Here is a 72,089-nt window from a genome sequence, read left to right on the forward strand (position 1 = left end):
ACAGGCCCTCCTCAGTGCACAGTGGCAGAAGCGGGGGACCCCGCCCGGTCTGGGCCTCTTGCTCAGAGTCCCCAGTGTTTGTTCTGCTCCAAGCACATGCGTGGCACACAGAGATAGTTCTGGGGCTCAAAACCCCATTTGTTGGGATCCCTGGGTGGCACAGCGGTTTGGCGTCTGCCTTTGGCCCAGGGCGCGATCCTGGAGACCCTGGATCGAGTCCCACGTCGGGCTCCCGGTGCATGGAGCCTGCTTCTCCCTCTGCCTCTGTCTCTGTCTCTCTCTCTCTGTGTGTGACTATCATAAATGAATAAAAATTAAGAAAAATTAAAAAAAAACATTTGTCTACAGATGAAAATCCCATTTTCCTGACATCCTCTGGGGGGTCGTCCCTGCCACACCTCAGTCAACACATGTGTGTAGCCATGGCCACAGGACCTCAGGCCAACATCGACCCCACCTCAGGAGTGGACCGGCGCCTGGGACATCTGACCCTGAGTTCCTCTTTGTTTATTTCCCTAAAGCATCTCAAGATTTCACAAGTCTCATGATGCTCACTGTGACCTCCAGTGGGCTTTGAAAGTACAGCTTGCAAGAGAAGGGAGGGGGAGGCAGGGTTGACTCAGACGTCCCCACCCTCCTTTGGCCTCTGGCTTTCAGGGAAAACTGGATTTTCTCCTTCCCACATAGAACTTTTTCCCTTTAGGGCACATGAGTTTGACCTGTGCTAAGAAGCAGCCAGTTCAGACTCGGTGGCCACCTGCTGAGTGAACCCTGTGTCTTTTCCCAAGGGTGGGTTGGGCCCCAGGAGACTGAGTTAAACCAAGGTCTCTGCTCTTCACATTAATTCCTTGGAGGAACTGGCTCAGGGCAGGCAGCAGGCCTAAGTCACATATTAGTCATCACGGCATATTGCACGGGGGCTCAGGCCGCTTCTGGAAGGCAAGCCCAAACACTGCTCTCTGCTAAACCAACAGCGCGGCCCAAGACACGGGTCTGTGAGGCAATAACCAACCCTCACAGTGCAGACTGCAGGGGAAAACAGAAAAGGAGTTAATTTAAGTACCAGGGAAGTTATTTAAAACAACCTTGACCCAAACCACTCTGAAATACTCTGGGGGAAATGTGTCTGCTGTGTATCTTGGAAAACACACCCTGGGTAGCAGTGCACAGGGGGTGACTGTGGATACACAGTGCTTTATGTGTTCTCCTAGTGCTTCCAGAAACTCTGACAAATGTCCGTGACATGCCGGGTGCTGTGCCAGGTGCTCCAGGTGGAAGGGGAGGTAGGTGTGCAGAGGGTAAGGCCAGCGGGTGTGGTGACAGCAGTGCTCAGCAGGTTCAGTGCAGCAAGGACGCAGATACGCAATTCCAGGGGCATGAGGACTGGGCTGGATTTGAAAGTTAAGGTCTAGTGTTCTGCTTCACAGCCAGGCTGTCAGCTCTCACAGCAACCTAAGGGATAGGAGCAGAGACCCATACCACCTGCCATGTTGTGTTACTGGAAACTTGCAAGAGCCTTGGTAGCTCTAGAACCTGTATATTTATTGTCCCGCACTTTACATATGTTTCTTCCCACACTCAGGCATGGTCTGGACCCCATCACCTTTCTGACTTCATCATCCACCCCATCCTAACCCCTTTGGTTTCCTGGCTTTTCTTAGAATACATCAAGCACATGTCACCTCAGGACCTTTGCACCTACTATTCCCTCTGCCTGGGATGTTCTTTTTCCAGCTAACGCCATCAGCTCCTGCAGGCATTTACTCCCTTCACCTATTGAGAGGGGCCTTCCCTCCCCACACTATTTATTATTCTAGCCATTTCTTCAAAAATAGTGAAAGGGAATAAAGGGGAAAGGAGAAAAAATGAGTGGGAAATACAAGAGAGGGGGACAGAACATGAGAGACTCCCAACTCTGGGAAACAAACTAGGGGTGGTGGAGGGAAGGTGGGTGGGGGGTGGTGGTGACTGGGTGACGGGCGATGAGCACTGGGTGACAGTCATTTGTTTGGTGAGCTGTGTCATGCTGTGAAAGCAAAGCACCATTTCAATGGCTTCAGGAATATTTGCCCAATGTGTTACAACCTTCAGAGGCCTTTCGTTTTTTAAAAATCCAGAATGGGGCGCCTGGGTGACACAGGCAGTTAAGCATCTGCCTTCGGCTCAGGTCATGGTCTCAGAGCCCTGGGATGAAGCCCCCATCAGGTCCCTGCTCAGTAGGGAGCCTGCTTCTCCCTCTGCCTCTGCCTCTCCCCTTGCTTGTGCTCTGTCTCTCTCCATTTCTCTCAAATGAATAAATAAAAAACTTAAATAAATAAATAAATATAAAATACAAACCCAGAATAGTTGTAGTTGGACATGTCACAGAGTACTTCTTTCTCCTTCTGCCTCAACGTCCCCACTTTTGTCCTAATGAAATCAGATTACATGCAAACTGAGGCTACCATGAAGAAGACGGGCTGTTTCCAGAGCTCAAGGCCGGGCCTCAGGCTGTGTGCAGAGGCTGGGCGGTTCCTGGTACACACTGGCAGGTTTTGGCACCAGGGCACCGAATGGCATTTGCTGAGCGCCTACTCTGTGCCAGGGGCCACAGCCCACTGACATCTGTGCTGGCATTGCATCCCTACAACCAGCTGGGCAGTGAGCTTTATTGTTACTGCTTTTAAATGGTATAAATGAACCAATGAAGACGTGTACTGTGCCAGAGGCTTCCTGACCCGCGTTCACACACTCAGTGAGTGGCTCCAAACCAAGGTCCTTCTTCTCTCCCCTCCAGCATTCCAGAAGCTGCTCTGGAAGCTGCTTACCACCTCTTGCCTTTGAGCAGATGTCCCAAGATCTATACCTTGTTTCGGGCCCTTGAATTGAGGAAAGCACCCACATGCCCTGGTTGTGCTGGAAGCCAAGGGAAGGGAGCTCCCTTGTGTGGCCCTGCTCCTCATCCTTTCCCACCTACCAAGAGCACTGCCTGCCATGTTCCTGCAGGGAGGACCCTCCCCTGGGGCCTGCTGACTGCTCCAAGGATGGACATTGAGCTAAACTGGGTCCTTCAGTCTCCAAACCAAGAGCCCTTCTTCTTCTTCTTCTTCTTCTTCTTCTTCTTCTTCTTCTTCTTCATTATTATTATTATTACTATTATTATTATTATTATTTTTAATCTGAGGGTCTAGGCTCTTTTTAAACCACTAAAATGTGCACCATAATATTTGGGCTATGGGAGGTCGTATTTCCTGCCAGGTACTTAAGTAGGTGCTTCTATCATCGCTGTATGCTTTAATTCTCACATAACTATCAAACCAAAACATTTACAAATAAGTTACAAGCTAGACTCAAAGGCCAAAATGGTTTGATTTAATGACATTGGCTTAATACGACAACAGAGAAACTGTCACCTGCCCAAATAAAATCTCAACTAGCAGCATGCCTGAGGAGGACTCACAGTGCAGGCTCTCATGAATCTGGGGAAGGGTGTCCCTCTCTCCTGTTTGAGTCACTGGGAGCCCCCATCTGCTAGCATGTGGCTACAGCCTCATGCAGTCCTCACTTGGCAAGAAACTATCATGTAACCTGAAGGACCACCTCTGGTTTCTCTGCCACCAAGAAAGGAGTCCTGTGTGAGCACCACAAAGGGAGTGCAGTTCCGACCTGCACTGCAGCCTCCAGACCAAACAGGCTTTTTTTAAAAAAGACTTTATTTATTTTTTTGAGAGAGAGCAGGAGCAGGGAGAGAGGCGGAGGGAGAGGGAAAGCAGACTCCCTGCTGAGCCAGGAGCTTGACACAGGACTCGATCCCAGGACCCTGAAATCATGACCTGAGCTGAAGGCAGACTCTTAACCCACTGAGACATCCAGTGCCCCTCCAGAACAAATGGACTTGACTCCTATTCCTACTTCTATCTTTTCACCAAAAGCTGGCACAAGGCAGAAACATTCTTGCAGAAAACAGATAATCCTCAGGCAGTTGTCTTGGAACCCAAGACTCAAGTCTGTGAGACATTGATCTAGATTTTTAGATTTCTTAGTATTTTTCAAGTTTTAACCTCAAGCTTTCCCCCACATATCTGTTATGTCACTTTGGGAGCATTGTATTTAATGCGAGAAAAAAAAAAGGTCAAACTAAAAATATCAATTTACCTCTGCTAATATCCAAACAACAACAACAACAAAAATCCAATCGAATCATTCTTCTCCAATAAATTACTTATATTAATATCACAAATTTGACTAGAAAACAGCTTTCTTTGAAAAATGGCTATGTCTTTGCTGTTGTGTGAGAGCAATTTCTAGCCATTTCTTCAAAAAGTTTTCTTTCAGAATAAATCTCAAAAACCCAAACTGGATGAAGGTTCTGCTTTTGGGTTCCCTGAGGTGATGATCTTGGCTGTGGGATAATTTATACTGGGGCCACAGCATTCCTGGGCACTCAGTAAGCACTGCAGCTTTAAATCGAGGAGAGACCTCTTCCATGAAACTCTCCTGGGCTTCTTTGACCTCTGATTATACTTGAAGGTAATCATATAGTTTACAAAGCAATGAAGGCTCAGTGTGGTCAAGCAAGCCACCCAAGGTCACACAGCAAATGGATAGCTGGGTCAGGATCTAGCTCCAGTCTCCTGATTCCAGTGTAATGATTTTGCCTGGGCTAATTGGGAGGCCAGAGTTTGCAGTAGCAAGGAGCTTCTTGGACAAGCAGCTGCCATCATTTCCAAAATCCTGCCGCACTGCTGGGTCATCTGGCCATGCACAGGAAAGGCCAGCTGGTGACTCAGTGCACACCCTGCACTGTGGCCAACTCCACACCCGGCTCTCAGGCACACCTGCTTTTCTGGCATCGTGAGTCTTCAGCAACTTCCTCTATTTGTATACACATACATTCCAAGGAAATGGTTTCTCTGAAATTGCACAGTGTGGGCTCCATGGCAGTGATCTGCTTCAAACCCTCGCTCCACCTCTTGTTCGCTGTGTGGCTACAAATGAAGAGGAAATCATGGGGGGCCACGCTGACCCCAGCCTTGCAGTCCTCAGCCTTGCTTTGGAAGGTGCTTGTCTGTCCTCTGACGGAAGTGGCTTGGGTTCACTTCTCCCTGTTGCGGATGCCAGTGCCTGTAGGTTAGGAGGAGGTGACCATAGAGGCAGCATTAGGGGACGTGGAGAAGTGAGGTAGGGAAGGGACAAGCCAACATAGATGTGCACCTCTAGGCAGGGTGTGGAATGGGCTCGCACTGTCCACGAGCCAAACACTCCATGTTCCGCTGCTGTTGTTTATGCTTTAACTCTCTTTCTGGCCCCAAGTGTCTTTCTCTGGCCTTGGGCCTAGACCTCATGAGCCTTCATCCAGTCATCGCTCTTGCCTGGGCCACACACCAGGCACTCAAACAAGGGATGCTGGGCTTGGTGACCTTGAACTGAAAACGTGACTTCTCTGGGGCTAGTTTCCCCACTCAGAAAATTAAGAGAGCAGCCTCAGGTGATCCTCTGACTCTGAAAACTGCAAAGCTCACCTTCCCTCTTACATTTCATAGCTTTGCTCACGTGCCCTTATAGCCCTTCTCTCCCCAGCAGTGGGGATCTCGGATGACTTTGAACACCCTGCATGCCAGTGGTGGGGTGAACTCGACTGATGCTTATATGATCATGTTTTGTTGGGCTGGTTGGTAGACAGGTGGACATGGGGACACCCGCCCTGGGGCATGCACAGTTGCGTTGATTAGGGCACCCACCACAGGCCTTTCCTGTTCTCAACCATGTTGCCGCAGGCATCTTCCTGTTGAAGCTCTGCCTCTCCGTGTCCTAGGAGGTAAGGAGAGGCATACCTGCATTACACACTGGCGTTTGAAGGGAATAGCATTATTTTAATGGTGGTCCTGGGGAATGTTGCAGAAACCACAACTGAAGGCTTGCATTCAGGCGTCTTCATGGAGCAAAGTGAAAATGCCTTCACTGCCTGAGCCTGGGTGGTGGGCTGCTGTGAGTCCAAGGTAGTTGCCATTAGGAAATCTGGTATTTTGTGGTCATGGCCTTGCTGATATCCAGGACTCCACATAAAAAATAAGCACACCGGTTGAGCATGAGCATCATCCTCAGAGTAAGGGCTGAGCCATCCCTGGGCTGTAGAGAGCTCTGGGGGAGAAAAGAAGGGAAGCAGAGGATGTTTGGGGATTTGCCCATTGACACGGCAGCATCAATGCCTGCAAAGCACGCCTCAGCCTGGCCACAGGCCGCAGCCTATGGCTTTGCAATAGAATCTTCTAACCATGCCTGAGCCCCCCTCAGGCTGTGATTTTAAGAATATTACCTAGCAGCACCTGAATCCCATCATGTGGTACCTTAACACAACTAGAGTGGTGGAGAAGAAACAAGTTTTGCCCTGGCATGTCGCCTGCCTGTTTTGGAGAAGACACTCACCTTCTGGTGGGGTCGAGGGCTGAACACAGACCAGGTCCCACACAAACCTACGTCTCACACCCTGAGGCCACCTTAGGGGGAAGCCTGCTGGGGTAGGGGAGCACAGGGTGCAGGGTAAATGGCAGCTTACTTGACAAACCAGAAGCAAGAGGCCTGAAAGCAATATGTTGTCAGTCTGAAGGGGAGGGTGAGGAGAAGGCACTCACAGGGGAGAAGGCCCAGGGGAGGGGAGCAGGAGAGCAGCGAGCAGGTTCCCAGAAAGGGTGACCCCTGGGCCTGTCACATGTGAAGATCTTGAGAAAAAGTGCTGTTTGACTCTGGGCAGGAGGGAGCCCCGATGGCACTGGGTGGACATGGACCACCATGGAGGCTGAGTGACAGCTTCAGAACAGCTCTCCCATCAAAGGGGGCTCCAGCTTTGACCCAAGCAGGGATATTCTCTGGGCCAGCCTAGGAAATTTTGGGAAAGGCAAAAGCAATGTCTAGTCTGTCACACTTTCCTTGAGCTCTCCTAATACCTCATACAAATCCAGGCACTCCTCCAGGCACCCACAGCCTCTGCTTTAGAAAGATCACCTCCACACTCAGTTATGCTAAAGTGTAAGTGACATGCTGTAGTTTCTGGAAACTGGGACCAGATTAAGGTAAAATGTCCCAGCCTAATGAATGAAACTCTGTAAGTTATAATAAATGCATCGACAAAGACTAATGGGGATAATATTTTCATGCCACAGACTCCCCCTCATCTCTCAAATCCTGCACCATGCATAGGTAGAAAGTAAGCTTTGGGAAGAAACATTCTATGTTGGCACTTTAGAAATCCATTTGCAATTGTGCCTCTGAAATTCCTTTTCTTCCCCACTCAGGTATTGCTGCTGAACAAACCTCCCCAAGTCTGGTAGCTAAACAACAACATTCACTTTGTTGAAGTTTGAGATCAGGGCACTCAGTAGGGACCCCTGGTGTCTGCTCTATTCAGCTGTGGTGGGGGCTGGGCTGCAGGCCCTGCAGCAGCACCGGCTCCTAGGGCATCCCCCCACGTGGTCTCTGGACTGTGGATGACCTGGGGCGGCTAGACTTCCCAGTGTCACCCAAGACTGCTAGCCAAGGCACGTGACCCAAGAGGTATAGACAATTCCCTGCCCTTACACAACCTAGTCTTGGAAGTCTTGCAGCACTTTGCACACTTACTTCTGCCACTTTTTGTTCACTGACGTGGGGACAAGGGCCCACTTGGGGGGGCAAAGGGCAGGGACATGGGCTCTGGCTTATGATGGGCGGTGACAGGGAGGAGTCACTGGAGGAGCTTGTGGGACCAGAAATATTGCTGGGGCCAATTTCTGGAAATACCATCAACCTTGCTCTGCATTGCCCAAAGATATTTCTGGGGCTTACATGTTTGTGTTTCCCCAGAATTCATACATTGAAACCTCACCTGCAGCGTGAGAGTGTTGGGAGGTGGAACCACTGAGAGGTGATCAGGTCAGGAGCCTGGAGCCCTCAGGAATGGGGCCAGCGTCCTCCTAAAAGGACCAGGGAGCTCCCTTACCCCTTCCTCCATGTGAGGACGCAGCTGTCTGCAACCCGGAAGGCGACCCTCCCCTGACCATGCCAGTCTCCCAATCTTGGACTTCCAGCATCCAGAACTGAAAGAAATTAATTTCTATTGCTGGTAAGCCATCCAGTCTCTGGCGTTTTGCAATAGCAGCCCAAATACACGAGGGCAGTCAGTTAGACCTTCTCTTAGTTTTCCCACACACCCTTCCTCTCACTTAGGTGAGGACAGGTGTAAGTATACAGATGGGGACAGATGGGCAGAGATATGTGGATATAGCATAGACAGAGACTGAGCTAGAGGCATGCAATCTAAGTCTTCATTATTGAGTGCCCACTGTGTGCCACCACCTTCATACATCACCCTGATTTTATAATAACCTGCAAGATAGTTATTACTGTGCCCACTTTAAAGATGGACACATTGAGATCCAGAAAAGTGAGGTAAGTTGTTCAAGGTCACACAGAGATCATCTGACCTCCAGCATGTGCAAACGTAAAGCCATATTCTTCCCATCACACCCTTCTTCATGTGGCTCTGCGTGAGGGAAAGGGCAAGGGGAGAGGTCTGGGGTGACTCAGGAGACCAAGCAAGTACAACAGTCCATGCCTGTCACCTGACAGCACACCTGCTGTGTGCAAGGTGCTGTCTCAAAGGACCAACTCGGTGAATACAGGGAGCGCCACCCCCACTCTACAGAAGGTGACAAGGGTTCTTGGAGAAGCTAACCAATCTCTCAATCTTCTGCTGAGGTGGCCATGTGGGTGGGGAGGACACAGCCCAGATCTTTGCTCTTGGGTTCCAGGTTTTCTTCCAGATGCTTTAAGCTGCTCTGCTGTACAGAATTTTCTCTCACTGAGTTGTACAGTTCCTATGGCCTGTGACGGGGTTAGGCCTCCTCGCCATCTAGTCATCCGCATGCAGGCAGAGCAGCTGGCCCAGCACCCTGGGGAGCCCCTCCTGGACAGCAGGGCTTGGCTGCATTTCAACTCTGTGGCATCAGTCAGAAGCTCTCTCTCCTTAATTTCTGGAAGCCAAGAAACAGTCTCCAGAAAGCTGAAGCTAATTAACAGTAACTATGGAGATAAAAAGCCAAAATTCTCAAAATAGTACTTTTGGTATTTGCAGGGGCTGTCTTCTCATCCTATTCCATGGACTGGAACATCTGACTTCCCCCCAACCAACAGGAGAAAGTACAGACTTTGATGAGCTGAGTGACAATCCTGGACTCAAATGTCAAGTGACAGACACTTGGACGGGACCCCAGGACGCAAGGTGGGAAAGCCAGACAGCATCTCCTCCTGCATGTGTTCCCATTCCCTTCCAGTTCACTCTTCGTAGCCCTGCCAAGCCTCCCTAAAACACCAGCTCCTCATGTTTCTTGCCTAGTGGATTCGAGAACAAGCCAAGCTGCTCAAAGAAGACTCAAACATCCAGTGTGTCCAACAGGACAAAAGTCCATTGCTCTCCCATGTGACAGTGAGGTCCAGAGGGCCAGGGTCATCTGGAGTTGCAGTCTCCAGGACCCAGTGTCTCGGGATTCCTCTGGATACTCAGAGGCATCAATGTGGGTACAGGCATGTACTTCCTCATGTCTTCCAGTGGTGATTGGCTTGGACAAGAGAGTGGCTGAGGTGATTTTAGGGGACTTCCAAGGTGAGGAAGATGGCTTCCTGGGACACGGGATCTCAGGAATTGGCCACCTGAGATGGCAGCCCTGGGGAAACCTCCCCTGGGCACTTGGATCACCAGTCTGCCCGCCCCCACCAACACCATCCAGCGAACCCACTGAAGTGCCCTAGGCCTAAGTGAGGCTGACCCAGTCCCATGAACACCATGGAAGAGCTCCAACAGCACGCAAGACACAGAAGACTTGCCCAGCAGAGCCTGCTTAGCTTCCTGACCCACAGGCTGTACCTACAATGAAATGGCAGCTATGTTAAGCCACTGTGTTTCAGGGTAGTTTATTATACAATAAAAGTGAATAGAACATGAGGCTATTCTGGAGAAACAATTCTGGAAGCGATAAATATTTGTAAAGTCCAATTTCAGGGCCTCAGGACTAGAATCAAGAAAGGTCACTCATTAGCCTCACTCTAGACTTGTGCAGATCTGCCTTAGACGAGCCCCCATGCCTGGTGGTCTGGCCATGTGACACCCCCGCAGAGGACGGCCAGCACACAGGGTCTACTCCAGTTGGTGGATGCCCCAGAAACTGAGAGAAGGCAGGCAGCTGGGGCTGGGCTCACATGTGCAGCAGACAATAAAGAAGGACCACATGGGGACAGAGATGCTGGGCTGCTGGGGAGATAGTGAGTCTGAGCAAGGTGGACATGGGCACTGGACAAGCAGGTGTAGCAATCACAAGGGAGTGGTCGGCTGGGGTAGAGGTGCAGGAGGGAGGGTGTCTAGGTGTCAGGGAGGGGAGCAGTTAACACTATGAGCTCCCTGTGCCCAGGTGAGGGGGTGGGACTACTTCCCTACACTCGGAGAACCTCAGAGGTGGCTGAGCAGGGCGGTACCAGGCATAAGATCACTCTGGCCCCGAGCAGGAAGATGTGCCCTTGGCTTCCTCCTTGTGGTAGTAGGGCAGAGGGCAGTGGGCCAAGGGGGGAGTGGCCCCACAACCCCTGCTGTGGCACCTGCCTGACTCCCCTTTCAGCTGCTGCCCCCTGGTCGGAGCTGAGGTCATTACGCTTCCCAGACATCAGTGCCAGCCAATGACCAGGTGCTGCACTCATTTCTGGGTGTCCCTCTGATGAGTACTAGAGAACCTGAGCATCCTGGGGTCTGAGGGCACCCCCCTGACCCCAGGCTCCCTCTGCTCTGTTGGGTCTGCATGCCCTTCTCACCAGCTCTGCTTTTGCCTCGTACTCCTCACACATGTTGCCCCCAGTAAAGCTCTCACACTCTGCATTGGTCTGCTGGGCCGTCCCCACAAAGGATGACAGGCTGGGCTGCTTCTAGAATTGATGCTTATTATCTCACCATTCTGGAGTCTGGAAGCCTGAGGTCATGAAGTCAGCAGGGTTGGTTCCTCCCAAGGGCTGTTACAGGAGAACCTGTCCCTGGCCTCTCCCTGTGGCTGGAGGTGGGTGGCCAGCATCCCTCTGTGTCTTCACAGATTACACCACCACCCCGATGACCTCATTTTAATTTATTACCTCTTCCAAAGCCCCTATACCTTCTGAGGTCCTGGAAAATAAGACTCCAACATGTGAATTTTTTTTGGGGGGGGAGGGGACACCACTTAACCCTCAACCACGTCAATCCCGCCGACAAATGGACCTGTCTTAGATGCTTAGGCTTAAAATGAAACCAACATCTGTTCGATCCTGGAGGTGGAGCAAAGCACCAGGGCCCAGATCTTTGGGGGTCATTGCCAGGGAGCGGTGGCTACACTCATATTAGAGCCCAGTGAACCACAAGGGAGATGCCCCGGTCAGAGGCTGAGAAACAGGGAAGCCTGAGAAGAGCCAAGGCAGACAAGGCAGGAGCCTCGACTCCTCTCAGAGGTTGTGCCTGGGATCCCAGATCTAACCAGTGCGTGCCATGTAGACGGCAGACCACACGGCTTACTCGGAGGCAGAGGCCAGCCTGGCAGGCTGCGCTGAGAGCCAAGGTTTCACCTGTAAAGGGGGCACCACCAGGGTTGCTTCCGGCCGAGAGAGTGCTCGGCCTTAGAGCTCTCACACAGAGTGGATGTCGGCTCCTGGCGGGGCGGGCAGGCCCGGTGGCTGCTTAGAAAGAGGGGGGGCCAGTGGCCAGGGCAGGCCGCGCAGGCTTGCACGGCCTCCACGCCGCCGCCCCGGGCCCCCAGCCTCCTCCCAGGCTGCTTCCCCTGGCCCGGGGAGAAGTTTCACTAGCTCGCCTCCCCCTTTGAGTCAACCGGGCAGGCCAGCCGCACTTCCCACCCCTCGGCATTGGGGGTCAGTGGACCCACTGCAGGCAGAGGCGGGCTTAGCAACGGGAAGACAGCACATCGGTCGGCCCAGCCGCTCGGCACGCTGCAGGGAGGCAGGAGGAGGCAACGGGGGCTGATGCCAGCGGGCAGGCTCCCCGGGCGATCGCGCACCCTCTTTCCTGTGCCCTGAGCAGCCAGGCTATGTCCACAGTGGGTGTACGATCCCAGAGGCCCATCTGTCAGAGCGCTGGCTTACACAAAGTGCAGACGTCTCGGGAGAGACGGTGCCCCCAGCACCGAGGCGGGTTGGCCTCTGCCCACTGGCCCCCACACCGCTGGCCCAGCTGCTGGCCCCCGCACCGGGCCCCCCAGAGCTTGCACGTGGGACCAAGCAGCACTGGCCGCCCCCAGAGTGCAAGGCTCCCTGCCCCCCCCCCCGCCCCCGTCTCCCCGTGGTCACACTCAAGTCCCGCTTTGCCAGCCCCCGAGCCTTCTCCCTCTCCAGTGTGCCCTCTCACCGCCTGGTGCAGCCCAGACCCTCCACCCCGCAGGGCCACCACTCCCCACCAGCCCTGCCTCCAGCCTGCCCAAGCCACCCCACACCAGCTCACATGGGCCCGGTAGACACCGAAGGCCACCCCAATCCCCCTTGCCCTGTGGCTTATGTCCCAGCCACGTGCAGAGTGGTTGTTTCAAAGTACATCTTGGCTGGGACACAGCTCTGCGCCAGAATTCCCCGACCTCTCTCACACTTGGGCTGGAACCCAGGGCCTCCTTGGGCCTCCCTGGGCCACCCCAGGTCCCTTTCCTACCCTATCCACCATCCACTCCCACAGCACACAGAGCCCCCTCATTGTTCCTAGAACCCGCAGAGTTCTAGGCCACAACACGTCGGGACTGCCTGGCTTGGCACCTGCCCAGGGAAGCCCATCTCCTGCCCCCTACTCTCCTTTGCTGTCCTACATAGGCCTTCCTTCCTCTGCTTACTGTCTGTTGCCATTCTAGAATGAAGACCTTTCAAGAACCAGGAGGTGTGTCCTCTCTGTGATATTTGCAGCACCCAAAGCGGTCCCCAGCAGGGAAGCACTGGTCAATGCCGTCAGATAACAAGTTCATGAATGAAGTGTATGAGTCAAGAGTGCAGAGATAAGATACCCCAGCATTTGCTCCCAGACGGAAGGGGGTCACAGCCCTCTCTCTCTGCAGGCCCACCAGCGATGACAGAGGACGGTCATGGCGCCCTCTCCCCATGCATCAAGCCCGCCTACAAGGAGCTCGAGAGCAGACTCACTCTGCAGTATCCACACCCGTGAACTCCACAGCAGTTTCCATGTGGCCTCAGCCTGGGGCCTCCACCTGATGTGGGTTCATGGAGCCCAATGGTCAAGAAAGAATTCTTGAAACCTTTTTGGTGAAAAAAAAAAAAAGTGATTTTGTTATAGCACAGGACAGGACCCTTGGGCAGAAAAAGCTGCACTGGGCTTGTGAGGAGGGACTGACTATACACTCCTTCCTTCCGTAGTGAGGCTTAGGGAGAGCATAAATCTCTAAGGACTCTGGAAGTGAGGCTCTCAGGACCTGGATGGGCCAGCTGCTGCCAAGATAAGGTCACTTTTAAGCATGAAGGCATTAAGACAGCCTCGAGTTCCTCGAAGAGGGCCCCCCTCCGCATGTTTCAGGTATCTATCTGCTGTGAGCTGTGAGGGGGTTTAATTTAAGCTACATTTCTCTTGCCTTTGTTTCCCTCATCACACCAAGTGGGAAGCTGCCCCCTCAGCCACCATGATGGAGGCAGGAGCCGGTCTCCTCTGAGGTCCTCTGCTGGGGACTTTGCTCAGCCCCCAGGACCACACTCCAACAAAGACCTGGGAGCAGTGGAGACCCTTGCATCACTGAGTTTACCCTGAGATGCATCTTACCTGGCTCCTTAGAGGGACCTGTGGCACCCATTCCAGGAGTCCCCTGTTCACTGACCCATGTTCACCACCTCCTCCCTGCCCAGACTGGCTTCTCTCACTAGTGCATCTGGTGACCATCTCCCAAATAAATCACCTGCACTCAAGTCCTTGTCTCAGGTTCTGCTTTCTGAGGAGGTGGGTCAGCAAGGTGGGGGGGGTTGCCTAAGAGAATCCCCCATCCCTGGGATCTTCCCCAAGCTCCCAAGGTTCTGGCCTCAGGGTTCCCAGAAGCTCCAACACGAGCCCCTTGTGAGTAGAATTCAGTTGTTTCCACATCGCCTCTCTTAGGAGGGTCTCTGCCATGCCTCTGTGCTTGTTGAAGGAGGAGATTCCCAAAGGCTCTAGCAACACCTGCCATGGAACAGGAAGAAGCAAGCATGCAGGAGTGACCAAGCTCAACTGCACGTTTTCAGTGTGTGTCCTTGGGCCACAAGCACACAGGTAAGCTTGGCTCTCTGCTCCACACTGGGCAGCAACAGGCCCAGGGGCTGGCACTCAGGAAATACTTGCTGACTAAATAGATGGATCCCACCACCTGGACCTGTGGCAGGTGATCTTCTGGCATGATCTATACATGCTGCTCCTAATTCCTCCCTTCTCTTCTCAATACCCCCATACCCTGCTTTTTCCTTCCAATCTCACCCAAGCCACAGTGAGGGCCCTGTCCCCTCTTATTCTGCATCCTAGTGTGAACAACTGCGACCTCCCCCTCCTCCCTAGGAAGCTCTCTTCCCTCAGCTTCTCAGATCTGCCCCCTGGTTTCCCCCCACTTCCAAGAGTCCCTTCTCTATCTGTCAAGCTGATAGGAGGAACCAGCTGATGGAGAAACAGACATGAGAGCAGCTTTCTTCAAATCCCAGAAGCCAAACTTGCATCAGGAACCAGTGGTCTAAAGGCGGGCAAGATGGCAGAGGAATAGGGTCCCCACATCACCTGTCCCCACCAACTTACCTAGATAACTTTCAAATAATCCTGAAAACCTATGAATTCGGCCTGATGTTTAAAGAGAGAACAGCTGGAACACTACAGACAGAAGAGTTTGTGCTTCTAACAAGGTAGGAAGACGGAAAAAATAAATAAATAAAAAAGAATCAAGTGGGGTCGGGGCTCCCACGAGGAGCCGGACTAAAGCCACTGCGAGAGCCTCCAGAACAGGAAAGCCCAGCCGCAGAAAAGCAGGAACTTTACATATCCACACCAGATTCTTTCCAGACAGAAAGGTGCTTAGCAGGGAAACTGGGAAGAACCACAGGAGGGGCAGTGGAGCCTCCAGGCTCCCGTGGTCACTAACAGAGGAAGTGCGCCTGGGGGAGAGCACCCAACAGACCATGGGCCGAGTGTGGTAAAGGGCTGGAGCGCACCCGACGGGGTCTCAGGAGAAGCTCAGGTGGCGGCTCCGCTTAGAGGGGGCTGCACAGCCCCAGGAGTGAGATTCCAGCAGCACAGGCCCCGGATCACAGGGTACCAGGGGATACATCCCAGGATCCTGCACTCCCCCCAGGACAGGTGAAGGCCGGGAGGGCCCAGGACAGTGAGGACACTCCTGCCGCGGGGTGCCCCAGCTGTGCAGATCATCACCCCCTTCTCCCGGGAGCATCCAGGCCAGTGCGGACTGGGAGACTGCAGTAGTTACTGTGGGAGCTGACTCCAGTGCTGAAGACCTGGCCACCACCAGTATGGTTGTCCCTCCTGGTGTCACCCTGTGCCTTGGATGGAACGGGGCACCAGGGAACAGGGGGCTCACAGGATAAACAGCTCCCACTGAGCCGTGCACCTGGCAGGGGGCAGGACAGCTCTCCCAGGAACACATACCAGAGAATCAGCCCAGCAGGCCCCTCCCCCAGAAGACCAGCTGGAAGGACAGGGGAAGAGCAAGTTCTTGACCGAAAAGCACTGGAAAACTCCAGGGCAATGTACTATATTTATAGTATATAAAACCAGAGGATACCCCTCCTTGTTTTGTTTTGTTTTGTTTTGTTTTCTTCCTTTTTCCAGTACAATTCGTTTTTAGCCACTCTGCACTGAGCAAAATGACTAGAAAGAAGAACTCACCACAAAAGAAAGAATCAGAAACAGTACTCTCTGCCACAGAGTTACAGAATTTGGATTACAATTCATGTCAGAAAGCCAATTTAGAAGCACAATTATAAAGCTACTGATGGTTCTGGAAAAAAGCATAAAGGATTCAAGAGACTTCATGATTGCAGAATTTAGATCCAATCAGGCCGAATTAAAAATCAATTAAATGAGATGCAATCCATACTGAAGGTTCTAATGACAAGGGTTAATGAGGTAGAAGAACGAGTGAGTGACATAGAAGACAAGTTGATGGCAAGGAAGGAAGCTGAGGAAAAAAAGAGGAAAACAAAAGACCATGAGAAAAGGTTAAGGGAAATAAATGACAGCCTCAGAAAGAAAAAAATCTACGTTTAATTGGGGTTCCAGGGATCCCTGGGTGGCGCAGTGGTTTAGCGCCTGCCTTTGGCCCAGGGCGTGATCCTGGAGACCTGGGATCGAATCCCACATCGGGCTCCCGGTGCATGGAGCCTGCTTCTCCCTCTGCCTGTGTCTCTGCTTCTCTCTCTCTCACTGTGTGCCTATCATAAATAAATAAAAAATTTTTTAAAAAAATTAAAAAAAAATAATAATTGGGGTTCCAGAGGATACCAAAAGGGATAGAGGACCAGAAAACATATTTGAACAAATCATAGCTGAGAACTTCCCTAACTTGGGAAGGGAAACAGGCATTCAGACCCAGGAGATAGAGAGGTCTCCCCTAAAATCAATAAAAACCATTCAACACCTTGACATTTAATAGTGAAACTTGCAAATTCCAAAGATAAACAGAAAATCCTTAAAGCAGCAAGAGATAAGAGATCCCTAACTTATATGGGAAGAACTATTAGATTAACAGCAGACCTCTCCACAGAGACCTGGCAGGCCAGAAAGGGCTGGCAGGATATAGTCAGGGTCCTAAATGAGAAGAACATGCAGCCAAGAATACTCTATCCAGCAAGGCTCTCATTCAGAATAGGAGAGATAAAGAGCCTCCAAGATAGGCAGAAACTGAAAGAATATGTGACCACCAAACCAGCTCTGCAAGAAATATTAAGGGGGACTCTGTAAAAGAAAGAGGAAGCCCAAAGAAATAAGCCACAAAAACAGGGACTGAATAGGTATTATGATGACACTAAACTCATATCTTTCAATAGTAACTCTGAATGTGAATGGGCTTAATGATCCCATCAAAAGAGCAGGGTTTCAGACTGGATAAAAAAGCAAGGCCCGGGATCCCTGGGTGGCACAGTGGTTTGGCGCTTGCCTTTGGCCCAGGGCGCGATCCTGGAGACCCGGGATCGAATCCCACATCAGGCTCCCGGTGCATGGAGCCTGCTTCTCCCTCTGCCTATGTCTCTGCCTCTCTCTCTCTCTCTGTGACTATCATAAATAAATTTTTAAAAAAATTAAAAAAAAAAAAGCAGGACCCATCTATTTGCTGTCTACAAGAGACTCGTTTTAGACCTAAGGACACCTCCAGCCTGAAAATGAAAGGTTGGAGAACCATTTACCATTCAAATGGTCCTCAAAAGAAAGCAGGTGTAGCCATCCTTATATCAGATAAAATTTATCCCAAAGACTGTAGTAAGAGATGAAGAGGGACACTATATCATACTTAAAGGATCTATCCAACAAGAGGACCTAACAATCATGAATATTTATGCCCTGAATGCGGGAGCCGCCAAGTGTCTCAATCAATTAATAACCAAAGTTAAGACATACTTAGATAATAATACACTTATACTTGGAGACTTTAACACGGCACTTTCTGCAAATAACAGACCTTCTAAGTACAACATCTCCAAAGAAACTAGAGCTTTAAATGATACACTGGACCAGATGGATTTCACAGATATTTACAGAACTTTACATCCAAACTCAACTGAATACACATTCTTCTCAAGTGCACATGGAACTTTCTCCAGAATAGACCACATACTGGGTCACAAATCAGGTCTTAACTGATACCAAAATATTGGGATAGTCACCTACATATTTTCATACTATAATGCTTTGAAACTTGAACTCAATCACAAGAAGAAACTTGGAAGAAATTTAAACACGTGGAAGTTAAAGACCATCTTGCTTAAAAGATGAAAGGGTCAACCAGGAAATTAGAGAAGAATTAAAAGATTCATGGAAACTAATGAGAATGAAGATACAACCATTCAAAATCTTTGGGATACAGCAAAAGCAGTCCTGAGAGGGAAATACATCGCAATACAAGCATCCCTCAAAAAATTGGGAAAAACTCAAATACACAAGCTAACCGTGCACCTAAAGGAACTGGAGAAAGAAGCAAATAAAACCTACACCCAGCAGAAGAACAGAGTTAATAAAGATTCAAGCAGAACTCAATGAAATAGAGACCAGAACAACTGTAGAACAGATCAACAAAACCAGGAGTTAGTTCTTTGAAACAATAAGACAGATAAACCATTAGCCAACCTTATTAAAAACAAAAGAGAAAAGACTAATTAATAAAATCATGAATGAACAAGGAGAGATCACAAACAATACCAAGGAAATATAAACGATTTTAAAAAAACAAGTTATGAACAGCTATATGCCAATAAATTAGGCAATCTAGAAGAAATGGGCGCATTTCTGGAAAACTGCAAACTACCAAAACTGGAGCAGGAAGAAATAGAAAAGCTGAACAGGCCAATAACCAGGGAGGAAATTGAAGCAGTCATCAAAAACCTCCCAAGACACAAAAGCCCAGGGCCAGATGGCTTCCCAGGGGAATTCTATCAATTGTTTAAAGAAGAAACTATATATATTCTAATAAAGCTGTTCCAAAAGTTAGAAAGGGATGGAGTACTTCCAAACTCGTTCTAGGAGGCCAGCATCACCTTAATTCCAAAACCAGACAAAGATCCCACCAAAAAGGATAATTATACACCAATATCCCTGATGAACACAGACGCAAAAATTCTCAACAAGATACTAGCCAATAGGATCCAACAGTACATTAAGAAGTTTATTCACCATAACCAAGTAGGATTTATCTCTGTGATGCAAGGCTGGTTCAATATTCATAAAGCAATCAACATGATAGGTCATATCAACAAGAGAAAAAACAAGAACCATATGATCCTCTCAGTAGATGCAGAGAGAGCATTTGACAAAATACAGCATCCATTGCTGATCAGAAGTCGTCAGAGTATAGGGATAGAGGGAACATTCCTCAACATCTTAAAAGCCATCTACGAAAAGCCCACAGTGAATATCATTCTCAGTGGGGAAACACTGGGAGCCTTTCCCCTAAGATCAGGAACAAGACAGGGATGTCCACTCTCACCACTGTTATTCAACATAGTACTGGAAGTCCTCGCCTCAGCAATCAGACAACAAAAAGACATTAAAGGCATTCAAACTGGCAAAGAAGAAGTTAAACTCTCCCCCTTTGCAGATAACATAATACTGTAGATAGAAAACCCAAAAGAATCCACCCCAAGATTGCTAGAACTCATACATCAATTCAACAGCATGGCAGGATACAAAATCAATCCCCAGAAATCAGTGGCATTTCTATACACTAACAATGAAAGTGAAGAAAGAGAAATTAAGGAGTCAATCCCACTTATAATTGCACCCAAAAGCATAAGATACCTAGGAATAAACCTAACCAAAGAGGTAAAGGATCTATACCCTAAAAACTATAGAACACTTCTCAAAGAAATTGAGGAAGACACAAAGAGATGGAAAAATATTCCATGCTTATGGATTGGCAGAATTAATATTGTGAAAATGTCAATGTTACCCAGGGCAATTTACACGTTTAATGCAATCCCTATCAAAATACCATGGACCTTCTTCAGACGTTGGAAGAAATCATCTTAAGATTTGTCTGGAATCAGAGAAGACCCCGAATAGCCAGGGGAATATTAAAAAACAAAACCATAGCTGGGGGCATCACAATGCCAGATTTCAGGTTGTACTACAAAGCTGTGGTCATCAAGACAGTGTGGTACTGGCACAAAAACAGACACATAGATCAATGGAACAGAATAGAGAACCCAGAAGTGGACCCTGAACTTTATGGTCAACTAATATTCGATAAAGGAGGAAAGACTATCCACTGGAAGAAAGACAGTCTCTTCAATAAATGGTGCTGGGAAAATTGGACATCCACATGCAGAAGAATGAAACTAGACCACTCTCTTGCACCATACACAAAGATAAACTCAAAATGGATGAGAGATCTAAATGTGAGACAAGAGTCCATCAAAATCCTAAAGGAGAACACAGGCAGCACCCTATTTGAACTTGGCCACAGTAACTTCTTGCAAGATACATCCACGAAGGCAAAAGAAACAAAAGCAAAAATGAACTATTGGGACTTCATCAAGATAAGAAGTTTTTGCACAGCAAAGGATAAAGTCAACAAAACTAAAAGACAACCTACAGAATGGGAGAAGATATTTGCAAATGACATATCAGATAAAGGGCTAGTTTCCAAGATCTATAAAGAACTTATTAAACTCAACACCAAAGAAACAAACAATCCAATCATGAAATGGGCAAAAGACATGAACAGAAATCTCACAGAGGAAGACATGGACATGGCCAACATGCACATGAGAAAATGCTCTGCATCACTTGCCATCAGGGAAATACAAATCCAAACCACAATGAGATACCACCTCACACCAGTGAGAATGGGGAAAATTAACAAGGCAGGAAACCACAAATGTTGGGAGGATGCGGAGAAAAGGGAACCCTCTTACACTGTTGGTGGGAATGTGAACTGGTGCAGCCACTCTGGAAAATTGTGTGGAGATTCCTCTAAGAATTAAAAATAGACCTGCTCTATGACCCAGCAATTGCACTGTTGGGGATTTACCCCAAAGATTCAGATGCAATGAAACACCGGGGCACCTGCACCCCGATGTTCATAGCAGCAATGTCCATAATAGCCAAACTGTGGAAGGAGCCTCGGTGTCCATCGACAGATGATGGATAAAGAAGATGTGGTCTATGTATACAATGGAATATTCCTCAGTCATTAGAAACAACAAATACCCACCATTTGCTTCAACGTGGATGGAACTGGAGGGTATTATGCTGAGTGAAGTAAGTCAATCGGAGAAGGACAGTGTATGGTCTCATTCATTTGGGGAATATAAAAAAATAGTGAAAGGGAAAAAGTGGAAAGGAGAGAAAATGAGTGGAAATATCATTGAGGGTGACAGAACATGAGAGACTCCTAACTCTGGGAAATGAACAAGGGGTGGTGGAAAGGGAGGTGGGTGGGGGGTTGGGGTGACTGGTGATGGGCACTGAGGGGGGCACTTGACAGGATGAGCACTGGGTGTTATGCTATATGTTGGCAAATTGAATTTCAATTAAAAACATATATACAAAAAAAAAAGAAAAAGGAACCAGTGATCTGCTTATTGGTGAAGTGAGCAGAAAGGGAGTTACCTAAGCATGGGGAGGTGTTGCTGGATATTTGCCCTAGTGCCCCTGGATGCTTGAAAGGGCTGCACTCAGAGACAGTAAGAGGTAAATAAAAAATCCCATGTATATCACGACAAACCTCCCCTTCCTTCAAGCTGAGCACACAGGTATCCCAACCCATTGCCTGCAGAATGGTGGTCATCCCAGTTCTGCTCCCCACCATCACCTCTTCTACATGCTCTCAAGGGCAACTCCAGAGATCTCTAGATCATTCCTCCATGATCTCTAGATTCCATGGTAAATTTGCCCCCTTTTGGAAACTCGGGACCCTGCTCATTTTCCCTCTCATAATACAGCTGCACATGGCAATGTCTTATACCCCATTGTATCAGTCAGCAGTTGCCATGTAACGACCCCTCAGGACTCCAACAGCACTCATATATCATTACAATCTCCATGTCTGAGGGTCAGGGAGCATTGGCCAATATCAGCTGGGCTCACGTGTGATTCTGCAGGGTCAGGGGCTCTGCTCCAAGCTGGCTGGCTGGCTGAGACCAAACCCAAGTGCACATGTCCATCCTGTGCTTTTGTCACATTATGTTCACTAACACGTCTCTGGCAAAGTCAATCTCATGGCCAAGCCAGGAGTCAGGAATCAAGGCAGTCATGCTTCCCAAGGTGGGAAACCTCATAAAAGTTACCTAGCAGGGGGTGGTCCACAGAGGAATGTAGAATTTGGCCAGTAATACACCCACCATATCTATGAATCTATGGTTCCTTGAGGGGTGGAGACAGTGTCGCTGACGTGCACACAGTTTTCTATAATTCACACTGGGCCTTCACAAGACTGCTGGCCAGATAGGATTTCTTGTGTTACTTCATTTTGATCTGGTTTCCTTTTGGTTTCTTGTTTTGTTTTACCATTTTATGGATGAAGCCACTTCCATCCAGAGGAAGAAGGTGTCCTGATCAAGGTCACAGCATGGAGGTGACAGGGCCCCGGAGTTGGGACAGGACCCCAACCGCACCCTGGATCTCAGGAGCATGCGATGTATTCTGATGTGCTTTGGTAGCTCACTAAACATCGCAGTGCGGTCCTCGGATGAGTGACCCACAGCTGCCTCATTGTTGGGAGCTCATCGCCAATTATAAATTACCAGCAAGCCTTTCTGACATTATAGGCTACAATGGGGAAAACCCATCTGTGTTTCCATGGTAGAGTCCAAAGATTTGAATGTTATCTAATTTGATTTGTGTTAGCTCTATTTTCAAAACTGGTCTGTAGTGCTAAAGTTGTGGAAAACTGTGTTGGGCGGAGGTGGACTGGAGTACTTGCAAATAGTTGATGTGCCTGATTGCAGTTGTGCATCTGGTGGGTAGCTCTACAAGGAAATACTGTGTAACATGCTTCCCTTGATAAATTTCAGTGTCTAGCATGTGTGGGCCAGAGGCCCCTGCCATCCACTGCCCACATAGCATCCCGCTGGGCAAGTCACCAAGGTGTGCTAAGGATCAGGCAAGGGCTGTGCTGTGGCAAGAGTTGCATGGGGTGCTGGAGACACATGTGGTAGTTTCACAAGAAAAATGAAATAACGCCAGTAGTGTGCATCATAAAGTCATGAACTCATCCATTTCTCCAGTTGTCTGGGTGGCCTCAGGTGGGGCAGAGGTATATGTGTAACTTCACATGGCTTTCCAAAGAGGCTGGACATCTGTCTGTGGTCCCCACAGCCATGGACAGATTTGCTCCCAAGTCCTGATAACACTTGGGATGGGCCATCTTTCAGTCTGAGCCCTGCTGATAGCTATGGTGGTATCTCACTGCGAATTCCAGTTTGAATTCAGGAATAACAATAAATAAACTCCGTATCTTTAACAAACTTCATTCCTTTCTGTCTGCTCTAGCAAAATCCTGGACGAGGGGGAGGGAGCAGGCAGCAGAAGCTTCACTTCTCACAGTGCCAGAGGCTGGAAGCCTAAGGTCAAGGTGCCAGGTATGTGGGGGGGAGGGGCTCTCCCAGGGCACAGGCTTTTCCATGCTTCCTCGCATGACAGAAAGGGCTACAGGCCCCTCTGGAGCCTCTTCTATGAAGCACTAGTAGGGCCCCAAGGCCAGTACCCCACCTCAAGCACTTTCCAAGGGTCTACCTCCTAAAACCATCACACTGGGCATTGAGATTTCAACATGTGGATGGGGGAACAGGGGCCTTCCATACATAGTGCCGCTGACACACAGTGCTGTGGATCTCAAAATCATCACACAGAGTGAACTAGGTCAAACAGGAGGGCCCATGAGATTCCTACACAAAAAGTGAAGACTTATCTCTAAGGGCTAAGCACTGGCAGCAGTCATCTAGGTCCAGGAATGAGAGGGTCTCATCCACAATGGGGCACAAAGATCTTCTGGACTTGATGAAAGTGTTCAGCACCCTGATGGGGCTGATGGTACCAGTCATCCAGATTCCCTGAATGCTACATTTTAAATGTACACTTTAAATGGATGTAGTTTACTGGCCATGAATTATTCCTTAATAAAGTTAATAAGAAAAAAATAAACTCTGCTGTAGGTACAGAAAGAGCAGTGCCCATCTCCCTATTCTGTAAGCAGACTAATATTAGTATTTATTATAGTAATAATAGTAATAATGGTGAAAAGCAAGCTAGTGCCTACTTGGTGCCAGGCACTGTTAGGCATCTGGTACATGTTACCTCCAGATCTCACAGCAACCCACGATGAAGCCTCTGTTACCATCACTGTTGTACAGATTGGATAAATGAGGCACAGACACATCAAGTGACTTACCCAAGATCACACAGCCAATTAGCACCAGAGTCAGGATGCAAATACTAGCAGCCAAGCTCTGGATCAGCATAGTTCAATAAATACTCACAAGACAAGTATTCCCAGAGACTGGGAAGCCCAGGGGGACCCCAACTTTAGATGCGCTTCTCTGCGTTAGGCCCTACCAACTCAGGCCACTGCCTGCATGCATTTCCTCTTGAGGAAAGCAGGCCCCCGGTACAGATGAGCACTGGTACTCCTTCCTCTCCTCTGTCCGTGAACTCATTGGGACAGGAGAACAGTTGGAAGAACAACACCCACCCACCACCATGTGGCCGACTGTCTCTCTCATGTGCAGGGGAAGGGTGGAGTTCACCAAGAATGTTGGAGTGGCTGCCCTTTACCCATGGGGTGATCTTGACAGAAATCTAAACACTGAGGGTATGGAGCGCCTGCAAGATGCCCTTGCCTAACCCATTGGCAGCACAGAGGGACCCCAATGGGAGCCCCACTGTGTGCTGGGAGTGAGGCAATGAACATGGGGACCAGAGACCCTCCTTGCAGCACCTGTTAGGCCTGGGTTTCAGGGAGCAGGCCCTCAAACAAGCATCCAGGGGTCACAGAGGGCCATCTCTGTCCCAAGTACCCACTGCCTGCCCCTGCCTAGGACATGTCCCTGAAGTAAGGGTGACCTCAGAGGGCAGAGGCGGACTTGAAGGATGAAGGCAGGGACAAGGGAGGAGGGGGACAGACCTTCTTGGGACCTTCATGGAGGCCAAGTGCCATAGCCTGTGGTCAGCCTGCAAACATAGGGTCCCCACCATTACACCATCCAAAAAAGCCACAGTCAGAGTGTCCCCTGATTGCAGACAAGCCACTGGCTGCCTCCCATCTCCTCACCCAGTCCACTTCCCTCTGTGCCCTGAGCTCCAGCAAGGGATATGTTTCTTCTCTACTTTTATAAAACACATCCTGGAGGTCAGAAATGAGTTCTTGAAGTGTGGTTTGCCTAAAAATGGACACAGGATCTAGTTAAAAACCCAGATTTCTGCACCCCATCGCTGCCCCCACACCCAATCTGATTTGAAGGTAAAGTGAGGAGCCCAGACAGAGGTCTTTGTAATAGACTTCCAGGGGATTCTTCTGCAAGTGCCCTTAGGCCACACCTCAGCCCTACTTAGACTTGCAGGACCAGCAGGAAGGACAAAGACTGGTGGATCTGCAGTCTCCAGGTATGCAGCTCAGACCTCTGCAGGGCCTAGGTTGGGCAAGGGGTGAGGGTCAAGATGTCGGAGGCAAGGCCCCCTTCTCAACCTAACCAGATCATGTTATGTGTTTTTATACTGGGCTTCTGCAAATATTAAGGTAAAGAAGTATGGTATTAATGATTAAAAAAGAAAAAGTTTAGAAAGAACAAATCCCAAACAGTGTCAGTTTGTGGACAAGACACCAACGCTCAGATGGCAAGGCAGGCGGAGTATCTCAAGACGTCGGGCATTGTGGGACAATCTGCGACCCGAGTAGGTGGGGCTTACCCCAGAACCTGTCTCCTGGTTCCTAAAGGGCAGGTAACAGCACCTGCCTCCGAGTCAGAGGGATGTGTGTGCAGCTTTCGTAGCAGCCCTCCGCAGACACCTTTCCTTGCCCGGTCCAGAATCTGGAGGGAACTATTCCCCCCATTTCTCTTCCAGAGTCTCAGTCCCTGAGCACTGTGGGAAGCAGAAGGAGGCTTAAGACTCAATCCGATCTGGAGACACTTCTGCATGAGTCAGGAGACAGCATACTGCCTGACACTTCTCTAGGCCACTGGTAGGAGGGCTGCTGAGAGCAGGGCAGTGGATGGGATTTTTGAGGAGATGAGGCACAAACAGTCTTTCTGAGGTGGGATTAGGGAAGCAGGTGGGGCTCAGAGCATGGGGTGCAGAAGCTCTGAATCAAGGGAGTTTGGATACCATTAAGCTTCTCAGCCCGTGTTTTCAGTGATGCTGAAGCTGGGACATGGATGCAGGGGATTCATAGGACATCGTTTGCAGAGTGACCTGTGATCAAGAAGCCCTGACCTGAAAACCCTGGAATGATGAGTGTCACATCCCTGTTCTGGGCCCAATCTGCTCCCTACCCGGAGTGCTCTGGGCTCCCTACAGCCAACATCTGCATCTCTCCTAGGAGGCTAACCTTCTTGGCAGGAGGCCTGAGTCAGTGAGAGATCAGGGCCTGGGGACAGATATCCCAACCTAGTTACTGCAGCAGCACATTGGCCCAGCAGGACAGAGCCCCAGGGGTGCTCTGCTCAGGGAAGCAGCTGTCTGAACTCCCTTATGCCCTCAACTCATCCCTTCACTTCCCAACAGACACTTCTGGATTTGACTCCCAAGCAAACTCATCTCAGGGGTAGCTTGAGGGGTCCCCACCTGAGACACAGGTCCTCTGTGAGCCAAGATCACCACCTCCAGCCTGCACCCAGCTCAGAGGATGGAATAGGTGCAGATGTGGGAGCCAGCCACTCATCATTCAGGGAATGAGGCCCTCCAGCTCACATGCAGAGGAGGGCCAAATGTTGTTATCAGAAATAAAAAGAAGTAGAAAGGCATAGAACATGTAAATTGTCCTGGGTGGCATAGACATTTTCACAATATTAATTCTTCCAATCCATGAGCATGGAATATTTTTCCATCTCTTTGTGTCTTGCTCAATTTCTTTCAATAGTGTTCTGTAGTTTTTAGGGTATAGATCCTTTACACGTTCTATGTAATCCCTATTAAAATACCATGAACTTCCTTCACAGAGTTGGAACAAATAATCCTAAGATTTGTGTGGAATCAGAAAAGACCTCAAATAGTCAGGGGAATATTGAAAAAGAAAACCAAAGCTGGGGGCATCACAATGCCGGATTTCAAGCTGTACTACAAAGCTGTGATCATCAAGACACTGTGGTACTGGCACAAAAACAGACACATAGATCAATGGTGAATATAGAGAACCCAGAAATGGGCCCTCAACTCTAGAAACAAACAATCCAATCATGAAATGGGCAAAAGACATGAACAGAAATTTCACCAAAAGAGACATACACATGGCCAACTGGCTCATGAGAAAATGCTCCTCATCACTTGCCATCAGGGAAATACAAATCAAAACCACAATGAGATCCCACCTCACACCAGTGAGAATGGGGAAAATTAACAAGACAGGAAACAACAAATGTTCGCGAGGATGTGGAGAAAGGGGAGCCCTCTTGCACTGTTGGTGGGAATGTGAACTGGTGCAGCCACTCTGGAAAACTGTGTGGAGGTTCCTCAAAGAGTTAAAAATTGACCTGCCCTATGACCCAGCAATTGCACTGCTGGGAATTTACCCAAAAGATACAGATGCAGTGAAACACTGGGACACCTGTACCCCGATGTTCACAGCAGCAATGTCCACAATAGCCAAACTGTGGAAGGAGCCTCGGTGTCCATCGAAAGATGATGGATAAAGAAGATGTGGTCTATGTATACAATGGAATATTCCTCAGCCATTAGAAACGACAAATACCCACCATTTGCTTCAACGTGGCTGAAACTGGAGGGTATTATGCTGAGTGAAGTAAGTCAATCGGAGAAGGACAATCATCATATGGCTTCATTCATTCAGGGAACATAGGAAATAGTGAAAGCGATTATAGGGGAAAGAAGGGGAACTGAGTGGGAAATGTCAGAAAGGGAGACAAACCATGAGAGACTCCTGACTCTGGGAAATGAACAAGGGGTAATTGGAAGGGGAGGTGGGCAGGGGGATGGGGTGACTGGGTGATGGGCACTGAGGGGGGCACTTGACTGGATGAGCACTGGGTGTTATTCTGTATGTTGGCAAATCGAACTTCAATCTAAAATATATATATTTAAAAAAAAGAGGTGGGAAGGCAAAATGATTTCCCCAAACTTACCCAGGACTTAGAATGTCTTTTTGCTTCTCCAGTGTTTTCATCTTTCTGGGACCCAATTTCCCCATGGCCCCCAGAAGAGCAAAAGAGTGAGGGACAAAATCCAGAGGGCCATCTTCAGGTGGCTTTTTTCCAAGCTTCCCACATCGTAAGCTTGGAAAATGGAAGCCAGGCTTGGTTTCCTAAGCAACATGCAAAGGTGCTAGAGAAGCCAGAAGATGTGAAACTTGACAAATTTTCCTTCAACTCCATTTGTTTGACAAGGGTTTGATTACAACAAAATAAACCAGACCTACAAACAGTACAGTTAAGTGTAAAAATAGTTCTCTCTCACTCTTCCAGCAGGATTGGGCAAGATGTTGTCCTAGAACCATGTATTTCCCACAGTAAGTCAATAGATATTCCATTAAAAAAAAATTAAAGTTTCAGTATTTCGTTAAATAAACTGGCATGAAGTTGCGTGCTCCACTGGCTGATTAAACACACATTATCATATTAAAGTCACTAACAATTCCTAAATAAAGACAACTGTTTCACATTAAAGTTGTGTTTTGCAAACTCAGTGGACCATGCAATCTTTTCCTTTTTTAAAATAACACTTTCTAAAACCTGAAGTGTAATTGATGTATAACATTATATTAGTTTCGGGTACACAACATTTGTATACATTGCTCAGTGAACCTCTTGCTAAGTCTAGTTATATCTTCATCCTCATAAAACCTTACAGTTTTTTTTTCTTGTGATGAAAATTTTCAAGAAAATAGCACCATTAGTGTCCTATAGGATGCTAGTGTTCCATAAATGCAGTTTGGGAAATGCTGGGCTTCACAGGTCCCGCTGTCAAGTCAATCAATAGATCATGCATTGAGTGCCCTGTGTGGTGTGCCTGTGGCCCACAGGGGACAACCAAAGCCATCTGCAAGTGCTCAACTGGATTCCCCAGTCTTAATCCAGATGTTTGCCATCCTGACCAGCAGGGAGAGGCTAGCATCCAGCGTTTGTGCTATCGCGGGGCAGTGTAGTGACCTCTTGTAGGCATTCCTGGACCACGCTAGAGAATACCCCAATTTTATGTTCTTCCATGAATTGGTAATTTCTTCCATAATTAGAAGATTCAGCCACACAAGCATTGCCTGCGTCTGCTACACTAGGCAATTGCCATATTCATCAGACTAACACAGCCTCCATGAGCTTTATCAAGAACCTTCTGATAACCTGAGAATCTCAACATGGCCAACAGGTCCTTCAACACATGAAAGGGCTGGTCAGGCCTTCTGAGAATCACCAGGAGCTGACAAGTGACTGACTGCCCTCTTAGGCAAGCACAGATAATGCTACCATGGCCCTTTCATCTTCTCGGTAAGTCCCTGTTTCTTATCATTATGTTGTCAGCACAATTACTGTTTATTTTCTGGTTGTGTGGCTTATGCACTATTTAATTTCCTGGCTCTTATCTTCTTTGTGCACGCCCAAGAGAAACAGCCCATATATCAAGTTAACCTCAGCTCAGCGCAGATTGATTCTGCTTCACTGGGATGTTGGGTCCCAGTGAACTCATACTGAGCTCATGTGGTGATGTGTGCCCTGCACCTGGACCATGCAACTGAGTCTAGCCTGAGACTGCCTCTCATTTATTCCTCAGGGATCTGCTTGGGCCCCTGCTCATTTCCCAGGGGAGGGACAGGCCTGCATTCAGTTGGTGCATTGCTCCTGCAGGGACAGCAGAACCAGAGCTCCAGATGGGGATGCAGGGCTAAGGCCACATTTCATCCTTCCTGTCTCCATTTGTACCTTGCCCAGAGACAGCACTTATCAAGCACCCACCACACACATCCAGGAAAGGAAAGACTAGTCCCTATTTGCCAGTAAAAGTGCTTCCTAACCCATTTTCCAAGAGGCTTTTCAGAAAACTTTTCTTTCAAAGCATAAGTAACCAGCAGCTCTGAGACTGTGCCTCTGGATCCTATTCCAATGCGGGAGAGGGGTGCAGGGGGAGGGTGAAGCTGGGCAGTGACTCTGAGGAGACCTGCTCCAAGTCCTATAATGGGGACCCTCAGATCTGACAGCCCTAAGAGAAGCAGCCAAATCAAGGGAGGTGGTCAGGAAAGTTCCCTCACTATTTCCCATGCTGCCATTGGCCCCAAATCTGGTGGGGGGTGGGGGGATTTTTCAAATGAGTGACAAGGACATAGAGGGTGTGAGGCTGGTCCTGAACATGCAGCTGCCTTGCCCCTCTGTTTCTCATCTGTAAAATGGGGATGATAGTAATGGTAATCTCATAGATTATCATAATTCAGTAAGACCATTGAATGTTGTCCTTTGCATGGCGTCAGGCACATAACAAGAGTCGGAAAGGTGCTGAGTTTTAATATTTCCTTTGTCTTTCTTTCCTTCATTTCTGGGTTTCATATTGAAAAGGTGGGTGGGCTTTCTAATGAGATATATAGGTTCTCACCCTAAAAGTTCCTCTTTGGAGGGCTGGAGGCCAAGAGCATCACAAGCATCTATATTGGCAGGGTCTGGGCTTCCTTCCACATTCTGGAAACCACAACCAGCAGAAGACAGACCTTACACCTCCTCCCCATAGACCCCTGTGAATGGTGGGGTTCCAGGGTCATAGAGCCCCACAGTAAGTCCAGACCTTTCCCTTTCTCAGCATACAGCAGCACCTCCAAGGGATCCAGCTGTCTTCAGATTTTCATGCGGATATTCCTGACAATTCTAGGAAGTGGAGAGTCAGTGGGAAGGTTATGGGTGGAGCCAAGTCCCTGGTCTGGCTCCAGAAGTGTGGTCACAGAAAAGGCCTCTGCGGGCAGGGACTCATCAGGCACATGCCCAAACAGCCGGTCCACAAGCTTCCATGTGGGGCTGCAAAGTTCAGAGAAGTAGAGAATTGGCAATAGAGAGTGGGTGCCTTGGAGATAAGGCCTCTGAGGACACAGTCAGTGTGAGGAGCCCACTTTCCTTTTTTTTTTTTTTTAAGATTTCGTTTATTTATTCATGAGAGACACAGAGAGAGAAGCAGAGACACAGGCAGAGGGAAAAGCAGACTCCCTGTGGGAAGCCCGAGGTGAGACTCAATCCCAGGACTCCAGGATCATGCCCTGGGCCGAAGGCAGGCACTCAACCACTGAGCCACCCAGGGGTCCCCCAAACACTTTCAATGACAGCAAAAGCATAGCCCTCTGAAGGATGAGTGCGAGGTGCAGCCACTACGTCTGTGACCATCATCAGGGATGGAGTGGATGTGGGTCTTTTCTGTGGGGCCATACTGTGATTTCAGCTAAGGGTTTTTGTGGGGGGTTTTAAATGCCTGTTTATCTATCGATTCAATTTATTCCAACTGAAGCCAAGATTTAGGGAACACCAGAATCCACTTATTGTATTTGTCTTATACAGGCATCATTGATATAGTGCAGATTTGATGTCAGCAGGCATTGGCAAGGGTGCACATTAAGTTTTCAGTACCATTAATTGGAAGGCCCAGACACTGGCAGGGTGTTGAGAGGACTGGGGCCTGGGACCTGCTCTTGGGACACAGTTCAGTGGATGCATTCTGTGAGCAATTGACCTCTCTGGGTGTGAGTCCCTTCTCTGGAAAAGTCTGAACCCTAAAGCAAGATGGTCTGAGGCTCTTCCAGCTCTACAAAGGCAGGGTTCTTCTAAGATCTCATGGACATAGATCACATCCATGCCCATCCCCAGGCTCACGCACACAGAATATATTGCCCAAAAAAGAAATTTAGAAAATAATTCAATTTACAACAGCATCAAAGAGAATAAAATGCTTAGGAATTACAGTAAACCAACGAGGTGAAAGACTTATACTCTGAAAACTATAAAATATTGCTGAAAGAAATGAAAGAAGACAGAAATAGAAAAACATCTTGTATTTATGGATCAGAACACAATATTGTTAAGATGTCAGTAGTATCCAGAGTGCTCTACAGATTCAATGCAATCCCCATCAAAATCCTAATGGCACCTTTTTTTGAAGAAATAAAAACATCCATCCCAAATTTCACATGGAATAAAGGATTCTGATTAGCTAAAACAAACTGGGAAAAGAAGAACAGAGTTGGAAGTATCCTACTTTCTGATTTTAAAATCTACTACAAAGCTATAGTAGTAGTCAAAATGGTATAGTATTGGCATAAAGACAGGCATGTAAACCAACAGAATAGAATAGAGAGCCCAGAAATTAACCCTAAACATATGGTTAAATGATTTTCAGTGAGTGTTCCAAGGTTATTCAATGGAGAGAGGACAGTCTTTTCAATAATTGTGTTGGGAAAACTGGGTGTTCTACATGCAGAGGAATGAAATTGGACCCTTTCCTCACACCATACATAAACATCATTTCGAATGGATTAAAGACCTAAAACTATAAAACTCTGAGAAGAAAACACAGGAGAAATGTTTCTTGACATTCTATTGAGACATTAGTTCTGGGGTATAATGTCAAAAGCATAAGTAACGAAAGTAAATACAGATAAATCAGACTCCATCAAAATTAAACATGGCTGTACATCAAAGGACACAATTGACAGAGTGAAAAGATGAGCTACGGAGTAAGAGAAAATATTTACAAATCATATATCTGATAAGGGGTCAATATCCAGGATACATAAAAAACTCTGACAACTCAATAACAATAACAACAAACCAATTAAAACATGGGCAAATGATGAGAATAGCCATTTTTCCAAAGAAGACATACAAATGTCCAACAAGCACATGAAAAGACACTCAGCTACACTAATCATTAGGCAAATGAAAATTAAAACTATGAGATATTACGTCACATCCGTGAGGTTTGCTACTATAAAGAAATGCTACAATAATGGAGAAGGTATGGAGAAATTAGACCTTGTGCACTGCTGGTGGGAATGCAAAATGGTGCATCTTTTCCACATGGCCTCTCAGCATGGCCTCTTTGTGGTTTCTCCAGGACAGTGGCTCAGATCCCAGGAACGAGAGCTTCAAGCTGCCTGACCTCGAGAAGGCAGGCCTAAGCTGGCAGAGCATCACACCTGCCACTTTCTCCTGATGAGGGTGGGTCAGAACCCAGCCCAGACTCCTATGAGAGGGACTACAGGAGGGGGGTAGACTCCAGGCAGTGTGTTTGTGGGGCCCTCTCTGGATTCCAGCAATGCAATATGCTCCAGCCCAGAGTCCACGCTGTGCCCAGCCAGCCCTGCTCCCCACACGGGCAGCAATAGCATTAGGCCAGTGGGTGCCCACACCTGGGGCCCATGGGTACACGTGGGTACAAGTGAGCTGTACCTGTGGCTCCCCCTTGGTGCCCTCACTTACTCTGGTTAGCCTGCAGGAGACTGATGAGGAAACAATAAGAAAGTAGCCAAGGGCCCTGTCCCAGGTCACAGGCTGCATGCCAGCCCAGCCCGCTAGGCCATCCATTCCTCTGCTCACTACCCAGCACTGGCAAGGGGCCACTGGAGGACCACACAGACCATTCGGAGCCGGGCACAGCATAGCAGCTGCCTGGGTATTTGACAGTGCCTCTCAGAGAGGGCTGACTAAATAAATGATAAATGTAAGGAATACTAAGTGAAATAAGTCAGAGAAAGACAAATTCCATGATTTCATTCCTATGTGGAATTTAAGAAACAAAACAGAGGATCATAGGGAAAGGGAGGGAAAAATAAAACAAGATGAAATCAGAGAGAGAGACAAACCATAAGAGACTCTTAACTCTAAGGAACAAACTGAGGGCTGCTGGAGGGAAGGGGGTGGGGGGCATTAGGAAGGCTAGTGATGTAAGGAGCACTGGATGTTATAGGCAACTGGTGAATCGCAGAGCTTCACCTCTGAAACTAAGGATACACTATATGTTAATTTAATTTAACTTAATTTGACTTAAAAAAATAAAAGAGAAAAGTTTCACTTCATCATGAGGCTGCACACCTAGTATAAGTGGCAGAGTATAAGAGGGCTGTATGCTGGCCCTTTGTGCCCTGGGGAAAGTTCAGCAGAACACCCACAGGAGAATGGGGGACAGGCTCCCGGCTCACTCTCACCTCATTTATGCCACTCTCAGGTCTCCAGACCAGCATCTCTCTGCTCAGATGATCTGGCCACATCCTGCGTTTGGGTTCTCAGACTGGTATTTCTTTGTGTCATAGCCAAAATCATGGGAGTTGGACGGAGGAGACCTGCCTGCATTCCTTATGATCTAACCAAATAATAATAATTTGCAAAACAAAACAAAACACTTAAGAAACACTCAGATAGGCAGACTTGCTACATCAATTTGTAAAATGTCAGAGCAGATTTTCAGAACTCACATTATGAATATTTCCTGTGCCCTCCCCGATCTGCCAGAGGCTTCCAGCTGCAGAAGACACACCCAGCCTCACCTGGCTCGCTTTTGAGTCTCCAATTTGTCCAGAATCTAGTTTCTAAGCTTCTCAAGCTCATCAGGACCACCCAGCTGAGACTGGAGCCCAGCACTACCCCTGGGGTAGTAGGGGAGGGCTGGGCTGCTGGGGTGACGTGGGAGTTGTAACATTTACAGACTAATCCATTTCTGTTTCCTGGCAAGTATGTACTGGCTTGAATGGGATAAAGTCCTGGCTGCCACAACATTGCTTAATCTCCAAATTCTGCTCAAATCCTGTCTGATTAAAGATTACCAAATGTATGGAAACCTAAGTCAAGCAAAGGGGAGGGTATGCATGGAGCCTTGGGGCATCCGTGGGAGGCCAGAGTGTGCTCCTGGTATGCTGGTCAGCAGGGTGGCTTCCCAAGTAATAGAAATGCAGGCCCTTGATTCTTACAGCTTCCTTTTCTTTCCGTCTGACCATCCTATAAACCAAAAACCAAGACATCCATTGGGTCACCTATCACTAGCACAATACTTGCGTAACACACGGCAGGATGTTTGGCACTGGGGGGGGGGGGGGGCAGTTAGAACAGATGAGCACTGGGTGTATGATCATGCTAGCCCTACCCCATAAAGGGCCCATAACAGGGAATTAATTCAGTCGTATTTCAGAATTTAGAGGCAGCCCCTCCTCAGCCACAGTGGAGGTGCCTGGTCTCTTGCTCATGCACGAAGACACAGAACAATTTCTCTCTATTACACAGACACTGGTCAGCTGGAGACACCGCTCCACACCCGGCTTTCTCTCTAAGCAAATCCAAAGGGCTGCCCCTGCTCCATGTGCTGCTGAGTGTGGCAACTTCCGGGGATGTAGTAGTCCTGGCTGATAAACATGCCGTCACAAACCACAAACCCGTGTGCACCTTGGGACAGGCCCAGGAGGTGGCCCTATACCTGGGCCTGCCCGGCAGGTGGGCTCCGCATTGTTAGGTTCCGCCGGGTGCTGCGACTGTGCTGGGTTGTGCGGCCCGTCGGCCCTGCTGCGTGAGGCCACGGTCTCTGCTTCTGACTCTGGCCCAGCCCAGGCCGCTCTGGCCCTGCTGGTCTTTTCCTCGCTGACGTGTAACAGTGAAACATGAAGGAAAGGGCGTACTCCCTTTGAATTTGATGTGTGATGCAAACACATTTCCTGCTTGGTCATTCTTGTCAGTCCGAAGACAAATTGCGAAGTAACTGCTTGAGCTGAAGCTGACCCGGTCATTCTTTTTAAATTGTATTTGTCTTTTCTTCTTCAACATATGATTACTCTTGGTAGAAACAGTCAGTATATCGACTGTTTCGTGGCCTCTTGTGCCTCGGTTGCCCTTCTCTCCACTCCAAAATCACTTACTCCACAGTTCTCTAACTCCTCTATATTTTCTTCTAGAAGCCTCGTGGTTCAACTTCTAGGGAGTTTTAGGTCTGCCTTCCTGCTCTCTGTGTGCTTTTTCTTTTACTGCCTGCTTTGTGTCTTGTGCTTCTTTCTTTAGGGGCCCATGTGTCCTTCTGATTATCTCCAAGCTACACATTTTATTCTAGTTCTCCTCACTCTCACTTTCCTGACTATATTGCTCCACTAGGTGACCTATCTTCCCTTAGGCAGAACTGATCACTCCTCTCTCAGCACTGCCACTTTTTCAACTTCCCTGCATTATCCAATTTTAGTTTATTATGCTACTTAAAAAAAAAAAATTATTCTGGTGTTTACTTCTGCCCTTAACTATTACTGGATTTTCTTAGCATTTAATGATTTATTCTGAAACTAAGTCCCAGTTCCATGATCTGCAAGGGTGTTCAGCTAGTAACCAAGAGTCACACAGTTGCTTATTTAAAAAGAAAATCCAAACCACATACTTTAAAAAAGGTTAAACTGGGAGACAGGAGGCATTATGGCATAAACTGAATGACCTAATGTTATTAGCTCAAGCTGGGAGGTGGCCTTGGGGTGAGATTTTCCAGGAACCAGGCTAACCTGGCCTCCCCCTACCTAGCAGGGTGATTGCTCGAGGTTCTGGGTGAGCCCAAGCTGAGCATCATGATGTGTGGGCCCAGCCGCAGCCAGGTACCCGGGGCATGTCCGCCCACTGAACTCCCTGACAACTCAGCACCCAGCCTGGTGGCCATGTGTCAGCCCAGGACAGCTTCATCACAGAGCTGTCCCGAGGTCCTCAGAGCCACGGAGGTGAGAAATTCAGAAACACTGAGTTAGACCAAAGCTCTGCCCGGCCTCAGTAAATGATGCCCATGATGCCCATGCTCACAGGAAAAGCTGTCCTGACGAGAACCTTTCCGTCCTGCCTTCCCGGGCATCAACCACCAGTTCTTATCCAAGAACATCTGTGTCCCGGGCCTCGTAGTCACAAAGACCAGTGACACAGGCCTCTGCCTTCTCAGGGCTCACAGTATTCTGTGAGAACACCTAAGTGAATGACTACAAGGCAAACAGGCAGCGGCAGATGCAGGGAGGGGACACTGAAGAGGTGTGACTCCCTTTTAGAGGAAGGGAGGAGCTGGAAACTGAGCTGAGGCCTGACGGCCAAGTGGGCAGATGACCAGGACGTCCTGGTGGAGCTGGGTTCCTCCACCTCCTGCCCCTCCCTGAGCCCCAGGATCCCAATTTTCCTACTTGCCACTCCTGCTGCTGCAACGATCTAAGTGTTCAGGTGGCCTTGGCGAGCCCCCTCAGCTCCTGAGGATTTGGATCCTCCTTTCTTCGAAGTCAACAGGCTCAGAACTGCAGCTCTGGACAGCTGGAAGCCAAGGGAGGCACCCTGTCTGACCCAGGCACTCCTTCCTCTTCCCATTCCTTCAGAGCACCTGGCCTGGGGCCCCATGGGAAACACTAGGGATGTATTGATGAACAGATGCAGGGCTCACTTTCCGGTGGGGTGGCAATTAGACTGGAGCAGGGACTGGAATGAGCAGGCACATGCTATGAATAGAAAGGCAAAAGGGCAGGCGCCCGAGGAATGGGCACTGATGTTTTGGGTCAGGGAAGGTCTAAGCAGGGGGCGTTTGAACTGTAGGTGTCCAGAGGTGGTAGAGCAGGTGTGACTAGTCAGCCTTAAAAAGGAGCCCCTGAAGATGACTTGTTAAAGCAGCAAAACTTGCTAAAAGTACTAGGCCTTTGGTCCTTCAAATCAAGATTTATGAAATAGCTGGTGTCCTAGGACAGGAAAGTGGTCATGGAGAAAGAGTCGGCTTGGTGCAGGGACCCTTGGGGAGGGATCTTAGGTCAACACATGCCCAGCCAGGATCTCCCAGCACCCCAGGCCAAGGAGTGTCAGCCACTGACTTTCCCAAGGCTGCTGCAACAGAGCCAGGAGGAGGCCAGGTGAGGGCCAGAGGCATAGGGGCAGCCGCCCCACGGTCTGACACAGCATACACAGGCTCAATGAATGTTTGCCAGACCAGTGGCTGATGGGTTTTTTCTTTCTCCTAATAGCATTTATTATGAGTAACATCGGGGCCCCCACATTAGCCAGAGGCAAAGTCTATGTCAGCTGAATGTTGTGTGCGGTGGTGACTTCTGTTGATTCCTGGCTGCAAACTGGGCCGATCAAATGTCTGTCTGAAGGTAATCGGGCCTTTTTCCCTTCGGTAGCATCGATTATAAGCTCCCACTTTCTGTCTCTTGCTAACCCCCGTCTGCACAGGTGAATGTCTAATATCTTACTTTGCGGTATGTACTTTCCCACATTATTTGAGATTACTATTTCAGCATGTGTCATTTCACGGGGAAGCTCTTTTCCTCAGTGCTGATACTCCTGATTTTCACGACACAAATTCTCAAAGCTGGAAAAGTGGTCCACTCTCTGCGGGATGATCAGAAAAACCTCAGATGACGGTACTGCTGGCCCAGACTCTCTGCCATGCTGCAGTGGATTAAGCGGGCCTGCAGACCATCCCGCGTGTGGTGACACAGGCTGTTGGCCAGAGTCAGGGACTCTGTGGCCGTGTGTCCACCCAGGAAGGATGCAGGAACCCAGACAAAAAGCATCTTTAGACAGGAGGGAATGCTTGGTGTTTTGTGGGAAACCTTAAAATCAGTATCTTGAAATGAAACAATTTGAATCATTGGAAAGTTTGAATTGCCCATAAAATTATATTGCCTGGTAAAGGGTAAGTAAAAATCTGTATCTTTGCAGGTATGATATATTTTCATTTATAACTTGCAGAACCACATCTGATGTCGTGCAAAGTTGGAGATGTTTATAGTAAGCCCATGATTTATGGGGAACAGGAATGATTCTATCCAAACTGAAGGTCAAGGAGGCAGTAACATTCTAGGAGCTTTTGGATTTTTAGAAGGTATTACTATTAGGGGAAATTCCTTTTGAAGAGAGGGAGGGTAGAGAGAAAAAGAATATATATACATATATATACATGCATATAATGTGTGTATATGTGTGCGTGCACGCATGCACATATTGTGTGTGCTTATATGTGTGTGCATGCTCACATGCATCTTTGAGATGCTGTCCTAACCTGGCGCCAGCCCTCTCTCCTGTCTGAATCATACCCACAGCCCTCTCCCCAGCTTGGGAGTTGGCTCTGGTGCAAGGCTGGCAGAAGAATGAAGCAGGATTTGACTTGCCAGGTTGGTGTCAGACTTCTGACAAATCTGTCTCTCATGTTTGCTCACATGATGTCCATTTGATCCCCAGGCTCCCTGTCCTGAAGACGCCCTGCATGTCCCAATGCAGTGTCATAGGAACTTACCTTGAGAGCCCTGGCCACTCAGAATGTGATCCCCCAGCCCACCGCTCTGCCTCACACAGAGGCATGCCATTGACTCAAGCATGTGAGCCATCTTTCTCCTCAGAACTGTAAGCCTCTATGCCCTGGGTGTCAGCGTCTGGGATGTCAGGCTGCTCACTCTGGGAACAGACCAGCCCATGCAGACCAGGGCTGCATGCAGGGGGTAGAACAGGTGTCTTTCTGAATTCACGGCATCTGCCCTGCTTCCTCAAGGCTTAGATGCCTGATTCCAGTGCTAAGGGTGGGTGGGTGGGTGGGAAAACACCAAGGTGGCAGGCCTTGAGTCCAAACATGAGGTGTGTGCTCCCAATGCACAGTAATACATCCACCATATCAGGGTTTAATAAAGTTTGCTCCATAGAACAAAAGTCCTTTGTGATGCTCAGGGAGAAACAAAATGTTTCTTGGCCCAAAAAGTTCTGGAAACTACATAGTGTCTGGGCTTGGAAAGCCAGTGCCCATCCTAGCCCAGTTAAGCCTCCAAGGAGACCTCAGTGTGCTAAGATCACTTGTGTCAGAACCATTCATGCATCCTTTCCCTGAGACTCCAAGCAGAAGCTGCTATGACAGGGTCTCCAAATACTGTGTCAGCTGGGGCCAGAAAGCAGGCCAGCGGCAGGTAGAGGCCACAGCTTCTTACAGGCACATCACACCAGCTCTCTTCCCTCTGCCCAGGGTGCCCTGTTGACTGGTTGGAAAGAAGTAAGCCATAGGAGAGAGAAGCATTGCTCAGACAACCCAAATGCCTGACTTCCAGGGCTCTTCCTGTCAGTAAGTCCTGGGTAGGCACCCCATGGGCTGGGCCAGGGGAGGGATTGCAGGTGGGAGATGCTAGTAGGGGTTAGGAGGTGACAGCAGCAAAGCTGAGGTCAGAGTCGTGATGGAGTGAATGCGAGGAGATGACCTGGAGGAAGAATGCTAGCAAGCTGACAGCATGCGTGCCTTGTGTGTGTGTGTGTGTGTGTGTGTGTGTGTGTGTGGTCAAGGACCCGGTGACCGCCCACAGATGGGCACAATGGAAACACTGATTCACACAGACAGCCCCAAACCCGGCCAGGCAGGGTCACTGGGGAGGGGGGGTGGCAGGAGGAGATAAATGGTTCATTTGACCCAACACAGCACAATATAAAACAAGAAAATTAAGTGAAAATCCAAGCAAGAACATCTTGTTTAAGAAAACAGAAATGTGAAATTTGTTCATGGAAGTTTTCCATGATAATAACTTTTATAGAGACAGGAAAGTGTAATTTAAATGGAAAACAGACTTAGGAAGAACAGATCTTCAGTGAGTAATAATAATGATAGGTTCATATATTTAATATGTATTAACATGATATATATACATATATATATATATCAAGTTGATTACATTTCATTTGAACAACTTTGAATCATATTTTCAATTCTCTGAAGAATGATAAAGGTCATCCACAATGAGCCCATCGCTTATTTATTCTAACATGTGACCACCTACTACACTGCCTGGCAGCTCTCCAGTGTTTAACAGATGTTTAATTAATAAATAAACGTTATTGGGCAAATGAAAGCACTATTCCGAGATCTTAAGGAAATAATAGAACCGTATAAGATCCCTTTCTCTTCAGGGATCAGGTTAACAGTTCTTCACCCCTCAGAAGCCAAAAAGACTCTGCTAGAGGTCTCCTTATCAGAGCCAAATTGCCTCTGGGAAAAGCCAAGATAAACCCAACGTAATCTGCAAGGAACTTGTCCATTCAGACCACACAGATTTGCAAAATCTTCCTCATCTACCCGGGGAACATCCACTCCAATTAAGCAATTGGCTTGAGTGCACCTCACACATGTATAGCCATTTTTCTTGTATTTTTGAAATCTGCATACACTGTCCTGTCTTTGCGACAGGTGGCAGGGCTGGACAGTTTCCAAGGGTCAGGACCTGGGATTCATCTGTGCCAGGAGTGGCCACAGCCTTTAAGGTCAGTGAGAGTACGGATAGGAAAGCACATTCTGGAAAGAAAAGCAAGGAGACACATTTACTATGTGGAGCCACAAAAGAAAAACATTGAAAGAAAATTTTGTATAGAAAGTTGGGGGGAAAGTATTGATTCTCATTCTGTCTCCCTCTCCTCCCATTCACCCTCTCACTCTAGGCTAAGCATCCAGCAAGCGATCAATAATTAAAGGTGCTTCCCAGTGCAGAGCCATTTGAAACTTTAGGTAAAATAACGTTTTAGGAGTGGGGCAATGGGTTAAGTTCCCTTTACTTCCTTTTGGAAAATATCAGGGGTGTTTATTTAGACGTATGCCAATGGGGGGTCCCCACACAGGCTGTGATACACTGGGGTTAAGCTCGGGCCCTGGAAGCGGCATCCTTAGAACACATCCTGGAAGACGTGGATGCTCCCAACTCTGTGACTGCTCTTCAAGCTACAGCCAGGGTGTGATTCCAATACTGTGTCATCTCCTATTCTTTGGACCCTCATTTCTCCAAAGGATAATTGCTGGGGTGGGCCAGTCCTGCAGAGGGGTTTGAGGGGCCCTCAATGCAAAGGACCATATTCTGGACCCATCTTGCCTATGGTAAGCCTGAAAGCAGTTGACAACACCAGGTGTGGCAGGTGTCCTGGGGCCCATTTTATGGTGGGGGAATGGAGAAATAAGATCCTGAAAGCAGATGCAGGAAGCAGTGAGGCATGGGAAAGCTTCCTCTTGTGAAATCAGGAACTTACTGCCCAGAGCAGTAAGAGAACATGCCCAAGGTCCAGCACTGACCTGGGACTCACCAGTCCTCATCTGCATCTCCTCCTTCCACCCAACTGCCTCTTTGCTGAAACTACGCATGGGGTTTACTAAATAATGGTCCCTAGAAATAAGCTTATGTCATGTTCCTACTCTGATTGGAAATAGGAAGGGGAAGAAGCAAGAGGGTGTGGTGAGACACATTTTAGAAAGATTTCCTTAAAAGCAGTTACTGAGGGGCACCTGGGAGGCTCAGCTGGTGACGCATCTGTCTTCAGCTCAGGTCCTGACCCCAGGGTCCTGAGATTGAGTCCTGCATTAGCACCCTGCTCAGCAGGTGGCCTGCTTATCCCTCTCCCTCTGCCTGCTGCCCCCCTGCTTGTGCACACTCTTGTGCTCTCTCTCTTAAGTAAATAAATAAATGAATAAATAAATAATTCTTAAAAACTAAAAGTAGTTACTATCTTAGAAAACTCCACATCTGTACTAATGGAGTGCTAGGTAGCATTAAATTGATGTGTAAGTTTATTGACATAAAAAGACACACAGGACATATTCTATGTGGAAAAGCATGTTAGAGCCGAGTTTCACAGTGTGATTCTGCTGCTACACAGGCACACACACTCACACGTACACTCATGTCAACATGTTAATACCAATCTGTGTCTGGGTAGTGGAGTTGAAGGGAATTTGTTTGTTTTGTTTTGGCTTTGCTCATTTGTATTCTTGTTTTTCCTCTGAAAAATGTGCAGCCCTTGTGCAATAATTTGACTTTTTAAATACATTGAAATGATTATAGTTTTTATTTGTCACCTCATTAAAGCAGTAAGCAAAGTCATATGGAACATTTTATTTGTCTGAGAGATTGTCCCTCTGGACCCAACCCCACAATGAGATGTTCATCCTCGTCCCCTACCAAGGCCCAAGAAGTCTCCTGCTGGGTTCTGAGCTCCAGTGAGTGACTAATATGACATGGATGACAAGGGGTGACTCATAAGGACCAAGAGAGTAGCATAGTCATGTGCTCAACAGGAAATTGCTACAACCTCCTCACTCGGGGTTTCATCTGTAGTCTGGAGAGTCAGGGCTCCCTGGCTTCATTCTCCCTTTCTGATATAGGGTTCCATCCAGAAACATCAGGATGGGAGTCTGTTGTAAGGATAGCAAGTAGTCATCCAGGGCAACTCGATGTTTGGTTGTCAAAACAAAGGGCTATGACTAGAAAGCATGAAAGAGAGGCAGCGGGGACTTCACAGAATCATGGGCATGCATGGGACAGTGGGGACAGAGGGCTCAGAGGGCTTCCATTCCTGTTGCCTGTCACCCTGGACGCAGCCTGGTCACCCTGTTCAGTACATGTTTGCTAAATGAGATTGTGTGACCCAATAAGTGACTTCAACTGAACTCCCTATTTAATGTGGTAATTTCCTTTGCAACATGCCTGACTGATGGGCAATCATCCTTCTCTTGAATATTTCTGGAGATGTGGCACTCACTACTACAGGGGGCAAGGCATGGCAATTTTCCCCGTTGCATCTGTTAGAAAGGCCTTCTCCTATATTTAGGTTTAGGAGAGTGGTTCTCACAGCCAAGCGCATCTCAGAATCACCTGCCTAGCTTGTTAAAACACAGATTCCTGGGGCCTGTCTCCAGAGTTTTTGAGAATTTGCACTTCTAACAAGTTCACATCTTGTTGAAGCTGGTTCGGCTTCCAGCTTCACACAGACCATGTCATGTTTTCCTTTACTTTCACACATGCTCAGAGCCTATGGAGACGAAGCATGGTCCCTGCAACACATAGACACACACACACACACACACACACACATACTAATACACATGCACTGTCTCTCTCACACACAGGCATGCACACCCCATCTGTGTCCCTAGCTTCAGGTACAGCACAAGATGATCCCTCCCTGCTCCGTGAGGAACTACTTAAACAGGGATATGACTCCCATGTCCTCTTAGTCCCTCCTTTAGAGACCTCTTACAAAACAACCAGTACAGCCAGGAAACTGTAGCTGGAAGATGTGTGCTCTGCCTGAAGCTGGGCATCTATCCGCTGCGGTCTGGGCACAGCTAGGACACCAGATCCCAACTTCTTCCTCCCTGGAACCAGAACAAAGGCCTCTGTCTTTACCTGTAAGGGCTTACCACGCATCTTTTCTGCCAATGGCTCAACGATGATGCTACTATATCTTCCAAAGGCTCAGATCAGGATGCAGGTTAGAGGCTGAGGGGTGAGGTCTCCGGATGGGATCTTATGGCTAGCCATAGGGACCTGTAGAGATGGTCCTCATGGCTCAGCCTTTGGTCCACTCAGCTGTGGTGAGCCCCTCTTTGTTCTCTGACTTCATGCTTCCCCTGCTCCTGCTCAGCTGGGAACAGGTGCCACACTGAGGGGTATGTTGTGTGGTGGGGGGCCAAGGTAGGAGCTAGTGGTTACTGGTGCATACTTGGCGGGGGGGCAGTCCTGGTGGGCAATCTGCATGATTTCAGAGGTCCCTAAAAACATCCTATTGTGGCTCCATTCCCTATGTGGCTCTCCCTGCTCCTGGCAGGGTGATGCTTCCTATAGCATCACACACACACACACACACACACACACACACACACACACACACCCCAAATAAGCTTCTCTCAAGTCCTTGTCTTGGTGAATGTTGACTAAACAAGTGAATGACCAAATAAGTGACTTGCCTTGAACTCTCTGTCTGATATCCTTTAAGGAACGTTAGGCAAAGCCAAGCCCACCTGGGCTGCAGGCCCCCAAAGACGGAACTTTCTACCTTCATGCATTTTAACATGCTCAGGGCCTAGGACCAAGCCCTGCCCAATACATGAGTCCTCCAGCACAGGGAGAGAGGCATGTCTAACGTTTATGTCTCAGGAGTTTGTTTGTCCTGGCCTGAAATTTACTCATTATCATTAGATGAGGGGCAATCCGTTTATGAGCTTCAGGTCACCATCCTGGGCACTGCCAAGTGATGAGGACTCATATCCAGGATAATGACTTTCACATAATATTTGTACTTGAGCGAGCTGGCCAGACTTATCTCACATGGTCCTGCCTGTCTGAGCTCCTTTTTTGTACTTAAATGTCTTAGAGGGGGGTGGTCACTTTGACAGTTTTTCATATGTGACACTTGTCTTAATCTGTAGCAGTCCTATTTAAAGACCAGAAAAATCTGAGAAAAGTGGAAAGAAGATGCCTGAGCATTGGCAGTGACCTAGATGGTGAGACTCTTGAAATGCAGCAGGGTCTTCTGATGCTTGTCCCCACTCTGACCCTCCCCTAATTCCCCAGCAAGCAGCACTAACTCTACCCCCTCTGAATCCTTCTCAACATTCACCTCCAAGCTTCTTCTCCAGGCTCCTGGAGCTGGCTTCTGAGAAGAGCCACGTGTCTTTTGCAGGACCTTTGAAAATTCAGCTAAATCTACTATGCCAGGGACCATGCAGCATACACAGAACCCTACCCTCCTGAAACTCTGAAGACATGCAACCATACGAAAAGAATTAAAAGGTAGTATGAAAGATCTCAAGTCGCAGAGAGAAGGCCCATCTGCAGGTGAAGGCCCTGAGTTAGAGGTGACCCCTAGAAAGTCTTCTAAAATGGGTGGGATCTGGGCTGGCACAGGTGCGAGTGCAGAGTATAGCCCAGAAATCTAGCTGGGGAACAGGTGACTATGGAGAACAGAGAAGTTGGGAGGATGAGGAAGCAGAGTGCTGAGCCATAGAGGGAGGTCCAGTCAGGTTCAGGAGCTGAGGGGTTTCGTTCATCCCAAAGACACACTTGTAACCCATGAGCAAGCAGGGACACCTGCCCCATAAGGCTGCCACACAGAGACAGGACTCTGTCCCATCACCAAGGCCAGGGATCTGCGTGCACAGGACACTAGCATGAGTCACCATTAACTAGCAGCCATCTTCTGGCTCACATCCCAGAGGTGAGCCGTGTGGGGTCCATGATGCGTCTGGGGCAGCCTTTAGACCAAGAGAGACAGAAACAGTGAGCACCACTCTCCTGCCCCTGGGCTGTGACCTCCCAGTGCCCAGCCAGTGAGTGGGCAGCAAGAGTCCGGCCCTCTTCCCACAGGCAGCTCCATTAGGAAGCAGGTCCAGCATCTCCAAGATGAGCATGATGAAGCCACCCCCTTCTTTGTGTGTTCAAGAGACATTCCTCACAGAAGTGCCAAGAAACCATTGTCCTTCATCTTTCCCCCATCCAGGGAGAATGAAGGGTACCCTGAGACTTGTCTTTGCTCTGTTATTGAATGCCTTCTCAGTTAAGGGGAAAGGAACTCACTCTTGGCCCCATCCTTAGAATTTGAAAGTCAGTCTTTAGTCAGACTGGTGTGACCAAGAATCACACACACACACACACACACACACACACACACACACCCATACCACTCCATACGGACCTCCACATCTGGCCTTGCCTTCTGCAGTAGCGACTGAAAACTCTTAAAGAGTTAGTCCCCTGCTTTTGAAGAACTGAGTGTGGGGTCTTCCCACAGAGATAGATTCAGCAGAGGAGGCCAGGTCCCTGGAGAACTCTATTGAAGCTCCTTGACCCAATGAAACCAAGACCTCTGCCATGGTACCTGCCGCAAGCCTGCCCACCATCACCCAGCCTGGATGGGGACACACCCCCTGTGGAGCTGACGTCAATTATATCGTGAGAGTACTGCCCACACCTCGACTGGACTGACTTCTCCTTCCGTTTAAGGTGGTAACTTACCCTCACCTTGCCCCAGGTAGGAAGCCATATGGTCTGAGTCAGCGTGAACAGCAACATAAGTTGGGCTTACTGCACTACCACATGGGGCTGAGGTTGAGTTAGGGCCCAAGGCTTGTCTGTTTTATCTCTAAATGTTTCCGTTAGCTCTTGGTGCAAAGTAAACCACCTCAGATTTAGTGACTTAAAGCAACAGAAATTATTGTTTCTCACAAGTGTGAGTTGACCAACTGTGTGGCTCTTTCACAGTGCACAAAGCTGATGGTGGCAGCATCATCAGGAGCTCACCTTAGGCAGAACATTCCAGATGGCTCCATCACACACAAGGTGCCTCCGGGGACAGCCAGAAGGCTGCTCAGCCAGACACTGTGTGTCATTTCACAACCTTCCCCTCTCCACAGGGACCTATTTTGTGGCAGCTCAGGATGCCCAAAGCACAAGGAGGCCTCCAGGCCTTCCAAGGGCCTCTAAAGATTTAGGCCCAGAAATGACAGTGGCTGCCACACATCCTGTGAGTCAAGAGGCCAGCCCAGCTTCACTGCAGAAGGGGACAACTTAGCATCAGTGCCCGAAGCCATCTCTGGATAACTTTCCTCTCAGTGTCTCAAATATCAGAACAAACCTCAGTCTCTACCAAAGGCGATGACCATGTAGGCCTAGGAGCCACCACAGGGCAACTTGTTTGAAGGGAGTATAAAAATACTGGGAAAAGACAACTTCAATGTTAGGTTCTTAACAATCATATTATAGTTTGATTATGCCTTTAAGACCCTGACCAGGATCTCTGGAAACATGTTACTATGTGCCAAATGCCACCAAACCAGCACCTTCCCATTACAGGAAGCCCTTGCGTTGGGGGACATACTGTTCCTTTCTAATGTGGTCACCATGTGTCACCCTCTGACGTCTCCCATCCAAATGAGGCAGAGCTAGCCTGTTGCACTCAGCTAGGTCACTGTCCAGACCTGAGTAGGAGCTGAGGTCACTTAGCTAAGACTGGCTAAAAACAGTAATAGTCAAAAACACAGGCTCTGTGTCACAGACATCATGCTGATGTCTAGCCCCCACCCTCCCCCCTAAGGAACAGGGTCTTCAGATAGCACAGTAGTTCCCAGAGCTAGTGGTAGTGTCCTGCAAGCGGTGACTTAAAGCTTCAGAATTCAGCTTTTGGAGATGTGTCTTGATTCATAAGCAGTAATCATGTCTCCTCTTAAGTAAAATGGTTAAGCCAATTTTTGTTCTCAATTAAGAGTTAAGATTTAAACCTTTAGGATATAGGGACGCCCGGGTGGCTCAGTAGTTGAGCATCTGCCTTCAGCTCAGGGCGTGATCCTGGGGTCCTAGGATCAAGTCCCACGTCAGGCTCCCTGCAGGAAGCCTGCTTCTCCCTCTGCCTGTGTCTTGGCCTGTCTCTGTGTGTGTATCTCATGAATAAATAAGTCAAATCTTTAAAAAAAAAAATGATATTTAGCATGTATATGAACCGTATTCAGAGAAGCCCAGACTATCATTTTGCAGAAAAAGGAGAGAAACTATGTACTTAAAACCTACTTCAAAACTCTGGGGCAGTGATTTGGGTTTCTCTTTGGAAGTCAGCATGGAAAGAGGATATATCCTGGAGCCTACGGTTCTGAGAAGCAGGAGGCAGGGACTTCATTGGTCCGAGCACACTTGCCAAAACCCTCTGAGGACATCTCTGACAATGGTGTCCCACCCACAACCAGCAAAAGAAAAATCATGGCTTACAGCTGCACTGTTTTGCCAAATTGTGTTATAATTTATCTATAGATAGCAAATGGCTTTTTGTGGCCAGCTTGAGGTCATATTAGAATTAGATATATCAGAATGAGAGCCTTATTAAAATTTTCATAGATGACCCAAAGAAACACAATGATAAATATAACCACCGACAAGAAATTGTATCTTTTGTCTTCACAGTGGTGAGATATAAATGAAATTTCTCCTGCTGCTGCCTTATGTACTGTCAGCCATCAAGATGAAACACGCAAACCACTTTCCATGCTAAAGGGATTAAAATGTCTTTTTTCCTACAGAAGCATTAGCAAGATGCCTTCCTTTTTACAGAGGCATTAGGAAAAAGAGACAGAGTCCCCATCCCCAGCCCAAGCCTGCATGCCTTGGTGATGACTGGTGTCAGACTGAAATCTGCAGGGTCTCGTGGAATTTAAGATGACTTGTAGTTGACACCAGTTCTTAACCTCCTCTCTCCCTCCCAGGACCTGAGCAAACCAGAGAGACAGAGCCTCCTGCCTCAAGGGTAGAAGAGGTCTGCAGGCTGCTGTTCTTCCCTTTGCCAGAAAAGAAGAAGCTGTAGCTCATTCAGAAGCATCTTCCCCCCACCTCAGTCCTATCCTAGGTCAGTATGTGCAAGAGGCAGAAACCCCCAGTACACGTAGCCCACGATACTAGTTAGAGGTGGCCCCTTTCAAGTCATTGGACTTAATTAAAGAGTGATCCTCTGTGGGAATCACTGCCTGTTTAGCTGGAAACTTGAAGGACAAGACGTGAGAGCTGGGTCCTTGCACCCTTGACGAGTTTAGAAGAAAAGAAATGGGCCCCCACCACTCCTGGTGGGCTCGCCACATTTCCTCTGGGCCTTCCAAACTTTCAGCACTATTAGCCTAAAACCAAGTGTACTCGTGACTCATAGAAAGGGTTCCAAATCAGCACCTGGCCCTTTCTGCTTTTCACTACCTAACAGAGAAAATAGAAGTATTTTCTTTCCACTCTGCCCTCCAACTTCATGACAGTAGGTGAGGATTTGTTTGTCAAGGGGTCTTAATTCCTTGGTCATGTCCTCTCTACTGGAGTTTTCAGCTGGCAAGAGTGGGAGACTGAGCCAGGGCAGACTTCCCTCCTTTGCATTTTCCCACCAGCCACATGTAGCAAAGCAGCCCCTGGAGGGAGAGTTTGCTGAAGACATGCTATTGTTTTTCAAGGACATAAACTCCTATTTCTACTCACTCATGGGTGCTGTAACGATCTCATCGACTAGCATGGACACAGCTGCCTTGGGGTGTGGGCTCACTGCAGTAAATTGAGACCCCGCCTCCATCCCCCCCCACCCCAGCCAGCTGTCCAACTGCCTGTTGTTTTAGCTGAGCTGAGTCTAGCAGAAGTTGTCCTCAGTCCATTCTCAAGGCAGTTAACCATCTGTAGAGACCCAACTGTTGGGCACAGTTAGACACTATCTGTCGGTCATCACCATTTCCAAATGAACATGGTCTATGATTTGATGAAAATATGAAAACCTGAGCCCCATCACCCAACTATAATAAAAGCCAGAGCAGGAGACCCAACTAAATGCCACAGGTTTCTGAACAAAGAGCTTCCAGAGAAGTAGTTCTCAGGTCAGTGGCCATGGATCTCAGCATGGACCTTTACCTCCAGGGCTGTTGAAGGAAAGGCAGAAATGCAAGCTGAAAGGAAATTTACAGCCACTGACACAGCCCCTCCATTTCTCCAGAGACACTGGGCGTTTGTCCGGGTCATCCAGCTGAGAAGTGACAGACAGGGCGGAGGTCTATGGTGTCGGGAATGCACACAGGTGGGAGTCCCTGGACACCTAATTGTGCATCTGGGGACTCATGGCAGACTTGGAGGAAGAACTACCCAGAGCGAGATGACAACTAGAGACACAATGTCTCTCCGGGTGGATGGTGTGGGTTAGAGGTGGCATGTCAGAATTCCGCCCACAAGTGGAATCCACCTACACCCCAACCCAAGTCACCCTGACCACTGTCCCTAAGAGCAGTTCCTCATTATCCTAGTCTTGTCATTCGCAGCAGGGACTATCGGCCAACTTTTGAGCAGGCACAGAAATGATGAGAATTCAAAGGCTTTTAATACTAATGCTTGGCTACAATAAATGAACAGATGGACACAATTTCTAGTCAAATAAAAAACAGTCGAAGCCCCCAGCTGCATTTACAGTGTTTTCTACGGAGGTTTGGGAAGGATGCCCTCTAGAATCCAGTGCAGAGGGAAGGGTGTCTCTTCGTGATTGGCCTGGCATTCTTGAGTTAGCTAATGAAGAAAAGTCACAAACTCATGGCATTCTTCCCTCCCCCCAGCTACCAGGAAACTCAGACAGAAGTTATATGCTTGAATCAACAGTCATTCAAGAATAGAGTTTATCTTAAGGTTTTGTCTCCCTTCCCATTGAGGGCATGATGCTTACTTTGCATCTTTATATTTTACTCATCTTAATCTCTCTGCTTCTGTTATTATAATATTCCTCAATCCTTGTAGAAAATAAAACAGTACAAATTGCATTTGATGAATGTTTTAACCCATCCTGAAAAAGCACTTTTGATTCCAATGGAAAAAAAAATAGGAAAAGCATTTTAAAAAAATCTCTTTCATGCACATTATACCATTTTCCCCCCAAAGCCCTGTAGAACCCCTGTGTCTTCTGAATCTTTCCTTCCCGTCATGGGGCTAAACATGTTTTACCGTGTTCTGATTCTCTGCAGCCTGCAGCTCCCTGGGCTCCTGTGAGGCCCGAGGTGGTGCTGCTGTGGCTCCGCTCCCATGATGGAAGCGAGCCCTTGCTCCGTGGTGCATCTTGTTGAGGCAGCAAAGTCTCTAAAGGGCAGTTCAGTTTATTTGGAAAGTGACCCTGGAGAAATGCTATTTTTGCTTCCCGTCCCATTCTGATTAGCTTGTCAAATCCTTCCCACTCTCAGGAAGCCCTGGGTGCAGCCTGTAGGAGCCAGGAAGACAAGGGATGCTGTTGCTTTTTGTCCTCATATGCCCAAGGCCAACTATAGTCCCTGGTCCCCAGCAGATGATCTGTAAATGTTTGCTCAATGCATGTGTCAGTTTGGGTGAATGATTTGATTTCTCTGAGCTTCAGTTTCAACAAAATGGTGAGATTAGCTTTTGGCTTCCTTCCAGCACCATCCAGGGGATGAAATGAGATGAAATGAGATTCAAGGACATGAAAATGCCTGCACTAGAAAGAAAAGGCGGGGGTGGTGGTGGTGGGGGGCACTTGAGTGACTCAGTCAGTTAAGCGTCTGCCTTTGGCTCAGGGTCCTGGGATGGAGCCTGGGTCAGGCTCCCTGCTCAGCAGGGAGTTTGCTTCTCTGGCTCCCCCCTGCTCATGCTCTTTCTCAAATAAATAAATAAAATCTTCAAAGAAAGAAAGAAAGAAAGAAGAAAGAGCATGTGACAGTCCGTGTGACTCATCGTCAAGAAATAGCCACCAATGCCTAGGAAGTCTTCTCCACCTGCTGACTCACATCTCCACCGACCCAGGAGCAGCTTCTGTTTTGGGAATGTCCTTAAATATTTAGTCAGTGGAAATACAGTTGTGTTGATCCAGAGAGAGTAGGGATGGAGAAATCCCAGATGGCCTTGCCTTGGCTCTGAAGCTCCTTCCAGCCTGTGTGTCTACACGGAGGACAGAATTTAAGGTCTGGAGGGCAGTAAGGAAAAGGCCAGATGCCCCACGGTCCTCCCGGCCGCTCAGCCTTGCTTCCCTGCATCACACCCAGGGAGGATCTCCCTTGCCACCCTCCTCAGGGGGGAAACCAAACCATGGGGCCAGACCCCAGGTACTATGCCCGCCCACAGTTACGTTTCTTCAGGTAAGAAACCACTTATCGTCATTCTCTACCCGGCATGGTAGCAATTCTGGAAAACAGGTTGCACCACTGCCAACATCTGGGGAACATAGGTCACAGCGTGGTCCATAACTAGGGACAAGCACATTTTGCGTGAATGTCCAGAATTTCCCTTTGACAATGTTGGTGTTTTACAGAAGCAGAACCTGCAAACTAGAAATCCCATCCTGTTTATTGTTTTCTCGCCATGCTTTCCTTTCCTATCTGGACGCTGTTAAGCTGGTGTCTCACTGAAAGCCACGAAAACCTGGGTGGGTGGGTGACCAGTGCCTCAGCTACTTTGCCCCCGTGCAGGTGTGACCACCGCAGACCCTCGCTGGGGTGAGCCACGGGTCCTGAAACAGCTGCTCCTCTCGTGGCTGGGGCCTGGGGCCCAGGCAGGTACAGAGAGTAAAAACAAAGAAGAGGGATCGGACAACCTTTGCCTTCCCTGGGCTGGAGTCATTAAGGGCCAGGAAAACAGGAAGGGGGTGAGGCCTCAGTCAGAGAAGGGAAATGCTGAGGAAACGTGGGGCAGGGCACTTGGAGCAGGAAAGAGTGTTTCAAGAGGCTGCTTCCAAGGAGACCCCTCCTGGCCCTGGAGAAACCAGCCTAGGAAAGCAGCAGGCTGGCCCGGAGGCCTGGCCTCTGAACACAGAAACGGAGGGCCCCACCCAGGATTGTTTTCCAGGCACAATTTACAGTCTCCATTGTCAGCCTTTCCTCTGGGTAATTAGGTACAAGACAGGAGCCAAGAAGGCTCATCCATCTTGTTATTGGATTTTACTTTCCCTGGCATGTCGCGCTCCCCCCTCCTGGGCAGCTGCTCTGTCCGCACGCGCTGAACAGCGTGGCTGGCCTGCTCCAAGACAGTCTCACCCGGAGCCGACATGGTCCCTGCTAAGAAGCTTTACTGTGACAGCACTGTGTGCACTGTGCCCTCTACAGTGGATGAGGAAAGACTGTCTATTTTTGTGACTTATTTCTGGACCAGGCTTCACTGTGGAATTTCAACCAGAGAGGAGGCTTTCTTTAGCCTGGGCTTCATGCCTTTTGAAAGTAGCTGGAGTACAAATGACTTCTCCTAGGAGAGAATAAATGAGTCAGAAAAGGAGTAAGACTGCATTTTAATCCATCTGGCAGATAGATGAATGGACAACAGGTCAAATGTATTTGATGTATTGATGTACATATTACAAGTTATGATGAAAAATCTCAGTTCTTATCTGAAAAGTGCATCTCTCAGAGTGGTTTCTTTTGTGTGTGTGGCACGTGTGTTGTGTGTGGTGTGTGTGTGTGTGATGTGTGTGGCATGTGTGATGTGTGTGGCATATGTATGATACATGTGTGCTGTGTGTGATGTATGTGTGATGTGTACGCTGCGTGTGTGATACATGGGCTGTATGTGTGGTGTTTATGTGCATGTGCTGCGTGTGTGAGCCAAATACAAACAGGGATTCCGTATTGTCTGGTCTGCACATGGAGTCACACTCCAAAGAACAAAGCCCCAAAATCAAAATGTGAAACGTTAGTGTCAGTTTTCACTCAAATATCTGGAAGAATGCCAAGGGGGATGAACCAGAAAAACACTTCTTAAAATCTTATTTGATCCCCTTGTTCTTCCAGAATTCTGTAGCCTCTCACTTTACATGGCAAAGTTCTCCTTGCTTCCAGTCTTGAAACCTATCCTGGTTTAATACCTACAAGCTTCTCTATCAGCTTTAAGCACCCATGGAAAAGCTGCGTGTCCTCCTTATCCATTACCTGAATTCCTCAAAACAAAAGTGGCTGAGGCTGATCCCAGAAGCGAGAGCCTCCCAGCCTCCCTCTGCCCTCCCACAGCCTGTGTGCATCTCAAACCTGCCTGGCCAACTCCTTGGGAGCAGGAGGGATGAGGCTGGCTGGGGGCAGCGCTCACAGTGCTCTTCCTCAGGCAGTGTGTCTGGGGAAAGGGCAGGGGTATAATTCAGAAATTGCACTCTTCACGCAAGTCCATGCTGCTGCTGCGGCACCGCACAAGCCGAGCTCTGTGGGCCTCTGCAAAGACGAGCTGGCTGCCACGTGCAGCTGGGCCCTTTCCACCCACCGTCGAACCCTTCACACACAAGGAGCCTTCTCCCAGGAGCACGTCACCCCTCGGGGACCTTTCTCAGACCCTCAAAAGCTACACAACCTGAGTCCTTCTCACAAGTCTCAGAGGTGTGTGGAAACACACGCAAGAGGCTGCGCCGCCGAGTAAGTGTCCTGCCTGTGACACCTCAGCTGCCATGGGGGCAGGGGGGAGGTGGAAACAGACGAGGCCAGACGGAGCAGGTGAGCACGAAAGGTGGCTGCTTCCAGCTGGGGTGTCCTGGGCTGAGGCCAGAAGCCCCCACACCCTCCAGCCTGGTCTGTCACTAAGCAGGGACTCACATTTTGTTCAGATGACAGGGATTCGGACAGAGTGGGAAGCTCTTAAGCAACAAGCACCTGAGTGTGAGCGCGGGAAGCCCGTGCAAACAGGCGACTTCGGGCACATCCTGGCTTCGGAGGGCACAGCCTGAGTCTCAGGTGGAGATACAGCACCAGCTCCATCCTGCCACCCCGCCCCCCAGGCGTTTCCCCTAAAAAACTGTCATATTTAAACCCATTTTGCCATCTCCCTGGCTCATCGTTGTTGTCCTTGGGGCCCTGCTGGGAGCGCTGGAGCCGGACAGATAAACCACGTTCTGAGTGACCGCTCGGTTCCAAGACGTTCCGAGGCTGTGCAACATGGAATGCCTTTCTGCGGAGTCCACTCCCAACATAGAGAGAGCAGAGGGACACGCAGGACGTGAGCGGAAAACGGTGCTGGAAACAGTAAGGATGGACAGGAAGGAGCCTCCCTGGAGCTGAAATGGCTGCAGGTGTGTGGGCCCGGGAAGCGTTTAACTTAGGCCTCGGCAAGGGGGCGCATCGCTCTGCCAAAGGGAGGCCGTGCCTGCCAGGGGAATGAGGGAGGTCACACCCTGGTGTCCACCTTCAGGAGGAGGAGGCCTCGTGGACCAGCCCCTGCCCTCGCAGCTGGCGGAAACCCAAGCTCCCCCCCCCCACAGAGCACCCTCTCCTGTCTTCCAAAGTACTCACCGCATTTGTAATTTGGACACGTCATGAAGGTGCGTGTCGAACGTGTCTTCCCAGCTGACAGCACAGCTCATATGGCACGGGCCATCGTGGTGTTTTGGCTCACCCCGTGCTCGCCACCATGGCTGGCATGTCATGAGGTGCTCAGCAGCATCTGTCAACAGAAACATGAAACTGCCCGACCTGCTGCCCGTCACCCTGCCCGCGAAGGCAAACAGTCCAGCAGGCCTGGCCCTGAGTTCTCCCGGCTGCCCTCCCCGCGGGGCGGGGGCACGGGGCTGTCCTAGGACTCTGGTCTGTTCCTGCAACAGAAGAACCTGGGCCAGGCCAGGACTGATGACAGAGGAGCATCTGTGTGCCCAGCCTGGGGGGGGGGCATGCTGCAGGACCCATATCAGAGGACGGGCCGGCTCTGTGAAATTCCCTCGGGATACCCTCATTTCCCGAGCTCTCACCCAGCTCCTCGGTGGCTCCCTACAGCTTGGAGAGGCTGAGTTAGAGCTGCAAAGGTCCCCAACGCTGCTCCCTTCAGCTTCCGGTCTCCAGAATATAGAGGACCGTGCCCTCTGCTGACCAAGCCTCACAGAGCCCAGGGAAATGGACCAGGAGAAGTCTGGAGCATTCTGTAGGAACAGGCTGGCAGGGCAAGGAGGAGGAGACAGGGGGCTGCCACCCTGGGCTCAGAACCCACTGGGGCTCAGGCAGGTCCTTCTGGGCAGTGGGGGAGGGGGCAGGGAGGCTGAAAAAGGGCTGCATGGGGAATCACACACACATCCTCTGTCCTTTCCCTTTGGAGTTGCCTCTGCACCTGTTTACAAGCTTCAAAGGAAAAGCCACACTGATCCCTCATGACCAAATAGCTGACCTTCTCCCAGCCAGTTTGACACCCAGTTATATATGGCAGTTTTCAAAAAGTGAATCCAGGCTTCAAGGATAAAGGCTGAAAACCCGGGCTGGACATTGGAAGTCACAAACCTGACAGCTAGTCCCAAGGGAGCCCCAGGGTCATGGTGAAGGCAGCATCTTCACCCGGAAACACACATACCCCCCTCCCCGGCCAACACTGTACAGGGCAACAGCGATACCCCACAGCCTCCAGACCAGCAGCGGGGGCGGGTGGGGGGCGGCGGGGGAGCTGAAAGCCATGTCTGTTAGACAGAGTCCCACAGGCAGCAGGACAGGTCCAACCTAAGAACAGGAGACCAGATCAGCAGGGATAGGTCAAGGATGGGGAGGCATGTCAGGGAGCATCTTCTCACCAGATCAAGTACGAGAGTCCAGTCTTTAGTTAACACGTATCTGTTGAGCACCTTCTGGGAGCAGGACTCCCCACAAAGTGCTGGGGGTGCATCAGCAGGCAAACAGGCACCACGTCAGCTCTCCACTGCATGGAGCTGGTGGCTGAGCCAGGGGCCCGATGCTGGGTCGAGTCATCACACAGCCAGATGCACACATGGGCATGCACATGTGCACATGGATGTGTGTACACACATGCAGACACATGCACACAAAGTGAAAAAGGTGAGAAGACCCACAACAGAGAGTACATCTCGTGTTGAGTGGTGGAGGGCTGGTGGTCAGGGAAGGTTTCCCAGAGGAAGAGGTGCTGCATTGCAATCCTCCGGAGGAATGACCTTGGGTAGGGAACAGACAGTTCAGACAGTGGATCAGCACATGCAAACCCCTGAGGAGGATCAGGTCTGCACAACTGAGGGACTGAAAGAAAGGGCCCCGTGGCTGGAGGCATGAAGGAGGAGGAGGCTGCCAGGGAGGCCAGAGCCCTGGAGGCCATTCCTGGCATTGTGGGCTTTGGCCTGGAAGCAGATGTATTAAGACTGGGGGAAGGGACAGGGCACCTGGGTGGCTCAGCCAGTGAAGTGTCAGGCTCTCGATTTCAGCTCAGGTTGGGATCTCAGGGTCCTGAGATGGAACTCTGCACCAGGAGCAGGGAGTCTGTTTGAGATCCTCCCCCTTCTCCCTGTGGCTCTCCTGGCTTGCGCACCCTCTCTCTCCCTCTGTCTCAAATAAATTAGTCTTAAAAAAGACTGGAGGAAGGGACAGAGCAGAGCTGCAACATCAAAGAGCAAGGTCCTGCCATGCCTGGGGAGAGCACCTGGCCCTGGATAAGGATGGAAATGGGCAGGTGGACTGGAGAAACCCCAGGGAGGTGACTGAGCCCCAGGGACAAGTTGGTATCCCAGAAATCAAGCCTGAAAGGCACTCTCAGGTCTTCTTCCCCGCAAAGGTATGAGTCACCACCTGTCTGCACACCAGATTCTCGGCAAGCTTCACAGGATGCTGATGCGGAACCACCATCCCCACCCGGAGGGTGCAGCCTGTGCATCCAGATTAATGCAGGTGATTCCAATAAGTAACAAGGCCTATGAGCACTGCCCTGGTGTGCCCTAGCGTCTCCTGGAGCCTGGGCCGGTGGCACCTGCGGGCTGTGTGTGCACTGGCAGCAGGTGGCAGGGGGGAACAGCCACGCCAGCAGGCCACAGGGACCACGGGATCTGCAGGTCTACCCCAAGCATTCAGCAGGACGGGGTGTCAGCGGGCTCCTCCCTCTCACTGTCTGGTGCCTCACTGCTGGCAAAACAGTAAGAAGTGGAGGGAAAAGAAGCTTAACGCAGTCCATTCCAAAGTCCATCCTGGGGAAATGGTCTGGCGACTGATAAGCGGAGCCGTGCACATGCCTGGCCTCGGCTGGCGCTCACTCCCATTAGCAGCAGGTGGCTGGCAAGGTCGTCATGGTCTGTCCAGGGTGTGGAGGGCCACCTCCCCTCCAGGCAGCAGCTGCAGTGCTATCCTATGGCCCGTGCCCTGATGCTCACACGTTGGCTGCTCCGTTTTCTGCAGTCAGCCAATTCTGTCCACCTGGGGCATTTTCTAGGGAAAATGATCCACTGTGAGAAAGAGCACACATTCCTGAAATATCTGATACACAAATATTTTTCCTTTCTCCATCCCACTTGACCAGAACCCATGGGTAACTGTGATTTGTCCCTTTTTACTCTCCGGCAAAGTGGCCCATCCCAGCATACACCTCCCTTCCTGGTCCCCTTCCTCCTCTCCCTGGTTACCCCCTACTTGTAATTCCTTTCGTAACCCAATTCCAGGCCTTCCCGTCTCTCTGCATCTCTTGCTTCACTGTCGTGTGCACTCTCAAAGAGTTTTTTTCCATTTATTTTCAAGTGCTTTTGCAGCACTCAGTCTTTGCGAAGAAAGAGATACGAAATTTCACATCAGAACAAACTTGAGGTGGCCTTGCCCAGGGAGGAGAAAACAACTTCAGTGCTGGGAGTAAAGCAGGGTCACTTGTCCCTGGTGGCTGCCAGGGACGTGAATCACACACTCTGGGTGGGGGCACTCCAGGTACATTGCTAGAATGTGCTCACATGGCGGTAAGCCGTGTCAGCAGCTCCTCTCATCAGGACCCCAGCAGAATACCCCCACCCCGCCATCAGCTCTGGCTCCCGGAGCCCCCAGGGACCTCGTGCTGGTTGGCCCCAATACCTGAGTGGATGGAGACCAGGCCACCGCCAGCCTTTCCAGTGGGCAACAGCCACTGGAAACTGCAGGAGAGCCGTGTGCTTGAAATGGATGGCTCAGGAAAAGGTGGACATTTGGGTGGCACGCTTATTTCCTGAAAACCAAGAAGTCTGTGTTTGATATATTTTAGAACAATGTCTGGAAACTGCACTTTACTTTTTCAAATGTACTTAAATGTCTAAACTCAACAGTGCAGAAGAAAATTTCACTAGAAAACTAAGGATGTCAGACAATGGGACCCGAGTGGAGTATTCACGTTGACGTGGCTGTGTTTTATCTCTGGACTCATGGAATGCTTTGAGAATCAGAAACCAGCATGCATCCAGGCACTAATGGTTCCTCGGTGTGTCAGGCCAGCACTGGGTAGATGTTGGGGATGGAGAAACAAAGATGACCAATGAAGTGCCTGCACTCATGGGGTTTATGCTCGAGTGGGAGATTCAGACAACAAACAAGCAACATCTAACTAAAGAAGCAGCTAGGCTCCGGTGCTCATACCAAACATGGTTCTGTGGCTGTGGACAGTGTGCCTCCTTCAGCAGGGTGGCCAGGGAAGGAATGACTTCCCACCTGCCGTTAGGGAGAAGCCAGCTGCAAAGACCCAGGGCAGGGCCTCCTAGGTATGGAGTCTCATGAGCCTGGAGCCCGAGGAGGCTGGTATGTGCAAAAGACAGTAAAGGTCAGTATGGCCGCATGAAGCAGGGCCAGGGAGCACACAGGGAAGTGCCTGCAGAGAGCTGGGCAGAAGCCAGGTCACAGTACCTGTCAGAGATGCTGGTGACGTGTCGGTAAGCTGACAAGCCATGTCCAAGCAGGCCATGGCAGGGTTTGATGATGTTGTAAAAAGCCCCCCCACCAGGAACTACAAGGAGGATAAGACACAAATCCATGCTTTGATTATTCTTCCATGAAAATAAAACACTATTGAGAGTCAGCCCTCTTGGTCATGTCTGGAACTATACGAAGAAAAAGGCCATGTTACAGGGCACAAGGCACTCATCACTGGTGGAGGGGACTCCCCTCGAGCCCAGGAACATGACACCATATGCATGTGAGTTGTATTCAGGGTCCCAGTAAAAGCTGTGGAAGCAGAGAGGAGCCAAGAGGAAGTATGGGGAAGTCAGAAGAGGCTGCTCAAGGAGATGCCATGTGAGTTGGGGCCCCTGGGCCAAGAGCACTCATTGTGACAAAAAGTTTGTGCAAGGGTACAGGGGCAGGCTGGAGCAGGTGAGGTTCAAGGGACACCTTGTAGGGCACAGGGTGAACTTGGTAAGGAAGCTTGAGGACAGATGCAGAAAGATCTTAGCACCAAACGGAGGGCTTTTTTCTTTTCCTGGAAGTGGCAGGAAAATCCTTGAGGTGTATGATCCTGGACATAACACAGTCAGACTGGCTTTGGATAACTAATTTGGGGTAGTGCGCCTTGGTTTGGTTCCCCCAAATATAGGTCAAGGACTGTGGACAAGTAGCTACTTTGAGACTTGCAGGCACACTGTGAAGAAGGTAGCCGGTGACCGGGCACCAGCAAGCCACCGCGGTATTAGGGGGCCAATGAACTTACTGCTTTAGAGAAACTCTAGAGACTGCAAATCATGTGCCTCGGAGTTATCCCAGCCCAAGGCCAGGTTGCAGGGTGCATGCTGACCAGCTTCCTCACACCCTGGGGAAGAGCTGCTCCGTGGATGAATCCCACATTTGCAGTGGGTGGCACATTTGAAGTTGTGGGTGGTACAACTTCTCTCAGCCCTGGGAAGAGCCGGCAGAGAGACAAATGCCCATGTGGTGGTGGAAAGCCAGACAGATCCCACCAAGACTTGGGTAGAACACTCACTGCCAGGTGAACCTTAGTGAGGGCAGGCAGGAAGGCCGAGTATCCTAGCAAATGTCACTGAGCGAGGTCACATGTGATTTCTGCCACAGCTCCAGTCCTCTCAGTTTTGCTCTTTTGGAAATTTTATTTTAGAAAATGCTAATTGAGAAATGCAAGCATCAAACATCTGGCATCACTAGATATCCTGAGTCTTCCCAGCAAAGACAAACAAAATCACATCTTGACCTCTGGGGTGTGAATGTGCTGACATGCAGAAGACAGCTTAACCCTTCACCCAAGGAATCACCCCTGCAGGATGTCCTACCTCCACAAACAGAATTTTCCCAGGCCACGGCCTTTCTATGGCCAAAAAGAAGGGAAACAAGCAGTTGTTGGGTACATGGCACATTGAAGAGAGATTTTGTCTGGTCTGGTTTGGTTTTGTGTTTTGCATTCTTGTGTTTGTTTAATGCTGCAAATTACTTCAGCGATTCCATTATTCGGCAGACTTGCTTTTCTGCAGGACCTCACTAACACATTTAAGCCACCGCCTACCGCCTTGCATAACTCTTGGCAGCACCTAGCTGAAGTCCATTTTCATCTGAGCAGAGAACTCCGAGGGCAGACTCTCCCCACGCTGCTGTGAAAGCCACTCCAGCTGGACAAGTGGTTTTCCTGTGGAGTGACAGACTAAACCACACATCTGTGGTGTGACGAAACTGATAAGCTCTTTATTGCAAAAGAACCTGAGATCTTTGAGTCTCTAAACCACAAGAAGGGCCCTTAAGATTCAGTAGTCAGAGACGAACGTAATGAGGACATTGACTATCCCAACAATGACCTCAGACAGCCAAAGGTAACAAATCCCCATCCTAGTCGGTTTGAGCTGCAAGTCATGTAGACTGAGGGGATTATAAACAACAGAAATAAATTCCTCACGGTTCCGAATCCTGGAAGTGCAAAATCCAGGTTCCAGCAGATTTGTTTGGTGTCAAACATCCCTATTACTAGTTTGTTGACCGCCATTCTTCTCACTGTGCCCCACATAATGGGAAGGGCGAGAGAGCTCTCTGGGGTCTCTCTTATGAGGGCACTAATCCCATTCATGAGGCTCCACTCTCACAATCTCAGCACCTTCCAGAATCCGCCTATCTGATGTCATCTTCTTAGAGGAATATGTTTTGATATATGAATTTGGAAGGGTGGGGGGATGCCAACACTCCATGGGGTGTTATGGACTGAATGCTGGCACCCCCCACCCCATGTCAGTTGCAAAATGACGTGTCTACACGATGCCAGAAGGGGCAGAGAAAACCAAAGCTGGTGATGTGCTCCAGTTTGGTCTTCCCAGAAGCAGACTCAAGACAAGGATGTGCATTTGAGTAGATTATCTGATCCCAGGATATGGGAGTGGAGGAGAGGGAAAGTGAGACCAGGAAGAGAAGGGGCTTACAAAGGGTATGCTTGCAAGCAGGTCAGGCTGTGGTCCCCTCTTGGAACGTTAGGACCCAGAGTAGACAGGCACTTCTGAGTTACCCTACCCCCCAGGGAGCAAGGGAGTTGGTGTATTTCTACATCCACCCCCATGAGTCACTGATTGAAGTCTCTTCCTCAGGGTTGGAAGCATTCATTCTCCAGCACTTTTGTCCTGCACACCAGCAGACTTCCACAGACTAAATGAGGTGAAGGCAGAGAAACCACAACACCGGTAGCTGAAAGCCGGCCTGTGTGCCCTGACCTGGTGAGGGTGGGAGCATCCAGACAGGCACCAACCCCATTTACTGAATGGTATGTGGAATGTCCTAGTTCCTACCCTCAGGCTTCTTTCAATACTTATTGTGTGCTCCACATTCTTCCTCTGTCCGGAGGCGCAGGACTACTCATGATGATGGCACTCATCCTCTCCCTTTGCATTTCCAGACTGACTACCCCCACAGAGACATCTCTCAGTGACAAGGGGCCGGAGGTGCAGCTGAGCCCCATGATGGTGACAAGGCCTCAGTTGGTCACTCTCAGATTCTCCATCTCCCTCACTCTGGTTTCCTGGGGCTATAGGCCTTTTCTCTCCACCTCTCCCTAGTCCAGTTGGCCTGCCACAGAACAACTTCTCTTGTTGGCTCCTGAGCCAACATCCTTCCCACTCCACCCCCCAGGGGGTCCCCTCAAATCATTTGTTCTCAGCACTGTCTGTTTTCTAAAATTGTTCTCAAAAGAAAGAATCTGATTGCTCATTTTTGTTCAACTACTCACTCCTGGTCTGATGAACATAGCTAGGATAGGGTTACTGGCACAAGCCTGGCCATGAGGGCATGGGCAAAGGGAAGCTCCCTGGGACAGTTGAGGGTGGAAAGATGATGCCTGACACAACTAATATGGCTCCACTGGCAATGGCTATTCTAAAGAAAAAGATGTCATGATCTGTATTTTAACAATTTACACTCTCTTGTGACCACCCTTCCATGTCACTGAAAGTATACCTATATTATCTTTTGTAGGGACCACAGTCTGCTATCCTGTAATGGGATGTACCTCAGTGGATTTACTGACTCCCCTAGTGCTAAACACTTAGACCATTTTTGATTATTCCCTGTAATAAACCACTCTTTAAAAAAAAAATTTTATTTATTTACTCATGAGAGACACAGAAAGAGAGAGAGAGAGAGAGAGAGACATAGGCAGAGGGAGAAGCAGGCTCCATGCAGGGAGCCTGATGTGGGACTCAATCCCGAGACTCCAGGATCACGCCTTGAGCTGAAGGCAGGCGCTAAACCGCTGAGCCACCCAGGGATCCCCAATAAACCACTCTTGATGAACTTTCCTGTACACAAATATTTTATTATTTTCTTAGAATGAATTCCCTGGGACATTCTAGATCCAGTACCTAGAGCCACTCTTCTATTTCATCTTTACATTAACACCATGAAACAGGGATTAGCACCCTGATTTTACAGATGAGGAAACTGAGGCAACACTCAAGTGGACACAGCTCTTATGGTCTCTCACCTGAGGAGTGAGAGAGCCAGGACTCAAACCCAAGTCTGAACCAGAGAAGCATCATGGACATAAAAATGAGCCATGGATGGATAAGCTACAGATTGAATTCTGACTCAGTCTAAGGGGAAATGCATCAGAAGTTGAGAAAACATCAGCCTTCAAACTTACATGCAAAGGCCTTTCCTACTTCTTGCACCAATGAATGATCTCACATGGAGAATTTTTCTCCATACTAGAAAGTGGCTGCACAATCCAAAATGGAATGAAGTTTGAAGGTGATATAGTCTGGAAAAGGCATTTTCCCTGAGCTGTCATTTCATGTTGCATTTATAACCTTTTGGATTGGCCAACACAAATCATAAGTGGATCATGTCATTATTCCCATTTCACAAGAAGGGAAAAAGGCACTAGAACCAAAGTTCAGTGACCCACTGAGGGACATGGGGAGACATTATAGGAGATCCAAGAAGAGGTAAAAAGGATGGGATGCCCACCTTCTTCTTGGTCTTGTGTTCCATGTCACTGGGAGGTGGGTTGGTCAAAGCTGGGGCTGCTTGAGGCCTGATCATCTGGCATGAGAGAGAATAAGACAGGGGCCTTGGTGGTTGGAGAATCCCAGAGAGGATACAGTCACCCCTGTGATGACAGTCAACACCAAGACCAGACAGTAGCAGAGAAGAGGGTGGGGTGATATAATCACTGAAAAGAAGAGGACAATGAGCCTTGCCATCAAAATAACTTGTCCATACCCATCTTGGGTAGAGGGCAGAAAGGTAGAGGGAGAAGGGGAGGGCCAAGCTGTCCTAAAATAGCGAAGATAGTCTTGGCTTGCGGACCAAGGAAGAAAAACAGGAGAGAACTCTGTTTCTTTGGGATGTTGCCCGACCTGGCCAGCCCTGCCAGGAAAACTGATACTCCAGAATACACATAAGCATAAGATCTGCAACTCTTCATCAGAAAATCCTAGTCAGGGCCTCAACTCTGCAGACAGTTCCCCCAAAAAGACCTGGGGTGTGACCCACAAAGATCATGAAGCAGATGCAACAATTTTCTGGAAGACCAATGTTATTATTCAAAAAAAAAAAAAAAACAAAGATACCTATATTAGTTTTCTAGTGCTGCCATAACAGAATACCACAGGCTGGGGAGTATAAACAACAGAAATTTATTTTTTCATAGTTCAAAGGCTGAAAGTCTGAGATCAGGTGTTAGCAGGTTTGGCTTACCCCAAGATCTCTCTCCTTAGCTTGCAGATGGCCACTCTCTTCATATGACTGTTCCCCTCTGCATGCACATCCTGCGCCCAAATGTTCTCTTCTTATAAGGACACCAGTCAGATTGGAATGGGGCCCTTCCACATGGCCTCATTCACTTTAATTACCTCCTCAAAGTCCGTCTCCAAATACAGTCACATTGTGAGTCACATTGTTAGGACCTCAACATATGAATTGGGGGGAACACAACTCAGCCCATCACAGCATCCAAACTGAAAATAAAGAAGTAAAATCATCAATATTCACAGATAACATGATCTGATATATAGAAAGCCCAGAAGAACCCACAAGAAGGACTACAGAATCAATAAACACTCTCAGCAAAATTATAGGATTCAAGATCAACACAAGAAATCAGTTGTATTTCCATACAATATCAATAAACAACCAGAAAATTACATTAAGAAAACAATTTTATTTACCACAGCATCAAAAAGAATAAAATACTTGGGGATAAATTTTACCAAAGAGGTACAAAATTTGTACACTGAAAACTACAGAATTGCTGAAAGAAATTAAAATAGACCTAAATAAATGAAAAGATAACCCATGTTTATGTATTAGAAGACTTAATATCTTAAGATGGCAATATTCTGCAAAGCTATTTATACACCTACTAATTTGTGCACTTTTCTGGATGCACATTACATTTAAATAACAAGAGTAAAAGCAAAAAAGAAAGAATCCTCAATGGTTTCCCATCACACCTAAAAGGGTAAAAAATTCAGGAGGCCAACATCTACAAGGCCCCATGATGAGCCTCTGGCTCTCTAGCTTGCTCCCACCTTACAAATCCTGATGACAAAACAAGATGGATCGGAAGACTATTACAAACACACACAAAAATGGACCAAATTTTCTTTTGTCCCCACAGGATGGTTCTAGAACCAATGTTAGATCTGGCCAAGCTTCAGCTCAGGATCAATCAGTGCCTGCACCTGAGAGCTGTCCATGGGATCTTCTCTGTGTGGTGCCCTGTGTTCCTATCGCTACTTGGGTCTGAGCAGAGCCTCAGGACCTCCTGTCAGGGACACGAAGAAGGACACCATCCAGTTCTAATTACACCAGAGACAAATGCTCTTAGCCTAACTGGCTTCTTGCTGCCTGGCCTGGCTGCCTCAACTTCCCAGACCTAGGCACATAGTCACCCCTGAGGATGCCAGCTGATGGAGTGTCTAAGCAAAATTCTGTGACACTGGCTGGGCAAAGTGGGTGATGCTGACAAGGTAATTCCTGGCTGGGGAGGTTGCCATCGTACCTGCAGAAAGACAGATGGTTTCAAATTCCTGCCAGGCATGATTGAAATCTTGAGAGATGGGAAGCCTGGGTGGCTTAGTGGTTAAGCATCTACCTTCAGCCCAGGGTGTGATCCTGGAGTCCCGGGATCGAGTCCCACAACAGGCTCCCTGCATGGAGCCTGCTTCTCCCTCTGCCTGTGTCTCTGCCTCTCTGTGTGTGTGTATCTCATAAACAAATAAAATCTTCTAAAAAAAATCTCGAGAGATGCTAATATCTCAGGGGGGAAGTAAGGGGATGCTGAAATGTATGCCTCAGATGCCTTCAGGAATTAAGGGCGCACCCTTAGCTCCAGAGCCCTCAGCTTCATGGTTGGCTCCCTGGGGATTTGCCTCAGCTGCAGAGAGTCACCTCACCCTGTTGCATCCCCCTTCCTTGAGGGTGACGCCCAAAGACTGATTAATGTGGGGACCCAAGGTCCAGGGATGTTTGTCCCTTGTAGGACAACTCTGAAGGTCATCCCAGCCTCAGAGCTCCCCACAGGTATGCTGGGGTCTCTGGCCAGATGGCGTCAAAGGACTGCTTCTCTTCAGCCCTCTCTGTGTCCTTCCTGCCCCTTCTTGGGTGGGGGGGATGGAATCAGGAGCATGCCGAAGGTGCAGCCTGCATGCTATATCCACTCCAGGTCTGCTTTCCTGAGAACCCATCTGGCACATTCTTCCTGACCCTGCTACAGACTTTCTTCTGCTACAAAGCTCTGGGCTGTCCCCATGGTTGGCATATGCTCCTGTCCTGGGAGCATCGCTTCTTATCTGTCCATGTGTCACCCACTCCCTCAGTCTGCTTTCTGGTCGGGGTGCTGATGGAGCAAGGTTCAGTGACACTTCCAGCACACACGCCTTTATTGCAGGGCAGGCTCCTAGAGCGCAATGAGCAAACAGCAGGCCCTCTCTAAGCTTGTCTCCTCAACTCTGAAAGTAAAGAGGTGGCCTCCACGGCCTCCATATGGCCACCAGCCACAGATGTCATTTTTAAATTTGAAAACAGAAGGCCAAGGAGCAAGCACTTTCGCACATGCAAAGCCTACACTTCCAAAGTCCCATGACTCGTCACTATGCTAGCCACACCATCTGGCCATTGCACTCGAATTGTATGATAACTGAGAGATGTGCAGGCCTGGTGAGGTGAGTGAGGTAAGGGGGGTTCAGGGAGGACTGGGGTTCCTCAAAGCCTGCAGCGGTGCCGGTTTCCCTATGTCCAGCAGCACTGAAGATGAAGGACTAGAAGAGGGGACAGAATGAGTGAGTCCCCTCTGTGCCCCAGGCTGGAAGCTCTTCTTTCCTTAGCAATCTAACATCAGCCACAGGTTCTGCATTTGTGTTTCTCCCAGCCAGAGTACAGGGGAACAGCCAGCTCTGGCTGGTGCTGAAACGCGCAGGAGCATTGGCCGGCAAAGGCTGTCCTCTTTCTCTCCCTCCTGCTCAGGGAGAAACAAAGGCAGGATCCAGCAACTTATTGCCATCTCTTGGGGTTGCAGTGCTGGACACACAAGGCAGGAGAGCCCTGAGCAAGCACTGCCTTCCATGATCATTACCAGATCACAGCCCTTTGAACTCAGATTTGCAGGCCCCATCTCTTGCAGGGGAGATACCTGTCACCTATAGTGACTGTCTGTGGGCACTGCTATACCTGTAGGTGTGCACAGGGTCATGAGGAGGTAGTGGTGGACCTTTCCTGGAACCAGGTGGCAAGATACAACTTACAATTCCTGGCTCTTTGACTTGAAACAAGTCCTGATCCTTGAGCCTCCATTTTCTTGCCTGGACATGGGGCTCAAAAACCCATTTCTCAGGGACAAATGTGAGAATCAGTTGAAATAACTCAGGTGAGAGGTCCTAATGCCCCCCAGCAAGTGCTGGCTGACTAAGAATCCTGTTTGAAATGTAGGAGGGATTTAGCTATGCTGATGGGTACATTTCCCTGGTCAGGAGAAGGCAGGGAGCTTAACCTAGCTGTAAGTACCATGAGCCTGGGTGGCTGGACACAGAGGACTCCAGCGGGCTGCATGGCAGCCAACAGGAGGGCTCTAGGAGTCCTAGTTAAATGGCTGAGAAGCTCATGGACAGAGATGTTGATCTGGTAGCTCAAGTGTATTCTTGCTCAGACCCATCTACCTGTTCACAATGAACCCTCTGACAGTCTGAGATGTTCTGTTTCCTGAAAACACTGGCCTGTCTCATGTCATTGAACATGCTGTATGGCCTGCCTGGAATGTGTTCCTTCTCCATCCTGCTGACCCAGACTCCATCAAGTCTTCCAGGAAGGCCGTTATAGCACCATCACCACCTGTGGGCATGGAATTACATCTGTGCTTTGATCTGAGGTGGAGTGGATGTTGGTCATGAGCCCAGCCCTCCCTGAGAGAAATGTTCATCTACAAGGAGCATGCCTCTTGGCACAGAGCAAGAGCTCCATGATGGCTATTGGGCTCAGATTTATCACTGCATATACCAGAAGTTGTCTTCTCCTGAGTGACCCCTCCCACAGCCGAGAGAAGGAGAGGGCATGGGCAAATGACCCCAAGGAAGAAGAAAGGACTCCTGTGAGCTGTGGACTCACAAGTGTCCACATGGCCAGAACCCTCTTGGAGGTGACCAGGCCTGAGCCCATTGAAAGCACAGCGATAGGAATGGTAATGAGCCAAGAACAGGGAATGTGCTTTGTTTTTTGAATGTTATTCTTTTTTTCTAGATAAAACTGCATGTGGGCTGCTCTCAAGATGCTGTCCCCAGAGTTTCCATCCTGGATATTGGCAGCTGCCTGTACAAACCTTTCCAAGGAATAGCCAGGTCACAACGAGGGTCGGAAGAAAGTACTGGACTATGGAAGCTGTAGGGTAGACCATGCGTGGGACTGGGGAGTGGTCTTCTCCCTGCCAGCATCCCTCCTCTGTCCCTCTGTCCAAGTCCTGGACCACACACAGCGCTGGAGCTCCTGGCACTGCCTCGTCTGGGGGTTGGAGGACTGTCCTGCTGAGAGCCACCCAGAAGGCCAGCATACCCACCCCAGGAGACCCAGACCAGGCCCTGCCCAGGAACCCCAACAGCTCCATGACACCCATCAGACACGGACGGGACCAGGGCAACTCTTTTCCCTTTTCTGGACAAGGGATGCCTTAGTTTGCAGAGTCCATCGTGCGGGTGACTAAGGACAGCCTCCTTGTTCCCAGAGAAGGACAGATGCAGCTCTTTCCCAGACCACAGCAGCCCACATGAGCTGTCACCCACATGTTTGTTATAGGGAAAAAGAAAAGAGGGAAAAAATAGGATTCTACTTGCATTCAGTCACCCAGGGCCCAGCTCAGGAGGTTGGTTAAAATCCTCCCACATCTCTGAGGCTGGGCCCAGCAAGGTGGGCACGTGCCCTCCCCTCCTGCATCTCGAGGTCACTCCTATTCCGGGAGGTGAGACCCCCCTCCCAAGAAAGAACCATCAGGGAGCCAGTCTTCCTATGCCTTTCGGGCCAAACAGATGAATGGGTATTTGTGGAAGGCCTGATTTTTTTTCTCCCAAAGACTTTCTTGGCTAAGTCCTGATGCTTTCTTGAACTTTCTATTTTATTTCCCCCGGTCCTCTGTGGCTTAGCAGGTTTTCTTTTCTGTTCTTATAACCACCTTCGTTTCATGCCCAGATCGCCAGCAGCCACTGTGGTTTTCAGGACATTGATGAGCCCATCTATAGAGTGCCCCCAGGGTGCTGAGGGCTCCTACGGGAGCTCTGGTTAAGTAGCCCATCCCCGGTTGTTCCGGTGAGTTACAAAGTCACTAAGGAGGGGGTCTGCCCTTTGAGCTCTGTCTGGCCATTTCTGTCTGAAATGCATGCTTCTTCACCCCAGCAGGCCTCCACGAGACTCTGAGGGCTTCTGGAATTTTGAGCGACATTGCCCCATGACTTTCCTGGCTACTATCACTTCACCTCCTCAGAGGGGCTTTCAGAGCTGCCCTGGATCACAGCCAGGAAAGCAAGAATTACATTTTACCTCGCCCAGGGGAGAGTCTAAGGAGCAGCCAGGCTCCTTGCCTGAAACCCACAGTAAGGTGGGCCTGGACTGCCTCTTCTGGCCAGAGGCTCTCACCTCCAGAGTGAGAAAAGGCTCAGGTCTCTTCCCTACGGCCCGGCAGGTCCCAGGTGAGCACAGGGAGTGCCGGGCTCACATGTGGTCTGCACGTGACGATGTGGGTCACCAAGTGCCAGAAGAGACTTTCCTGAGCGCCTGCAGGCTCAGAATGAAGACCTCATGTAGCCTCACACTCCAGGGAGAGACAGGCAAATGCCCAGATGACTGCACCTGCTGACGGAGCACCACATTCCTCCTGGGCCTCATCCCATTGTCTTCCCTCCACATCTGTCTCTGTGGACAAATTTGTCCTTTTCTACAATGAACCTCTTGGGATTCGCCTCCCCCCTAATGATCTCATTATGACTTGACTGCCTCTGTTAAGACCTTAGAGCACCTGAGGTCACATTCTGAGGTACCTGGGTAAGGACCCTGGCATGTGTCCTGCTGTGGGTTACAGTTTAGTCCCTGCACCAGGGACAGAACTGAAGCCCCCAGGCTAAGGGGTCAGGGACAGAACTTGCTGTGAGGGAGATGGGAGCCACCACCAAATGAGCCCAGGAGGCTACAGAACAGCTGCTACGCCGCATGGGCTCTGCCGGGGTTGCACTGACATGAGGCCCCAGGAGCACATATGCATTTGGGGGTTGGTCCAGGGGACAGGGGAAGAAGGAAAGCTAGTGCAGAGCACAGTGTGAGGCAGCAGCCACCAGGGGCAAGTGGGCCCAGCCTCGCCAGGACCTTGGAAGGAGGGAGGTAGAAAGCATCTCAGGATTGATGTGTGGGCATCTCAGCCACTGTTTCCTTCCCTCTGGTCAAGCATCCCTGGCCCTGTGCAGGCGGAGCAGGTGCAGTGCAGCCTGGAAGCCTCTGGCAAAGGGCAGCGAGCTGTGCCCAGGAGATGGGGTGGGACAGAACCACTGCCCCCTGCTGCTCATCATCCCTTTCCTCCCCCGAAGCCAGATACACAAACCACTAACCTCCCAGCTTCCTTCAGGGTCCACTGCACACACCTCCATCTGCACACTGTCTGCCAAGTGCATGGGGTGAAGGGAGGAGTGATCTTGTGCTGTTCCTACACATGTGTTTGTGTGTGTGGTGTCCATGGTATATGTTTGTGTGTCATGTCTCTGTGTGGTGTGTGTGTGGAGGGGGAGTGTGCAGTGTATGATAAGAGTGTGTGTTTATGTGGTATGTGTATTTGTGGGATGGAATATGCTCTGTGTGATGTGTGTGCAGTACGTTTGTGTGCTGTGTCTGTGGGGGGAGAATGTGGTGTATGGGCTGTGAGTGTGTGTATTTGAGTGTGTGTGATGTCTCTGTGTATGGATGTGGGTGTGAGCCACATGGGGCGCTGTGTGGTGTGTGTGCTGGACATGCATGTCTGAGGCTGCGTGTAGAGGGATGTTCACAGCAAGCAGAGGGGATAGAGTTTCCCTGGGGCGGCAGAGATCAGAGGGTGCAGCCAGACCCCAGAGAAGGTGAGGGAACAAAAGAAAGTTTTAAAAAGCAATAGCATCAGGACTCCTGGGTGGCTCAGCAGTTGAGCGTCTGCCTTCGGCTCAGGGCATGATCCCGGGGTCCTGGGATCCAGTCCCACAGTGGGCTCCCTGCATGGAGCCTGCTTCTCCCTCTGCCTGTGTCTCTGCCTGCCTCTCTCTCTCTCTCTCTCTTTCTGTCTCTCATGAATAAATAAATAAAATCTTTAAAACAAAATAAAAAGCAACAACATCTGGAGGACAAGGTGGCAGTGGAGCTGCCGTTCCCCGTGGGC

At 49.2% G+C, this 72,089-nt stretch overlaps 1 long non-coding RNA gene across 2 annotated transcripts; it reads right to left on the minus strand.

The window, feature by feature from the left end:
• Positions 1–41,043: 41,043 nt before the first annotated feature.
• LOC121478214 lies at positions 41,044–55,878 on the minus strand. Of its 2 annotated transcripts, none has more exons than XR_005984436.1 (3): positions 55,789–55,878; positions 55,337–55,487; positions 41,044–41,122 (listed from the first exon to the last, which is right to left on the minus strand). It is a non-coding gene; the product is annotated as an uncharacterized LOC121478214 (long non-coding RNA). The 2 variants fall into 2 exon arrangements; XR_005984435.1 differs by lacking the exon at positions 41,044–41,122 and adding an exon at positions 55,070–55,190.
• Positions 55,879–72,089: the final 16,211 nt, after the last annotated feature.

Source organism: Vulpes lagopus, chromosome 18 (genome assembly GCF_018345385.1).
Source record: "Vulpes lagopus strain Blue_001 chromosome 18, ASM1834538v1, whole genome shotgun sequence".
In the NCBI taxonomy this organism is placed as follows: Eukaryota; Metazoa; Chordata; class Mammalia; order Carnivora; family Canidae; genus Vulpes; species Vulpes lagopus.